The sequence below is a fragment of the Chenopodium album genome, chromosome 24 (assembly GCF_948465745.1).
Source record: "Chenopodium album chromosome 24, dcCheAlbu1.1, whole genome shotgun sequence".
NCBI lineage: Eukaryota > Viridiplantae > Streptophyta > Magnoliopsida > Caryophyllales > Amaranthaceae > Chenopodium > Chenopodium album.
The window spans coordinates 27,304,365-27,376,453 of NC_137857.1; the positions used below are offsets into that span (position 1 = coordinate 27,304,365).

Consider the following 72,089-nt stretch of genomic DNA (forward strand, 5'->3'; position numbering starts at 1 on the left):
TGAGTCTTGGGCTAAAGTGATAAATTTGGACAAGTCTTAGTGAGTCTTAACAAGAATTTGATGACATTACTTTCAGTAGGGACCACCAAAATTGATGTCACATCCAAATCTTAACACTTGGGGCTAAACTCATTGCGGAACCAAGGGGGGGCTAGGGTGGACCTTGGCCTCCCCCTTGATTTTAGTTATCTAGTCCCTCTGTGTTTTTTTAAGTGTTACAGTTTGACCGGCGCATAGTTTTAGGCAATTTAATTGACTTAAATAAAATAAGAGATAAGTGGGGTAGTTGAAGTATTTAAAAATTGTAAAAGAAAGATAGTGGGGTTAATAGTTTATTAAAAAATAATGAATGTGAGAGGAAAGATATACTACCTCCGTTTCTTATTACTCGCAACAAAGGGGTATTATTTGTGAGATATAAAATATTCATTTGTTGCAAGTAATAAGAAACGGAGGTAGTAATAAAAAAGAAGTAGTGGGTTTTGGTGGGACCATGAGAGGAGAGAGATATAATATTTTAATGTAGCTTTTTGCCAAAAAAGAAAGTGTAACACTTATTAAAACACGGCCGAATTTGGTAAGTGTAACACTTATTCGGAGGGAGTAATAAATATTGCATTAAATAATGTTAGTTGTAACATAGATGAGTTGGTTTTGGGTGAGAATATAGAGATCTTTTTAATTTCTAGCTCCAAGTTCGAACTTTCTCCCTAGCATTTTTTTTGGTCTCATTCTTTTTTAATATTTCAATATACCCATACTATTCAGGGGCGGAGCCAAGGGGGGTTGGTGGAGTCCCGGCCCCCTTGGCCCAATTGCAAGTTTCATTAATATCAAAAGCTGCCCCCCCCCTTAGCAGTAAAAAACTTCTCTCATGACTTCTCTCTCTAGCTTTCTTTTTCTCTCGAGAGAGTCATCAGGGAGTCCCCTCCTTTCCTAGGAAAGGAGGCCTTGGGAGCTCTTGTTAGATTGAAAGTTGGCTTTCTTTCTCAAATTTTTTTGTTTTTACAGGTGTTTGGTCGTCGCTTTCCTCTGCTTTGTCCTGTTTCCTGTTCTTTTTCCTTCTTCTCTTCTTTTGTTCTTCTTTTTTCAGTTATTTTTCTTATGAATGTTTCAAGTGTTTCATGTCCTGTTTCTGATATGGGGGAATTGGTGGCTTCAGATTCTATGATGACTGATGCCTTGCTAATGTCCTCAGATGTGGTTGATGATATCACTCCTGTTAATCCTACTACAGTTAGTGATGGGAATAATGCTGATATTAATAGTACTACTAAGGATCAAATTGCTGTTTGTGCTTCTATTGAAGCTTCTTCTGATGTTTCGATGATTGAGGCTCCCACAACCATTTAATCATCTAGTGATCAATGTAAACCAACATTCAGAGAAGCAGTTCAAGCATCTTCTCAATGGTTTGCTGAGGCTAGAAAGATTGTCCTGACAACTACAGAATGGGAGGATGAAATTTCAATCTCTCCTGATCCATCTAAAACTGTTACTTTTGCTAAGGATACTCTACAGAAATTGAGACTTCCATGGAAGTTAACACTTATGGGAAAATGTTTGGGTATTTATGTTCGTCCATCGTTCATTACTCAACGTGTTCGTGCGATGTGGAGGCCAAAGGGTAGCTTAGAGGTTATTGACCTTGGTAAAGATGTTTATCTTTTTAGATTTTCGGTTCAAGACGATTATGAAAGAGCTCTCTTAGGAGGTCCTTGGTTTGTTCTTGATCATTACCTTATGATTACTAAGTGGAAACCAAATTTCAGGCCTTCACATAATCCTTTTGATAGTATGACCGTTTGGATACGATTTCCAGAGTTACCAATGGAGTATTATGATAAGGAAGCTTTGTTTGACATCGCTAAGATGGCAGGGAAACCTCTCCGTGTTGACTATGCTACTGATCGTCTAACAAGGGCGAGATATGCTCGGGTCTGTTTAGAGATTGATCTAACTATTCCTCTAACTACAAGTTTTTGGGTTGGAAATAGTTGGCAAGCCATTGAGTACGAAAACATTCAATGTCTATGCTTCTCATGTGGAAAAATTGGTCACACAAAAGAAAAGTGTAGCCAAATAAAAGTTGTTCCTGATAGTGGCAAGAGCATTATAGAAAGTTCATCAATTTCGAAAGAATCAGGAAATTTGGTTGCTACTCCAAAATTGGTTGATTCTCCATCATCCTCCACTACCCTTAATTCAGGGGTCTTGGTTCCCCATTCTTCTTCTCAAAATCATCATAATCAAATCTCTCAATTTGATTATGGTCCTTGGACTATTTTCAAATAAGAAAAAACAATTTCAACAAAATTCTGCTAGGAAACAAAATGGGCTCCTTCCAAAACCAAAACAAGGCCCAACCCAATTCTCCACTCAACCCAAATCAGTTTCGAATCCTAAACAAAAGAAAAACTTTACTCCTCCAAAAAATAAAACCTCTTCTCCTTCTTCTAATTCTTTTGATATTTTAAACTCCATTGAAAGTTTATTATCCAATGAAAAAAATGATCCTATTAAAATAATAAACAACAATGATGAGTTACCTCTTGAAAATTGCAAACAAAATCACCCAAAATCTATTCCCTTAATTAACCCACACGCTTCATCTTCCCCTTCTTTTTCCTTCTCATCAGATCTTTCTTGCCATTTGGCAAGCACCGAATCGACTCTAACAATGGCGGAACCAAATACCTCTACCAATTCCATCCATTTAAACCCCAATTCTCAGAATTTAAACTCACATGAACAATCACTCAAAGAAACCCACACCACGACACATATTTGCCATGGAGAAAAACAAACAGAAAATCACCCCAATTCGCCCACCACGGAGATCTGTGAGGATTTCCCGCCGGGGTTCTCCGGCATCGCCGACCCTACTTCCACCCCACCAAAACCCCCTTTCATCTCCTCGTCTCCGACCACTTCAGGGTCTCCCTGTCACCCCAGCACAACCAATTTCAATGAGAATGCCTTTCAACCCATTTCCGACCCCCCCTATTCCAGCTCAGAACTTTCCGTTCAACACTTCAATGACTCCTGCTCAAATCAGGGAGATTGCTCAAACTCCACCATCTCACCCTCCTCTTCTATGGTCATCGATTGAAACTCCGACAACTCCGGCGAAGATCAAATTAATGTACAATACCCTCCTCCAAATAACCAAGCTAATGAACCAACAATTACCCCAAACCCCGCCGTCACCGCCACCGGTGATCAATCCGCAGCTAACTCTTTGCCCTTGGTATCAACAGCAAGTTGCATGGCCGTCTTACCCCAATAATCCTCTTATCCCTCCTCCTCTCAATCCACCAGTAATCACTCTCTCGTCGGCAAACAGCGAACAAGACCTCGAAGATCCAAAACACCATATGAAAATATTCAGAATCAGAAAGGGAGTGGTGGGTCTGCAAGTAGAAGTCAACTTTTGGGAGACAAAGAACACAATCAGGGAGTTAGACTCCATGGTAATTCCATTGAAGATGCACGACATTGTCCTGATGGATCGGACAACGTCATGGAAGGAATGGGATAAATTCGATCCCCTCTTTTGTGGTGGTAAGCCAGTTCCGCCTTTTCCTGATTTAGACATGAAGATTGTTTTATGGAATGTACGTGGTGCTACAAGGAACGAGTTTATTCCACATGCATGGGAGGTAATTGCTGCTCATAAACCAAGTATCTTTATTCTTTTAGAAACTAAAAGTGATGGTACTCATGCTAAAGATGTTGCTAATCTGCTTGGTTTCGATGCTTTTGAGTTTATCAATCCTAATGGTTTACGTGGTGGAATTTGGCTTATGTACAAAAGTAGCATTGAGCTCATTCAATACCAAGAGGGTATCACCAGGAATTATTTTCATGCACTATTTAAATTTTCACCATAAAGCAAAGAAGTGCTTCTTACTGCTGTTCATGCTCCATCTTCTCCATTTGAAAGGCACAAACTTTGGACTGAGGTGAGATCTTGTCTTCCTCCTGATAACACACCTTGGTTATTTTTAGGGGACTTGAACGAGGTTACAAGTCAATCTGAAAAATCAGGGGGTCAAAAATTCAAACAAACTCAATGTTTAGACTTGAACAAGCTTGCGGATGCGGCTTGTTTGGTTGATTTGGGATTCTCTGGCAATCCTTTCACCTGGCATAATGCTAGGGAAGGTCTTCAATTAATTTAGGAACGTTTGGACAGGGCAATGGGGAACCCGAGATGGCTAAACACCTACCCAAACACTCAGGTAACTCACCTTGCCAGAACTCATTCAGATCATTGTCCTATTTTAATTTCTTTATTTAATAAATGCAAAGGGGGACCTTATCCTTTTAGATGTAAAGCTGCATGGTTGGAACATCCTGATTTTAATAGTTTCTTTGTGCATAATTGGGAGCTTCATAATCATGACTTTGTTAAAGGAAGAAATGAATTTTTAATGCAAATTAAGCCGTGGAATCATGACATTTTTGGTAATATAACTAATAAAAAGAAAAGATTAATTGCTCGTATTGATGGTATCCAAATTGCCCTAGCTAAAAAGTTTTCTTACTTTTTATCAAATCTGGAAAAAGAGTTGCTTTTTGATCTTAATCATATTTTTAAAATTGAAAGAATCATTTGGGCTCAAAAATGTGGTCTTGATTGGAGGAAATATGCTGATTGTAATACTAGGTATTTCCATTTAGTTGCTAATATCAAGAAAACTAGGGGGAAAGTTTTAACTCTTCAAAATAGTGAAGGTGCCTGGATTACAGATATTAATGTTTTAAAAACAATGGCTAGGTCTTATTACTTAGATGTTTTCAAAAGCACTCCTGTTAATAATACCTTGCTTTCCTCTTACTCTTTTCCAAAAAATCATCCTTCTTGCTCTAACCCCAGTTTTAGTCTCCCTCCCAATGCTGCTGAAATTAAGAGCCTTCTGTTTCAAATGGACCCTATTAAATCTCCAGGACCTGATGGAATTCAGCCCATTTTCCTACAGAAACATTGGTCTTCTCTTAGCCTCTCCATCACTAGTCTTATAGCTGATTGTTTCACTAAAGGGACTATCCCTTCTTCTATAAATGATTCCTATATCTCTCTAATTCCAAAATGTGATAGTCCTATTACTATGAAAGACTTTAGGCCTATTGGTTTATGTAATTCGATTTATAAACTAATAACCAAGTGCATCTCTAATCGCCTAAAACCTATTATGGATGATCTTATAAGCCCCTTTCAATCGAGTTTCATTCCTAATAGATCTATCGAGGAAAATGTTATTATTATTAAAGAAGTAGCTCATCATTTTAATAAAGCTTCTAAGAAGGCTAACTTGATGGCTTTAAAATTGACTTATCTAAGGCTTTTGATAGTTTGGAATGGGATTTTATTAAGGATACTATTCTTAGTATCAATATCCCTTCTAATATTGTTAATCTTATCCTTAGTTGTATTTGCACCCCTTCTATTTCTCTTTTTTGGAATGGTGAGATTATTGAATCTTTTACTCCGTCTAGAGGTATCCGTCAAGGAGATCCTCTTTCTCCTTATATTTTTGTTTTATGTTTAGATAGGTTGTCCAATATGATTCAATCTAAGGTTAATTCTGGGGATTGGAAGCCTATGAAAATTGCTAAAGACATTAACATCTCTCATCTTTTTTATGCCGATGATGTTTTTCTTTTTGGTAAGGCTGACTCTTCTAATATCCGGGTTATGATGGATGTTCTTGATCATTTTAAACAAATCTCAAGTTTATCTATTAATATCCTAAAATCTTCGGCCATTTTCCCTAGGAAAATGGACTATAATGTTAGAAAGTCTATTTGTGAGATTTGTAACATCACCAATACTACTAACTTTGGTAAGTATCTTGGGATTATTATTTCTCACAAACGTCTAAACAATCTTGATTATTTCCCTCTTTTGGATAAGACTTGCTCTAGGATTAGGGGGTGGCAAGCTAAACTTCTAAATATGGCCGGAAGGTGCACTCTTATTAAATCTGTCCTAAATTCCTACCTTGTCTACTCTATGCAAACCAATATCCTCCCTAATGGGGTGATCAATGATCTCCAAAAAAAGTGTAAACAATTCCTTTGGAATAGGGTTAATCGTTCAAAATACATCCCTAGAACAAATTGGAATGTTGTTTGCTATCCTATGGCCAAAGGAGGTTTAGGAATTAGAGATTTAAAAAGGTGGAACTTATCTTTTATGGCTAAACTTGGATGGAAAATATTAACTAATCCAAACAAATTATGGGTAAAAATCATGACCAACAAGTACTTAAAATATTCCAACTTTATGGACTACAATGTTAAACAAACTGATTCTATTATTTGGAAGGATATTTTAAAAGGTAGAGATATTCTAAAAAAAGGTATCATCATTAATATAGGAGATGGGAAGGACACTTCCCTTTGGTTTCATCATTGGATTGGAGATTCCCCTCTTTATCTAATTCCTAACCTTACCATTCCTAACTCTAAAGGTCATTGGAGAGTCTCTGATATTATTAGGAATAATGAGTGGTATCTTGACAGTGTTGCTCATATTATTCCTTCCTCTATTTGCTCCTTAATTTTAGCTCATCCTCTTCCTAAGCTTGTCCAAGTTTCAGACCGTTTACTTTGGAGTCTAGATAAGTCAGGTAAATTTACTATAAAATCAGCTTATCACTCTACCTCTCCTACTTGTTTTTCAAACACTTCCTTCCTCTCTAGTTTTGGTTGGAAAAACATGTGAAAAATTAAAGTCCCATATAAGTATAAAATGCTCCTTTGGAACCTTATTAGGGATATTTTACCTAGTGGTGTTGTTCTAGGGAGAAAGATGAGATTCTTTGACCCCATTTGTACAAGATGTGAGGCACCTATAGAAGATTCAGTTCATATCTTTAGGGATTGCCCCAATTCTAGTGCCTTTTGGTCCTTGATATTTGCTAACTTTGGTCATCTTAACATTGATCTTCAAAACTTTTATAATACTTCTCTTTCTGATTGGTTGCATTTTAATTTAACTAACACTTCAAAATGGAAAACTCTTTTTGCTGTGGCTATTTGGTACATTTGGAATACCAGAAATACGGCAATTTTTGAGCAGAAAATGATCTTTATTATATTCAATCCACATATAATAAGTTTTTTGTGGATTACAATTACACTCTTGCTTTAACTTAAGGAAATGTGGAAAGACCTTCCTCTTCTACAGCTTCATCTTCAGCTAGGAAATGGGCTCCACCTCACCAAGGCTTTTACAAGCTAAATACAGATGGTTCATGGATGAACTTTGATAATGCAGGAGGAGGAGGTGTTATTAGGTCTGATAAGGGTATATGGATGGTTGGTTTTTCCATGAGGTTCAATGCTATGTCTGCAGCTGCTGCTGAACTCCTTGCCATCAGGGAAGGCTTGATCACTGCTTGGAGCAAGGATATCAAACAGTTAGAGTTAGAAACTGATGCTCAAGCTCTCTCTAAAATGCTGCAAGATCCTAAATCTTTTGAAGACAATGACTTGGGTAATGTTATCAGGGATGTTGCTTCTCTGCTTGAGAGAAACTGGACTGTTTTTGTCTTTCATGCTGACAGATCTTGTAACTTTGTTGCTGACATTTTAGCCACAATGGGAAGAACTAAGTATAAGGTGGGTGAAAGGGTTCCTTACAACTATCCACCACCCTCTATCTATGAAGCATATGCATCGGAGATTCCTAACCCACAGGCAGCCTAATCTGATGTCCTGCTATTCTGCCTCAACACCTTTTGCTCATTCTATGTTGTCTGCTGCTAGTATTTATAACTTAGTACTTTCTGTTATTTTAATTTCTGTACTGTACTTAATTACTCTATCTTACTGCTTTCTTCTAGCTATAAGGTTGTTTTGGATAATTATGAGTTGCTACACATGCGCTCAAATTATCTATCTTTTGTTAGATGGTTTGTTAATACCATCCTAATCTAATATAAAGCACCCCTTTTGCGTTAAAAAAAAAAAAGCTGGCCCCCTTAAAATATTATTATAAACAATGAATTCACATATTAAAAGTGTCTTGTAATCCATGGTTCAGTGGTAGGAGTGGACATATGATTCAGCCCATTAACAAAGAGGTACCGAGATCGTGGCTTATTAGTACTTCGTTTTTATGCATGCAACCTTTCTTTTTGTTAATTTTGCAAAGTTTCTATTTATTAGTTTTGTTTATTTTACTTTTCCAATCCTTCTTATAATAATTTTCTCCATATTCTTAATCTACGTATAATATTATCTTAGTTAATATAAGTCTCGACCCCTAGAGAATTTAATTCCTGCCTTCGCCCCTGATACTATTTTTATACGAGACCTATTAGTACATATAATATGCTTGGCCCCCCTTATACAAAAATTCTGATTCCACCACTGGCTAAACTTGCTCTAATTATTAAAACCATGCATTGTACGAGACTAACCTAGCTAGTTGATATAATGTGCAAGTCACTCACTTCACAAATACACAATTAAAGTGGTGACCTCCTTTAGCGTATTAACATGCACAAGATCTACATTCAAGATATAAGTTGCTAAATCTTATTTAAGATCGAGGTATATACAATCGTTTTTCCTCATTCGTTTTGAGTGGTTCGTTTACCATATGCCTTTGCCTAAATATTGCGTCTGATGGAATGTTTGTCATTAATCATGGTGGACCACAATATCCTTAAGTGGAGGGGAACGGATAAACTCATAAAAGATTTAATATAATCAACTTATAATATAATCAATCAATTCAAATTTTTAATTATGATAACATGTCTAGCTTGCAGGAATTGTATGTGTTGGTCTCTACAAGTTTCTAGACTTTCGACTACATTTGGGAAATTGGGACAAATTTGGCCTCTTATTCTTGTTATACATACCCAATTTGACATCGAATACTCCCTTCGTTTTTTTTTCTTCTATTTGCATCACTTTTTTTAATGGGTGTTTTTTAAATGCATTATCTCTATCATTGGTAACTTTATACAAAGTACTATATTTTATCATTTCTCTCTTTTACTTTAAACCCCACTCAACTTTTTTTTTTTTTTTTTATATCATTTATCTCTCTTTCGTAAGACTGAATATTTGGTATGTCGTTTTGGCACTCAGAGGGGGACAAGCAATGAAGTGGTGAGTTTGGATGGAAAGGATTTGACCATGAGTGAATGTTTTAAGTACCTAGGGTCGATCATCCAGAAGAATGGTGACATTGATCAAGACGTGACCCACAGGATTAAGTCAGGGTGGCTTAAATGGAGAGCGGCCACGGGAGTGTTATGCGACCGCAGCATTCCCTTAAAGTTGAAGGGAAAATTCTACAGGACTGCCATAAGACCAGTGTTGCTCTATGGTACAGAATGTTGGGCTTCTAAGAAAGAGCATATTAAAAAGATGGAGGTTACGGAAATGCGCATGTTAAGGTGGATGTGTGGAAACACTTTAAGAGATAGAATCAGAAATGAGGTTATTCGCAAGAAAGTAGGTGTGGCGGGCATTGTAGATAAATTAAGGGAAAATCGTCTGCGTTGGTTTGGACATGTAAGACGGAGACCCGAGGGTGCACCGGTGCGAAGAGTGGAAGAGTGGGACCATGGAGGGATTAAACGAGGAAGAGGGAGACCAAAGATGACTTGGTTGGAAGGAGTGAGGAAGGATATGAAGTGCATGGATTTACGTGAGGATGAAGTTTTGGATCGTAAGGGATGGAGGAGAAAGATTTATGTTGATGACTACACGGAATAATCAAATTTGGTTCATGTTAGCCGACCCCACTTTTGGGATTAAGGCTTTGATTGATTGATTGATTGATTTATCTCTCTTTCATGGTCCCCACTAAAATAACTTTATACGAAACATTCCTCTCTCACATATTTTCTCTTTTATGGTTTTCATCTTACTTTTACTATAATAATTTATTCATTCACTCACAATGCTATATTACTCCTCTAAAATTTGTGCTATTCAAAGTGATGCAAATAAAAAAATGAATTGAGTTGATGTAAGTCTAAATACACCCACCCGAATATAGGTTGATGGATTCAAACTTTTAAAAACGGGTTACACTCGAATTACACTAGAAAACTCACGAAACGAGATAGATAACCAAAACTCAAGAACACACTCAAAGTTTTGGGATCTTAGGCAAGAACTCAAGACACACTCAAAGTTCACCCTAATCTTATAACTCAAGAACAAACTCAAAGCTATAAGGAAACACTTTAACTCAAAACAAACTCAAAGCAAAATGCTAAAACACTCGGTTTTTATCAATGATCAAAAGTCGTCATTCTCTTCTTATTAGCTCCTTATTTATAGGAAATATGGGCAACAAGGTAACTGAAAAGTTAACACTTAACATCTCCTAAAACCGTGACATTAATTCAACGGTTACATATAAGTATATCACATAGAAAATTCTTGTAACAATGGTAAGTCAAAAGAAATTATCATTAATATCATAGTAAAGTATGGTATTAAAAAAAAGAAAAAATTCTTTTTAAATGTACCCTAATTAATGATAAATAATTCTAACACTTCATTATGAATGATTAATTGAAATTTTATGATTTTCTAAAAAACTTTTTAGTCATACGTGGACACCACATACGCCTTTTTGGTTAGGAAAATTGGCTTACAATAATACCAACTATCGACGGTGTGTGCAAAATAATGCAAACTCAACTATTTGCTATTAGCGGTAACACCTTTTATACTATATGTGCAAAATAGTACGTCAATCTCCAAAAATGTATTTCGATGAATATTCCGTCTATCTTTGTAATTAATTATTATTTTTTATATTAGTTTTATGTTTTCTTTTCAAAATACATACATAGTACTATGTTAACAATTTTCTTTACAATCCAAATTGATAATGCCCCACCCTTTTGTTAAAAAATCAATATGATATTAATTTGTTTTTTTCATAATACATATAGTAATTTCTACATCACACAATAGTAAAGAGGGTATTTAAATGCCTTATTATTATGTTGATATAATTAGTTTCAAAATATCCGAAATTTTCCCACATTAACCATTTAACCAACCTAAATAATGTAGGGAATTTCTTGGATTTTTAAGACAATTTTTGAAACTAATTAAATAAAAAATACTTTATTTACTATTGTGTGGTAGATTGGTAGTAGAAATAATCACTACATGTATTTTGAAATAAATTATTTAAATACATATTAATTTTTTTTTTTTAAAAAAAAAACCTAACAAAGGGGTGTGGCATGCATTATTAGTTTGATTGTATAGGAAATTATTAATACAATATATATTTTGAAAAAAAATTAATAAAATAGTAATCAATATAGACGGAATATTACTTGTAGGGAATATTTCAAGCATTATGATCTCAAACTTGAACCCCACTGTGATCATACACTTAAGTATGGTAGCGTTCCAAAGGGAAGAAAGCTAGAGCAAAAGAGTGGCCAACAAGTTTTAGGAACTTTTAAACCCAAAAACGATCCAAGGGACCATCAACTCCATAAGGTCTTGAACCAAATAGGGTTCGGGGATGAGGGTACGAATCCAATCTACAAAAGAAAGGACCCGCCCTATAAAATAGGCCTCTAATTTGTTCTGCTCGTATTCATGTGCGCTTTCTGACTAACATGCAAACATTATATTTACCCTAAACCTGTTTATCTATGTTGGTTGAATATTAATGCACAAATAAGACTATTATTGGCGATCACTTGAATTATAATCACATTAGCCTAAACCAAATTATTAAGGAAAATTTGAATTTTGGTACCTCGAATATAGGGGTAATTGAATTTTAGTACCCATCTAAAATTTTATTTTAAATTAATACCTCCAAAAGTGTAACTTTATAGGTTTTGGTACCTCCGTCCATGTTCTGTTAAGTTTTCCGTTAGTGGGGTCCATTATCTAATAATTTAATAATTTAAAATAGGAAATTTTGACAATTACCACCTTCTGTTATGTCCGTTTTAGCAATTACCACCTTCCATTTTTTTTTTTGAAAATTACCACCTTCTACTTTCAAAAACATCAAAAGTTACCACCTTCTTGCCTCCCAACTACCACATGATGTCATTTTGGGCTCATTCTTTCCTATTCCTCCCTATTTCCCTCACATATCTCATTCCTAACTCAATTCTCATCCCCCCTTTCACTTTTTTCCCCCCAAACAATAAAAAACACTTCATTTCACTCCTCCAAATCAAAATTGATGAACAATTATTGGTGGTTTGGGAAAAAAAAGTGAAAGGGGAGATGAGAATCCAAATAGGAATGAGAAAATGTAATGGAAATAGGGAGAAAAAGGAAAGAATGAGCCCAAAATGACGTCACGTGGTAGTTGGGGGGCAAGAAGGTGGTAATTTTTGATGTTTTTGAAAATAGAAGGTGGTAATTTTCAAATAAAAAAATAGAAGGTGGAAATTGCTAAAATGGACATAACAGAAGGTGGTAATTGTCAAAATTTCCTTTAAAATATTAAAAAAAACATTTTTAAAATAAGAAAACAAAAAAAAACTAATAAAATAATAAAAAAAACCCACGAACCCACCACCAAGCCACGGCAGCTGCGGCCACGGACAGGCACGAAGCCCAGCCACAGCTGCTGCCGCCGCGGCCAGGCACGAAGCCCAGCCACAGCAGCTGCCGACGCGGCCAGGCATGAACCCCGAACCCAGAAACCCAAGAACCCACCACCCACAAACCCTGAAACCCACCACACCCCACCACCCATGAACCCCCAAAACCCACAACCCCACCACCCACGAACCCCCTAAACCCACCACCCACAACCCACAAACCTAGAAACCCACCACCCTACCACCCACGAACCCCGTAACCCACCACCCACAAACCGAAAATTTAACCCTAAAACCCTAAAAATTGATTTGGGGGAAAGGGGAAAGGGGGAAGGGGTGATGTGGTGGTTTTCGGGAACCTCGAGGCAGCCAAGAGTGAAAAAGAGGAGGGAAATCGGCGACGGGAAAGGGAGGGGGTTTTCAATGTAGTGGTTTTCGGATCAGGTGTGTGGGGGGTGGTGTCGTCGCGGGGAGGCAAGGCTGGTGGGGGGGGGGGTGGCGTCGTCGCGGGGAGGCAGGCTGGGTAGGGGGGGTGGCGTCGGAGCAGGGAGGCAGGGCTGGGTGGGGGGGGGGGTGGCGTCGGCACGTGGAGGCTGGGTGGGTGGCGGGGAGGCAGGGCTGGGTTTTTTTTTTTTTTTTTTAAAGTTTTTTTATTTTAAAGTTTTTTTTTATTATTTTTTAAGTTTTTTTTAAATGTTTTTTCTTTTTTTTTAATAAATTAAATTATTAAAGAATTAGATAATGTTTTTGCTTTTGTGAGAGAAAGGTTGGATCGGTTTCTAGCGGATGAAGGGTGGTGTTCATTATTCCCCGATCGCGAGGTTCGTCATCTACCAATTTTGAAACCTGACCATGCTCCGATAATTCTGTCGACTGAAGCTAGGAGAAAGGACGATTGGGGCGGTTCGGCTTTTAAGTTTGAACATTTCTGGTTATCTAATGAGGGCTGCGGTGAGGTTGTGAATGATGCTTGGGTGGCGACGGCGGGGCTTGGTATTAGGCAGAAGATTGCGTGTTGTGGGGAAAGGCTTGCTAGTTGGGCGGCTACAACCTTTGGTGATGTCAAGAAAAAAATCAAAAAGGCAGAGGCTGCATTGAAGGTATTAAAAGAAGGGGCGATGGATGGGGCGAAATTGGAGCAATGCCACGCTATTTCTACAGAGCTCGATTCTCTTTATCTGTTGGAGGAGTCATATTGGTTTGCCCGTGCTCGGGCAAATGAGTTGCGTGATGGGGATAAAAATACAAAATATTTTCATCACAAGGCGAGTCAACGGAAGGCAAAAAACCGAATCACTGGGCTCTTTGATGATAATGGGGTGTGGAAAAATAAAAAAGTTGACATTGAGAAATTGATCGCTTCATATTTTACCAAGCTCTTCGCTACTAGTTCTCCTACTGGATTTCAGGATGCAATGGGAGGGCTCGATACATTGGTGACTGATGAGATGAATTCATTCCTGGACAAAGAACCAACGGCGGATGAGGTAAAACAGGCATTATTTCAGATGCACCCTAATAAGGCCCCGGGCCCTGATGGTATGCACGCTCTATTTTTTCAGAAATTTTGGCATGTTATTGGGGCTGACATTATTGCTTATGTTCAACATTGGTGGAATGGGAATGTGGATTTGGCTGATATAAATAATACTTGCATTGTTCTTATTCCGAAATGCGATAAACCAACATTGATTTCGGAATTCAGACCTATTAGTTGTTGCAATGTTATTTATAAAATCATCTCGAAGGTGTTAGCGAATAAGTTGAAAAATTTCCTTGGTGATATCATATCCCCAAATCAGAGTGCTTTTGTCCCGCAGAGGCTGATTACTGATAATGCTATTGTAGCATTTGAAATTTTTCATTCTATGAAAAGAGGTGGTGAAGGGAAGGATGGCAATGTTGCGTTGAAATTAGATATGAGCAAAGCATATGATAGGGTGGAATGGGTGTTTTTGGAACAGGTAATGACTAACCTGGGGTTCTCGAACTTGTGGATTCATCGAGTAATGTGTTGTCTTAAGAGCGTCTCCTTCGCTTTTAAGATAAATGGTCAGATTTCGGGGTCCGTGACTCCATCTAGAGGATTACGCCAGGGTGATCCTATTTCTCCGTACCTTTTTCTGTTATGTGCGGATGCTTTTTCGACGCTTATCTCTAAAGCAGCCAACGGTAACTTAATTCATGGTGCCAGAATTTGTAGAAATGCTCCCAGGGTGTCACATTTATTTTTTGCAGATGACAGTATACTTTTTGCTAAGGCAAGTGTGCAAGAATGCTCGGTTATAGCTGATATTATCAGCAAATATGAGAGAGCTTCCGGTCAGAATGTCAATTTAAGCAAGACAGAAGTTGTGTTTAGCAAAAATGTAGACCAGAGTCGAAGGCAAGAAATTATTCAAATTTTGGGAGTTAGAGAGGTTGATCGACATGAAAAGTACCTTGGGTTGCCTACTATCATCGGAAGATCGAAAAAAGCAATTTTTGCAGGATTGAAGGAGAGATTGTGGAAAAAGTTGCAGGGGTGGAAGGAAAAGTTGTTATCGAGGCCGGGAAAAGAGGTTTTAATCAAAGCAGTGGCTCAAGCGATTCCGACTTATATGATGAGTATTTTTAAACTCCCCGATGGTTTGATCGATGAAATACACTCTATGCTTGCAAAATTTTGGTGGGGGTTCACGGATGCTACAAGGAAGATGCATTGGCAACGATGGGAAAGCTTGTGTAAACCCAAGGCCCTCGGTGGTTTGGGGTTTAGGGATTTGAAATGTTTTAACCAAGCTTTGTTGGCAAAACAATTGTGGAGACTTCACCATAACCCGGGCACCTTGATTCACACAATTTTAAAGGCGAGGTATTTTAAGAATTGTGAGGTTCTTAAAGCTTCTTGTGGATATGACCCAAGCTATGCTTGGAGGAGTATGTGGGGTGCTAGAGGTGTGTTACTTGAGGGTCTTAAGTGGAGAGTAGGCAATGGGAGTGCTATCAATGTTTGGGATGAAGCTTGGCTACCCGGAAATTCCTCGGCAATTGTGCCATCTCCGAGGGCTAACAGTGATATGGGGTTGAGAGTTAGCGATTTGATTGATCATAATTGTGGAGAATGGGACATGAATGTTATTGAGAGCAATTTTGGTGGCGAGGATATTACCAGAATTCTGAAAATTCCCCTGTCTTCTAGCAGCACCGTTGATAAGATGTTCTGGTGGCCTTCGAAAGATGGTGCTTATTCTGTTAAGTCGGGTTATTGGCTGTGTAAAAAGGTTCCAGCAGTAATGCAAGGGGTGGACATGAATGAGGTGTGGAAATTGATTTGGGCGATGAATGGTCCTCCGAAATTACATCATTTTCTGTGGAGAGCTTGTAAAGGCTTTCTCGCTGTCAAAGAGAGATTATTTTTTCGCCATATCACAACAGAGAAGAGCTGTAGCATATGCAATGCCCCTGAGGAGTCCATCCTTCACGCAACCTTTGAGTGCAAAGCTGCTGCAGAAATATGGGCAGCAAGCCCATTGTATTCCCAGGTTTGTGCTGCTCCTACAGGTAGTTTTGTGGAGAGATTTTTGTGGTTATCTAAGAATGTGTCCAAGGATGATTTGGTGACTATTGCCTCCCTTGCTTGGGCATCTTGGCATTGTAGAAATAAGTGTATCTTTGACAATGGGGATTTTAGTGCCGTTGATGTTGCTCGTGGTTGGGTGAAGTATGTGAAGGATTGCTGTGAGTATAAGGCGAAGACTGGGAACAAACCTGCCCCTGCAATGTGCAATGCTGAGCTTGGGTGGAAGCGTCCTGCTGCTGGGAAGGTGAAGGTGAATTGTGACGCGCATATGGGAGTGAAAACTGGGCTGGGTGTGGTTATTCGTGATGAGCAGGGGACAATTCTTGCAGCTGCTGTTCGTGTTGTTGGAGCTGGCTGGGAGGTTGAGGCTGCGGAGGCAGCTGCGTGTAGGTTCGGGCTACAATTGGTGTTGAGACTTGGCTTCAATAATGTCCATCTTGAATCAGACGCAGCAAGTGTCGTGAAGGCAGTGAACTCATGTGCTAAGGGATTTTCTCCAATCTTCCTGTTATATGATGATATTGCTAGATTGGCTTCATGTTTTAGTTCGTTTTGTTTCTCTTTTGTAAAGCGTGCGAGTAACACCCTTGCCCATAGTGTTGCACGATGGGATACAAGGGATTGTATTGAACGTGTTTCTCTTGGTCAGTTTCCCCAAAGCTTGACAACTTTGGCGGAAACTGATCTTCTTTAATATTAATTCGCAGCGTGTTTTCAAAAAAAAAAAAAGATAATGGGACCCACTAACGGCAAAGTTGACAGAATGCTAACGGAGGTACTGATATCTATAGTTTAGTCATTTTTGAGGTACTAATTTAAAATAAAATTTTAGATGGGTACTAAAATTCAATTACCCCCATTTTCGAGGTACCAAAATCCAAATTTTCCAATTATTAATTATCTTATTAAGCGTGATTTCAAGTACAAATTCCCTTTAACAAACATAAAAGGTGTGATCAAGCAATAACAATAATATAAATAAAATAATATCAAGCAACATAATAATAAACAATCATAATAATAATAATCATGATCATAATAACAACAAAAATCATGTTAATAATAAAGCTTAATAATAATAGCAAGACACTAGGCATGATACTAACAAGATTAATAACAAATCCTAGCATGTCACTAAAACATTAAAGATCAAAGCTTTAAACTTAACATGACACTAACATGCTATTAAAATATTAGAACGAATAAGAGGCATCCCTAAACATGATACTAGAAATAGGGCAGGCAATCCCTGACCCGACCCGATAACCCGAACGAACCCGACCCGAAGTTACTGAGAGAAACCTGAACCCGACCCGATCCGAACCCGAATAACCCAAATTCGACCCGATTTCGACCCGATTCGACCCGAATAACCTTAACTAGAAAGCAATAAGAACATCCTAACATGACACTAGGAATTAAACATTAATAAACATGCTTTCTACATTGTGAATAAAATAGAGAGTAAGCTAATCTACTTACTTTGAAGCCTCGTACCTCTTTCTAATAACAAAATACACAAGTTTGTAAACTTCAATGAAAATAATAAAGAACAATTAAAGAATCAAATTGAAATCAAATTAAATAAAGTTTAAACTAGATTTGGACCAAACCCTCAGAAAATATTAAACCTTTCACGTCTAGGGCGAAGGCAACTTCGAACTTGGCTAGATGATTCTAAGTCTTGTGAGTGCAGAATTGTGTTTGTAAAAACCTAGTTTAGAAAGAGAGAGAAAGAAAGCATATATTGCTCAAGAGAGAATAGAGAGAATTGGGTGATTCTACATGAATGAAAACGGTGTTTTGGGACCCTATTTATAAGGAAAATAATCCGGAGAAGTATAGAATTTGATTAGGAATAAAACTACACGTTGTCGCCAGAAATTCACGTTGTCGGACGCGTTTTTCCACGCGGAATCCGATCTTTAATCAACTTGGTCTACGAAATCCGTACAGAAGATAAAAACGTATTTTCAAATATAATAATAATAATAAAATAATAATATTTTATTCCAAATAAAAATCCATCTTAAAATAATTATTAAATCTAATAATATTAGAATTAAAAGGAACCTTCTAGAAACTTCTAGAAAGTTATAATTAATCCTAATAATTTTAGGAATAATAATTAACATTGGGCCCTCCTCTAGATCATTGGGCCGTATGTATTTAAATAATTAACCAGGCCTAGTTTAGTATTTTGGCCATAACTTCCTCAATATTCATCGGAATTGGGCTTATAATATATCGTTGGAAATGTCTCTCCGCGCCCCATCCAACTACACTATTATTGGACCTTAATTATGGACCAAATTAAACTGGTTTGGCTATTTCTAACAAATATAGTTATTTTCAAAAACAGAGAGAAGAGAATTTTAAATAAAACTAAACCGCAATACTTGACCTTTCCACACTTTCACCTCATTCGATTATGGTTCGACGTGAAAGGCATTCATCACTGGGTTTGGTTTTGGGGAGACACAAATGGGTGTCTACATTACTCAAAATACGTTTTTGGTAACTTGCGTACTATTTTGCACATATAGTATAAAGGGTAGTACCGCTAGTAGCAAATTGTTGAGTTCGTATTATTTTGCACACAACGTTGATAGTTGGTATTATTTTAAGCCAATTTTCCTTTTGGTTAATACTGCAAAAATAAAATCATTAATAAAAATAAAGAATTTGATCAGTGATTAAAAAAAATGAAATGAAATTGTTAGGATCAAGAGAGTATGTGCAGAATATATGGATTGATTGACAATTTATATGTAGAATATATGTATTGATTGACAATGCAATTAAAGTTTTCTTTTCTCCCCTCGAATATTGTTTTTTGCAATAAATATTTGATATTTTTTTGGGTTTTTCTACACAGTAACCCTATTTTTTTTTCACTTTTCTACGTTGTGCCCCAACATATATGACTTTCTACATTGTAACCCTAATATACTTTTTGTTTCCATACGGTAACCTTGCCGTTATCCTGCCGTTAAAAAATTCCGTTAGTGGGACCCACTCTCCATTTATTAATATTATTTTTATCGAATTGGTATTCCGTCAAAGGTTTCGGGGGCTATTTTGGCCCTTAAGGGTCCAAATTAAGCGCATATTTGGCAAAAAAATAACTTAGATGCCTCGTTTTTCTTATTAAGAAATGTCTCGATTTACATGTTGACATTTTAACACACAAAACGAGACATTTACGTTATTTTTTTGTCAAAACTGAGCTCAATTTGGTTCCTTAAGGCCCAAAATAGCCCCCGAAACCTTTGACGGAATATCAAATCAATAAAAATAATATTAATAAATGGAGAATGGGCCCCACTAACGGAATTTTTTAACGACAGGATAACAGCAAGGTTACCGTATGGAAACAAAAAGTATATTGGGGTTACAGTGTAGAAAGTCATATATGTTGGGGCACAACGTAGAAAAGTGAAAAAAACAGGGTTACTATGTAGAAAAACCCTATTTTTTTTTAATAATAATCAATAACATAACACTAAAACAGACACCAGGAATAAATTTTTCCCTTTAAAACACCCCCTTCCCTGTATTTGCTAAAATCTTCTTTGAGATTGTTAATATATAATATAATCATCATCATATTATTCTAAATCTTTTAATTTATACATATCCTTTACAAAAAATATATTCCTTTATAGCTATTACTTTGTCTCATATATATATATATATATATATATATATATATATATATATATATATATATATATAACATAACACTAAAACAAACACCAGGAATAAATTTTTCCCTTTAAAACACCCCCTTCCCAAATATATATATATATACATACGAGGACAGTTCTTTGGGACATCCAAAGTGATTTATATAACATGTCGTGGTATGCATCAAGATATATTATTAAATTGTAATTGCCATGTTTGTTAGATTAGCAAAGAGAGCTTGGTTAAAACACTTCAAATGAAAAAACCCCATCGTAGACACCCATTTGTGTCTCCCCAAAACCAAACCTAGTGATGAATACCTTTTGCGTCGAACCGTAAGCGAATGAAGTGAAAGTGTGAAAAGTCAAGTGTTGCGGTTAGTTTTTATTTAAAATCCTTCTTTCGGTTTTCGAAAAATCAACTCTATTTTATGAAAATAACCAGTCTAATTTAGTTGGATCCATGATAAGGGTCAAATAATAGTGTAGTTGGATGGGGCTCGCAAAGAGCTTTACGACGATATATTATAAGCCCAATTTCGATGAATAATGAAAAAGTTATGGCCAAAATACTAAACTGGGCCCGGTTTGATCTTTTTACATGCGGCCCAATAATCTAGAGGAGGGCCTAATGTCAATTATCATTCCTAAAACTATTACGATTGATTATAGTCTTCTAGAATTCTCTAGAAGGTTCTCTAAAATCCTAATGGAATTAGAATTGATAATTGTAGATTGATAAGTTTTACTTGGAATAAAATATTGTTCTATGTAAAAATATGATTTTAGCCTTCGTACGGACTCTACGGATCAAATTTGATTACCAAGTGGCCTCCGTGTTGAAAGCGCGTGAAAATCCAAGCTGTCGCCAAACGACAGGCTTGTCACCACGCGACAAGGTTGTTTTGCTGCGACAGCGTGGAGTTTTATTTCTGATCAAATTCTACCTATTTCCGGACTATTTTCCTAATAAATAGGATCCTGAACCTCCATTTTGATTCATCAACAATTTCACAATCTCCTAATCTCTCTCTTCTCTCTTGAGCGATATAGCTTTCTTTCTCTCTTTCTAAACTAGCTTTTACAAACACAATATCGCACACATTAGGTCTTGAAGCACCTAGCCAAGTTCGAAGTTGTCTTCGCCTTAGACATGAAAGGTTGATAATTTCTGAGGATTTGGTCCCAAATCATGTCTAAACTTTTTAACTCTTTCTTTCAATTATTTAATTTAATTCTTTGATTTTATTATTTTTATTGAAGTTTACTAACGTGTGTATTTTGTTATTAGAAAGAGGTACGAGGCTTCAAAGTGAGTAATTAGCTTACTCCCTATTTTATTTCAATGTAGAAAGCATGTTTAGATTTGTTTAATTTCTAGTATCATGTTAGGATGTTATTTAATGTTTTCTAGAATTATGTTTAGGGTGCCTTTTACTCTTTTCTAATATCATGTTAATACCATGTTAGGATTAAAGCTTTAATCTTTATTGTTTAGTGACATGCTAGGATTTATTATTAATCTTGTTAGTATCATGCCTAGGATCTTGCTATTATATTTCAGCTTTAATATTAACATGATTTTGATTATTATTATGATTATGCTTATTATTATGTTGCTTGATTTTTATATTTATTGTTACTGCTTGATCACGCCTTTTATGTATGTTAAAGGGAATTCTTTCTAATTAAATAAAAATATACTTGTTGAAATACATTAGGCTATCACAATCTCATTATGTACAAGTCAAAAGGCTAACTTGTCCAACAAGCCTTCCTTAAGTCTACCTTTGAACCACATAATTGTTTTTTCCTCCTCGTCATCGAAATACTCTTCCAAAAAATAAGACCTGGTTTTTAAAGAAGACCGATCCTTTGGGAAGCTCATACCATGTTTACTTAAAGCTGAAAAGAATAGCATATATGATAATGAATTAATGATGACAATCCTATCAAATATTTACAATTTGATATTCGTATATTATATTTTACAAGGAGAAAATTTGAGATATAAGAGAGATACCAGTCTTGAAAGCTTGGAAGTCTACTTTCATTTTTCTCACCTGAAAATAACAATGAAAATATTAGAAACTGACATGTAACAAGGGTTGCAAATAACACTGGAAAATTCCCTTCTAAAATAAAAAAAGCACACACAAATATGTGACAACTTCAGCAGCAGATAACCAAGTCATAGCGACCAATTAAGACATTTACCTCCTCCTCATTAGAAAAGCCAAAAGAATCGCCGAAAACCACCGCAAAGGCAAGATGTTCGAATTGAAGGGACTCTTGAACTGCAGCCCAAGAGAAGGAAAAGCTATGTTACAACAGGATTAGTGTTTTTTAACGTTTATAGCCAACAATATGACAACCCAAGATTATATACATGATTGCCCACATCAAAACAGGAAAACGTCCTCAAGGCCACACCATAAGCAGCTCAAAGTTACAAGGCAATAGGAAACATACCAGCCTTTGACAACGCAAACGCAGTCTCATATATGTGATAAGGAGGTTGATCAGCTTTATCATCTGCAATTCTAGAGGCTGCAATATTCATAAAAATACTAGGGAGCTCTGCAGCAGCATGAACCCAACAGAATTTGTGTTAAATAAACACTAGTAGCAAAATAGACCTTGAAGAAAATAATAAAAAAAATATTTAAGTAAGGTCAATTTCAGAACAAGTACCATATCCTCTCTCACGAAAGGCCCACATAAAATGGTCCCTTTTGATAAAATGAGCCCCTTCAGCCTTACGACGAAGTTCAGCAAGTTCACAAAAGTGATCTAAATTCTCGGGCATAGACATGTCCTCTCTCATAAATAAAAGAATAAAAGGAATAAGCACACTCTCCACGTTATGTTTGACCTGGAACATAAACAAGATGAAAATAGTTGGGAAAATTTCACGCTTAAAAAAGAGCAAATATTTGAATGTTTAAAAACAGCCCACCCTCAACCATTGATGAACCAGTAGCACACACCCCTCAAACATAAGGATATCAAAGAGGATTAAAACTTCGAAGGTTAAGCAAACACACCATCATTTTTCTCCACAGAATAATATATAATAAGTGACGTTTAAGAAGGCTGTCAAACTCTTCATGGGGAGACCTCTCTGAATTTAGCCACTCCTCCACAATAAAAGACAGTGAATGAGCATCTAAGCGGTACAAGGTTTCAATATCAATTATCTCCACAGCTTTGGCAACCAAGAACTCTTGACATTTCATATCACGATCCGTAAACATCTCCATCAGTAAAACTGTATATTGGTCAACCTGCTCCAGGAAAGAAGACCACGTCGTCAGCAAATATTATTTCTTTTGATGGCATTTCAATTTAAGCTTTAAGGTACATTCAAGTTCAACAGCTCGAGGAAGTGATGTGCTAGAATTGTGTATGAAAACAGAGAGTATTCAAGCTAGTATCAGAGATAGAAATAGAAGCCAAGGGATAAGTGTATTGCAATTAGCATAATTCATAATACAAGGCATTCTTTAGAGAGGAAGGTTCTCTCCAAAACAAACTTCAACAATAATTTCTGGATACCTACCCCCTATCCCACTAGCTCTATTTGATACCAAGGTCAAGTTTAACAAACTCAAGCAACAGCTAATACAAGGAATCAAAATAACAAACTTATTCTTGAGTTACTATTTGGCCCACTCCCCAAACTGATTCCATAACAAACTACTTCCAGCTCATCAAGCATTTCCATGCTTATTTTAGGCCTGCTCCTTGCATATGTGAAACGGACCTCAAGCCTAGACTGATCTCTTGCATGATGAGATGACTAAAGCACCCTGTGGATGCTCTTAATGATGCAGATAAGAAAGAAAACATGTATAAAATTCATTATCTTGAGTACTAATTGAGGAAATCTATAAGTTCTATAGAATTGAGGATTATTTGCATTTTCAATCAAATTATCGACAACATTTTATTAGGACTTAGATTTAGAATATTACTATATTTACAACTAAAAAACAACTCCTTCAACCCTATTTCTTTGCTCCTTGTGGGCTATGCACACAAACGAATATGAAGAAAAAGGAGAGAAGAGTAATGGGGCTGGTATGGCCCCCATCATGTGTGAAAAAGTAGGGAGAATTTTTTATACAAAGAAATGAAGCAAATATTTGGGACTGCCTAAAAAGAGAAATAGGATGAAGAATTAAGGATGAAGGGAATAGTATTTGACTTGTAATAGATCATTAGATATATTCTTTTTCTTCAAGCAAGTTTCAGGCTACAATATCCACATATATTATGGCATTATTTGGAGTGATTTATTAGTAAGAATTTAGAGTATTCGTTGGAGAAGTTATCCTTCCATTTTACAATCATTCTCCCATCCCACTGTAGCTATTCTAGAATCCAACCGAAGTCTTCCTATTATGATAGGCAATGGAGAAGATATCTAATTAAATAAAAATATACTTCTACCCTCTTTACAAAAATTTGACAAAAATGGTTCTCTAACAACATTCTGCCTTTGAAGTGTTTGAACACACTCTCAAAAGAAACAAAGGATGTTGATTGTCACATAACCCATCTTCCATTAGCCACCACCATTGCTTAACTTCCTAGGAAGAGAAGTGGCTATATGGGTGAAAAAAAGCCAACTTAATTTGGATGTGATCTAGAGGTGTTGCATCAACTGTACAGATGAGTATTTAGTCCAAATTAATGTAAAATTAATGCGACAAAACAAAGCAAAAAGTACAAGAATTGACATATAGGTTCACTTTATAGTTTAAACCAAGGATTATGAATAAAACAACTAATACTAAGCCAGATTAAATTTTTTTAGACTTTAACAGCCCCCAGAAACCCAGGATAATATAAAGCAGTATTTTCAATTCAAACAAAAGTGTTCATACGTCTTTGTATACCCTTCAACACAAAAAATGATCATTGATAAGCAAACACAATTATCAGTATTTAGAATTTTACCGTTAATCTAGGACAAAGTTTCACTTTTCTGATTGCTTTCAGAATCTTGTCATCAATAGTACTCTGTAATAACAAAAAAGCTCAGCAAATTATGAACATAACAAGAAAACCTGCTAGTCCGTAGTCAGCAGAAAAGCAAGAAAAACCATGCTACCTTCATATTTTCCTTGCAGCGGGCAAACTGGGGAGACAAACAAAAAAAAAAGTCAATATACAGCCATACACGGACGGGTTGAAGTTCCTATGCAAAATAGGTACGCCAAAATCTTCACAAATTCAAAAAAGGCATTCGGCTTATTGTCTAGCATCAAGTCATATCTTACTAAAGCAATAACCAAATTATTCATACATTCATCTTATGCACCAAGATGCGCAAAATATTAACTAGTATATGCACATACCATATAAGGCTTTACACATGGGAAACTGCTATAATGCTGCACATTGAAAGCAAACATCAGAAGGAATGGAATCATCACATGGAAATGGCAACTAAACAACATCAATATTTCAAAGCGTTACCGAAACCATATTGCCAAGATCAATTTCGGTCAACAAAGAGTATCTTTCCCGGTCAACCTTTCTATGGAAAATCCACTTGCACAACTCATGAACTGATTCATTCTGCAACAGAAAAAAAAAATAAAAAATAAAAAACATAAATTATTGATCAACTAAACCCTTTAAATGGTATATTCACTTGCAAAACTCATACATTGATTAATTCTGTGAAAAAAATAAAGATACATGATTGATTGACTTAACTTGCAACAAAGATACAATGGCACTACTTTCCCATACCTTCCTTTAATCCTCTATACAAGTGATGTGATAGGACAATTTATTTTTACTATAAAAAAAAAATATTGAATTTTGAGCTTTCAAGCTTCAATTTCAGAGTTTAGGCATGTAGTTTCATACAAGGCACCTCAAAAGGTTTATGACAGTTTTTAGACGACAAAGTATCAAATAAAAAATACCTTTCTTAGTAACGGCATTGCATTAAAAAAAAAATCAACATAAGCCTACCACGTGCCTATTTGACATGTAAATAAACCTTTACCAAAAAAAAAAAAAAAAAAAAAAAAAAAAAAAAAAATTGAGGAAAAAGGGGTACAACTTTTTCCTCATCATTCACCAATGAAAAAAATACATAAACTGAAGGAATACAGTTGCAAATTGCTGATACCAGTTTTTAACCAAAAGGGCAAAGACAAAATGTACGGTACATTCCACACTAAACACACACCTTCTCTCCTATAGGTGCAAGTTCTTCCCAAAAATTTTTTTGTTGATCAATAACTATGCGAGAACTTCCTATCCGGTATAAATCCTCCTGTCAAGTATAGATGTATAAACAATATAATAAGCATACAGCAGAAAGGAACAATGACCAGACGCATGTCATCATTCTGGTTTGAAACATCCCAACTTTTAAAGACTATAAAGCAGAAAGAGGACAGGAGAAAATCACAGGAATTAGAGTACCTTGTCATACAGCAGGTAAACAAGAGTGGTAATTCCTTCAATCAGACTATCATAAAGTTGATCAGGTAATTCCTTGCAATCTCTTAAAAAATCTCCGCAACTATCTAAGATTAACTCTTTTAATCCAGCTTCCTCAGTTGCTTCCAAATGCTCATCAATAGTGACTTCATTAAGGTTGTTCTTGTTATTTTGCAATCCAATAGGATACGAGTCAGTTCATAACTAAAATTACATAAAAGGTTTTCTTCAAGGACTTATCACTTAGAGAGAATCTATATGGTGGAAGCACACACTTATATTGATTTAGAAAGCCCACCCGGAAGCTTAGATGTGTGACCATGTGTCGCATACCTAACTTATGGGGTGAGTCGTCTAACAAGAGTTTCTGCATACGGTGAGGCTGGAGACCTCCCTTAAGTAGCTAGCAGCAAGTTGTTTACCACTTGAGTCAACCCATGTCGGTACGCATTCAAGGATATTTTGATAGCATCAAAAATAGGGAGGGGGAAGCAATCCCTTCTTATTAATTTTACATCCTACCTCGGTTACTTTTTAGTTGCCACAAACAAATTTTTTTATATCTTACAAGGCTCGTTTATAATGAAAATCCGTATACATGCTTTTCCCTCTAATAGTGTATGATTTTGTGATTGAACCATTTTTATATAATAACAAAAATGAAGAATAATTGAAGAATAAGCAGATTAAAAAAAAAAACAAAAAAAATTACAGTAAGTTCATCGCATGTATTTCCATTGTCCAACAACATCGTCCCAGCTTCATCGTCTGAACTTTCGTTTTCCCACATGGTGTCCCATTTTTCATCGTATGATTGTTCGCTGTCCGACATTGCCTGAATCGAATTGGATAAACAAATTTCAAAACTACTATTTTTGAAACTTGGGAACAAATTACTCAATAAATTCGGATGAGTTAAAAAAAAAAATAGCAGCAAAATTAAAAGCTAAAGAAGAATAATTATAGGTTTGGGAAATCAACATAAAAATGGAATTTGGTAAGAAATTGAACAACACAAGGTATAATAATGATCAGAAGGAATAAAAAACATACCGATGAGAATTTGACAAGGCAAGAGGGAGAAGATAAGGAGAATAAAAAAGGTAGGGTTTTTAGGGTTAAGGAAATCGAGAAAGAGAGGTGTAGAGTTTGAGATTGCAGTGAAATAGGGGAGAAGCAATGGAGTAATTTAAAGTAGAAATAGTGTAAGGCGGAAACAGAGACGAGTCCCTAAACTCTTGCACCCCCGTTCAGCTTCTGGTACTATAGACTATAGAGTTGTCGTCCCAGTGACTTTCTTAATTGTTTTTTTTTAGAGGAAATGTCTTTCTTAATCTATCAATAATAATCAATCAATCAATACTATATAGTCTCTTCAAAAAAAAAAAAACAAAACAATCAATCAATCAATACTATATAGAGTATCAATCACTTTTGTATACACCCGGTTTTCAGTAATTTATTGTATATCGAGTTCACTTTTGTCAAATTTAGTGTCACTTTTGTCAAATTTATCAATGAAGTATAAATAACTGTTATATATGTCAGAGTAACTTTTGTGCGTTTTAGTGTAACTTTTGCGCATTTTATTGTCACTTTATAACGGATGTTCAGTAATTTACTGATCAACCGTTTTAATTAAAAGTTTGTGATAGAGTATATACTCTAAAGTAACCACTAGAGATATCCTCAAAGTACACAAGTCGCATTTGTAACAAAAATTTTACTGCCCAAAACTTGTTATTTTTTCTCTTCTATTAGTAATCCTCAAAATATCACATGATAAAAAATTCAACATGTATCTAACAAGAGAGTTTTAACGATAGACATTAAAAGAATTCAAATTTAAAAAAAAAAATAATATAAGTCAGTTCACTTAAACTAACTCTACTTTTATTGATTTTATTATTTTCAAGTTTTATTATCATGAATCCGTGTATTTGCACCTTGCAAAAACTAGTAAATATATATATATATATATATATATATATATATATATATATATATATATATATATATATATGTATATTTATATATGTATATGTATATATATATATATATATATATATATATGTATATTTATATATATATATATATATATATGTATATATATGTATATGTATATATATGTATATTTATATATATATATATATATATGTATATATATGTATATGTATATATATGTATATATATATAGAGAGAGGAAGGCTCATATAAGAACCCTCCTCTTTATAAGAACTCAATCTTATATAAGAACCAATCTCAGCCCTTTATTAATTTTGATCTAACCATCTAAAATGATCCTTTAGTAATGGCATTTCTGTAATTTTGAAAATTTCGTATTTAGAACATAGAAAAAAAAATTTAGAACGTAGAAAAAAAATTTAGAACATAAGTAGAAAAAGTTTAGAACATAAGCAGAAAATTTTAGAACATAAGTAGAAAAAGTTTAGAACATAAGCAGAAAATTTTAGAACATAAGAAAAATAATTTGAAAGATAGCAAAAATTTAGAACATAAACAATCAAAAAAGTTAGAACATAAGAAAAAATAATTTAGAACATAAGTTGAAAAAAATAATCGTAGTATGGGTAAAAATTAATAACATAATCTGAAAAAAAATAATTTTAAACATAGAAAATATTTAGAACATAAGCTGAAAAAATAATTTTGAACATAGGAACAAATTTAGCACATAATCTAAAAACAATTTAAAACATTAAAAATAATTTGGAACATAAGCTGAAAAAATAATTTAGAACATACAAAAAAAATTTAGAACATAAGCTAAAAAAATAATTTAGAACATAGGAACAAATTTAAAACATAATCTAAAAAACAATTTAGAACATTGGAAAAATTTTGGAACATAAGTAAGAAAAATTTTCGAATATAGGAAAAACTTTAGAACATAAGTTGAAAAAAATTTAGAACATAGGAAAAAGTTTAGAACATAATTAGGGTTCTTACATAAGAAAGGGTTCTTATATAAGGTGGGGTTCTTACCGGATCCCTCCCCTATATATATATATATATATATATACATATACATATATATATATATATATATATATATATATATATATATACATATACATACATATATATATATATATATATATATATATATATATATATATATATATATATATATATATATATATATATACACATATATATACATATACATATATATACATACACATATATATACATATACATATATATATATATATATACACATATATATGCATATACATATATATATACACACACACACATACATACAGACACACATATCTAAACAAGGCTTATACTGAAAATAAGGCTTAAGCTGAAAACAACAAATCTCAACCATTTAATATTAGCACAAAAGATCAGACGGTTTAAAAGCCCTAAGATCTTCCCAACCTTACAGATAATCAATCTATCTAATTATTTTAAGGTCACTACATACTAAAATAAGGTAACTTTATCTAAATTGACGACATGTTCATCATGTCACTGTATATAAAAATAGTCACTATATAAAAAAATAATGTAACTATATTAATTTTGACGATATTTACACAAAGGTCATTCTATACAAAAATAAGGTAATTATATCAAATGTGACAACATTTATATAAAGGTCACTATGTACAAAAATAAAAAAACTATATCGACTTTGTTTGAGTTTTTGACTCCATTTACATAAAGGTCACTATGTACAGAAATAAGGTAATTATATCGACTTTGAATTTTTTACTCCATTTACATAAAGGTCACTATATACAAAATTAAGGTAACTACATCAATGTTGACAATATTTACATAAAGATTGTTATATACACAGTAGCTCCGCATTCCCACAGGCCACAACAACCACCACCAGCCACCTTCATTCAATCATTCGCCTAGCCAGCCATGTAGTTCATCCACCTCGCACCCTTCAAATCCACAACCAACTTCTGTCATTTCACATGATCAGTTATCACAATAACCACCGCAACATTTGCAGTCACATCTCCATCGGATGCCCACACAGCAGCCACCAATTGCATGCTCCACCAATTCGCCACCAAAGCCTGACTCTAAGTCCCCAACATCAACAATTTTACATCCAATAATCAACAATTCAGCCACATGAAGATTAAATTCCACTAATTTTTAGAAATTTTAAACACACACTAGTACATTCATATTCAACTAAAGAATTACTGATATGCATATAATATATGCAAAAATTACAAAATTAAACAATAACACCAGAGTTTCGAACAAAAATCACTCATAAAACCTAATTAACTAAAATCAATCAAAATTAAACAAAGTACCGTTCAAAACTACAACTATGAGAATGAAACTGTAGTTGAAACTCAAAAATTGAAATCAAACCGATAATTTCAAAAAAAAAAAAAAAAAAAAAAAAAAAAAAAAAAAAAAAAAGAAAGGCAAAATTATACTACCTCCGTTTATTATTAAGTGCAACTTTGAAGCACTTTACGGATACCTAGGCAAAATTTGAAGGGCAAAGATTAAGGAAGTAAGTGGGTAAGTAATTAAAGGGGTGGAGAGATAAAGTTGGTCCCCCCCCCCCCCCCCTTGCATTTTGGGGGGGAAATCAGTAAAATTAAGAGGGAAGTTTTTTCCCTCCTACTTTTTCATCCCAACTTTTTTGAATGAAAATTTTGGGGAATTTTAAATTTCCTTCCAACTGAAATTTTAAAAAAAAAACACACACAAAAACATTCAAATTTTTTGCATTTAATTCCATCAGCCATCATTTATTAGGGCTATAAATACCAGCCCTCATTTACACCATTACAATCAATGTTCCCAAAAGTTTTCAATGTTTACACATTAAACATGAGCACATTCAAACCATAACAATTGTTTTTTTAAATCCCAAAAGTTAGCACTAAGTACAATTAATCCAAAAAAATACCCCTAACTACAATTAGTGCTAATTATCTACCATCTTCATCATCCTTCATCTTTTTTGCTTGGCGTTTATGTACACAAAAACAGCATAGGGCAACTTCATCTTCTTAAAAACCATCATCAGCCTACCCTATAATCTGTCAACACCAATCTGAAAAAAAAAATACACCATGACAGAGTTTGATGCACATTAGTTTTATGGCATAGAGGCATTACTGACAGAGGAAGAACTAGCTGAACTGTATTTTGAAGAGGAAGAAGCAAGACAAGATGAGATGAAGAGGAGTATGAATCAGAGAATGAAAACAGGCAAGAAGAGGATGAAGATGACAGTGACACACATGCAGAAAATCAACAGCAAGACATTCCTCACCATGGCAATGCAATCATCAACAGGAAACAGCTCACAGTTCAACAAAAAAGGGAGATTGTAGATGCTATGCTACAGAAAATGCAAGATGGCAATTTACCTAGGGGTTTTAGAATCCAATTATCAAATCAATTCAATGTGCACAAATCTACAATTACAAGAGTGTTCAATGACATAAAAAAACAGATGGCTACTGGTAATTTGATTGATGTCAGGACCAAGAAGATAGGCAGAGTTGGTCCAAAGCCAAGGTTATTCACAGATGAATTCCTACAGTCAGTCCCCCTACATCTAAGGCAAACAAAGAGAAGCTATGCTGCTGCACTGAAGATATCACATGTTGCACTGCATAATTTGAAGAAAAAGGGCAGACTTAGGACACATACAACAAGCAACAAGCCAGCACTCAGCTCAGACCATAAAGTGGCAAGGTTGAAATGGGTTTTATCCCATATTAACCCAGTAGCAGGGAATGAAGACCCTACATTTGCTGACATGCACCAACACATACACATAGATGAGAAGTGGTTCTATTTGAAGCCTAACAAGAGAAGGTTTTATCTCCTCCCTAGTGAAGTAGACCCATACATGGCACATCAATTAAGGAGGTTCAAGCTAAAAGCAATGTTCATGGCAGTAATTGGGAAGCCACTATATGACAGTAATGGGGGACTCATACATGATGGAAAGTATGGAGCTTTTCCTTTCACATACAAGGAAAGAGCTAAGAAGAGCAGCAAGAATAGAGTAGCAGGGACATTGGAAACAAAAGCACATCAGAATGTTAACAGAGAAGTGATCAGAGATATGCTACTGACCAAGGTCATACCAGCAATCATAGCAAAGTGGCCAGAATGTCTGCCAAAGAATGTCACAATACAATGGGACAATGCAAGGCCTCATCAAATTCCTACAGATGAGGAGTTTATTGCTGCCACAACAGCAAATGGGTTCAACATTCAATTTGTATTCCAACCACCACAATCACCAGATCTAAATGTGTTGGATTTAGGCTTGTTTAGGTCTATTCAATCATTACAATACCAATCATTTCCCAAGAATTTGGATGAGCTTGTTGCAAAAGTCATTGAGTCATATGACACATTCAAACCAGATGTTAACAAATACATCTGGGTTACTTTGCAAAGATGTATTATTAAGATTTTGAGGGATCAAGGAGGGAACAAGTACAAAATACCACACATGAACAAGAAAAAGTTGGAAAACCTAGGCACTCTGCCAGATCAAGTGAAGGTGCATAGAGCAGTTGTTTTAGGGGCTGTGGACTACTGGACACTATGTTTAGGCCAGCAACTCAGGGCTATCATGAAGCAGTAGAGGAAGGCATGGAAGTAGATGCAGACTAGAACAGAAGAAAGGGTAAAAAGAACAACAACATTGACTGCCACACATAACCAGTAGGTCATTATGTATAAGTTGATTTTGGTTAGGTGTATTTTGAGTAATAGCATAGGTTAACCCATTATGGCAGTCAAATGTATTTTGAGTACCTTGTTGTTCATGTTGAATGTTTTGGAATGAAATGAAAACCAATTTAATGACTAATATGCTATGTAAATCCATCAGAACAGAACAAGTGTGTTGAATACAACACCTCAACACAAGGTTACCTCAACAACTACTACTATGTAGGAATAGTTGGAGCAAAACTCAAGTGTGTAGTGTAATTCAAAGGAGTCCCTTCATCACATGGATTGGGTTAAATTATTCATGTTGGGGACTCAATTAAAGGGAGGACAACATGGAATCATGTGGGGGACTCAATAACTTAGATGTATAGGGGATGACATTGTTCTCTACTAAATTGATCATTGAGAACAACAAATATTGTGCTATATGGAAATCATAGCCTAGGTCTCATCATTCATCAATCAAATCCCAAAATACTGCCATCAACTAACCAATAAGGAAAAGGCATCAACAACAAGCAACAAGGTAGAGGCAACAACAATAACCAACAAGGCAACAACAATAACCAACAAGGTATCAACATTAACCCATGAAGCAGAGGCAACACCAATAACCAACAACCCATCAACAATAACCAACAACATTAACCAACAAGGCAATAGCAACAACAGATGCAACAACAATTAAGGCAACAACATAGCCAAAAACAACAACATAAACAACAAACCCAGCAACACAGCCAACAATAACAACATAGCCAGCAACAAATCAGCCAATACCATCAATTAAGCCAACATCAATAATAATCAAGGGACTAATATCAAATTAAAAAAGATTAGGGTTGAAAGTGTTACGCAAGCAGTCACTCAGAGGGTGGAACCCCAGGGTTCCTCCGCCTCACATAGTGTTTGACAGAAGAGGCTTCAGCCACCGCAGCAGGAGAAGGAGGTGGTGAAACCCCCCTCTCACCCTCGTCGTCGGATGACAGAATTATGAGCTCCTCATCAGGCAAACCCCTTCGACGCAGCGCAACCCTAGCAGCCTTCCTTGTGGCCCGGATCTTGACTGGTGGCCTCTCCCTCTTAGATCTGGGCTGCTTGGGTTGCACAAAGCTTCCTTCACCAGCAGCAGGGACTCCTTGAACAGTCAAATCCTTGAAATCGAGGGTTTTCTTACCCCCTGACTCCCCACACCCCTCACCCCTGGCAGATCGCTCCTCCTCCGCCAGATTTTCAAGTACCTGACCTAACGCCCTGTAGGTGGTGGAGGTACAGTAGTTTCCAGCCTCATCAGACTCATAAAAATCTCGTGGAAAAGGGGACTTGGTCTCAATTGCTTGAAAGCATCTTCCAGAGGTTTCAGGCAAACCATATCGAACATTAGGGACTAGATCTGAGAAAGGAAGAGAGAAGATGAACAATTCTGGAGAGAGAAGATGAAGAAATCTGGGTTTAAAGAGGAGAGAGAATGAAAAACACGAAGAACTAGGGTTCTTCTGGAGAATTGTCCAGAAGAAATAGAGAAGCCCAACCATCTCAATTAATGTTGGGTGGTTGGGATTTTAGGTAAAGCCCAACCATCCCAAATTCGCTCAAACTTGTTGCAAATTGAAGCTTATTTCATCTATTTTCCCGATCTATGTAAGTTTTGCTCAAACTCTACTCGGTTTTTGACGAATTGGCCGTTCTTGTTCACGGATTTTCGAAAAATTAAAAAATGTTCTTGCTTAATTTGCTTCGTTTATTGAATTTTATGCCTTGAATTTGTTTGATTATGTTTGTATATTGCCTTGGGAGTATTTTGAGACTTGTTTGACTCAATTTGGTGAAGAAACGAACAATTCACCATTGTTGGACCTCATAAGGTCGTGAAGAACAATGTAACTTGTTCTTCGCATTTTTGCTACTTTTTCTTGTACAATTTGTCACAATATTTATCATATATTTGCAAGAAATTGTTTGTTTGCTTGAAAATGCTAATCATGCTTTAGTTGAATTTTTGCTCTGTTTTAGTACTACGTACTCTGTTTTTGTGAACATAGTATTATGCGGCTTAGACGAACCTTAGATACTATAGAGCCTTAAAATGAATTACTTTAACATAATTTAGCATGGCTAGACGACGTGGTTCTGGCTCTCGATCGAGAGACTCGCGCCGAGAGGACGAGCCTACTAGCGAGGGCGAGGACGTTCCATCTACATCCAGGCTGGGTCTCATGCCAGATTGGGATGAGCGTACTCTGTTTCACGCGCCCGTTCATCATCTGTCGGAGCGAGTCCGACGCGGTCTTGCAGGTGGGAGGACCCGTAGCCACGACTCGGGTAATTCCACCATTAGTTCACTTTACGACACCTTCATCAGCAGAGATAAGGGTTTACGCCGGCTTTGGGAGTCATGTGGATGGACTCCTCTTCTACTGGCCATCCGGGCCATGTTTTCATACGACGGGGGTAACCTCGTCGTCCGAGCTTTGGTGGAGTTCTTTTGGGACACCACCAACACTTTTCACTTTCCTTGAGGTGAGATGACAGTCACCCCAGCCGATTTCAGCCTCATCACGGGGTTGGAGTTCCAGTCTACTCCTTTGCCGTTCGACAGCGACATCATGGTCTACTCACCAGTTGTTCAGGAGTTGTTGGGTTCGATTGCCATTCGGGCCCAAGCTGAGGCTTAGTCGGGACAGATGAGTTCCCGATGTATCCGTCGTTGCATATTGGTTGCAGCTTTCGAGGATGATGCCACCACTCGTGAGCAGCGGGTGCGCACCTTTGTGTTGATTCTGCTATCAGGGACGTTTTCCCCTGATCGAGGTAGTAGAGTACTTCTTTACTACCTGTCCGCCGTTCGCGACCTTCATTTGGTCGGGACATATGATTGGGCCAGTATGGCCTACGCGGACTTTCTACTGGGCCTGCGACGCTCTTGCCGTCACAGGTCCTTGTCTGGAGAGGTGGCACTTTCCAGCTTCTGGAGGGTCGTAGAGGTATATCTCTTTTCCTCTTTTTGAGATTTAGCTCTAGACTAGATGCAAAACTCTTACTGACTTTTACCTTTCATGTAGATCGGGTTCTACGAGTACTTTCCCTCACTCGCGCCTGCAAGGCCTTCTCCTCGCGTGCTCCCCGTTGCTGCCAGTTGGGGAGGCCGCCGAGGTCCACCTGAGGTGCTTCGTCTTTGAGAGATGATTCTCTTGGTAGGTTTTTGTAAATACTATTTTTTTTCTTTTATCATTTTTTGGTGTTAGTCCTTACATGATAATTTTGCAGGAGCCCAGCCCGGTCTATCGACCTTGGGCTATCTTTCCTATTCCTGCGTTAGCGGCGCAATACACTGTTGAGCGTCGGTATTTTCTGGGGACATACGACGCGGTGGTCTACCTAGGGGAGAGGGTAGCCATTCAGCATTCCTCAGACGCTTTTGTTGTCCCTGCTCCTCCACCCCGGCACATGTTCCATGATGCCTTGCAGCGGGATCGAGCTAGTGGATCATCTCGGGGTACTCCTTAGAGATCCTACATTCTCCTCGAGCAGAGTTACGAGGAGGATCTACTACCGTTGCTAGCGTCGACTCTTGTACTTTCAGAGGAGGCAACGGTATGCTTCTATTTTGACTTGTCTTCTATTAGGTAGCCCCCAAGTGATTTCTAACCTTTTGTTTTCATCAGGTCGGTCCTAGGGAGTTCATTCCCCCGAGGATGTCCATACGCTACCAGGGCATGTACGGGCCGATCAAGGAGCTGATTCCGCCAGCTCTAGAGGGGGAGCGGTTCGTGGAGTGCTCCATTCCCCGTCACCAGACTCGGGTAAGTAACTTTGTACATCTTGTTTTTTTTTATTTTTGACTATAAACTGTTACTGACTTAGTTATTTTGGCAGTTCTCTCGCGAGGTAGTGACAGCTATGGCGAGTTGTATAGACGCCTTTCGCAGCCAGCTCGTGAGGTTGCGGAACCGTGATAACTGTCGTAGCAACGACGCTGAGGAGGTATTACTTCTTGCAATAGCATCTTTTTCTTGCTTATTTACTTGTTTTTTCTAATTTTGATTTACTCTTGCAGGGACAGCCTATTCCTTCTCCACGCACTCGGTCGAGACCCGAGCCTAGGAGGGAGACTACTAGGTCCGACTCGAGGCGTCGCCGGACTACTTCAGGCGGCCAGGGTGGTCGTTCTGAAGCCGCCCCTGTGGAGGACTCGGCGTCATCTTTTGAGGATGCTCCGACTGGGCCGACCAGTTGAGGTGGGATGGGTGGTGGGACGCACGAGGTTGGCTCGTCGTCACAGCAGCCTTTGCAGCCTCAGCCTCTCTCTATTGGGTACCAGGGTGAGACGGGATGGCCTGGCCCCGAGTTGCAGTTTCCGCCGACTGGCGGTTCGAGAAACGATGAGGGACACACTCCACGGAGTAGGACTTTCTTTGATATTTTTGGCGTCCCCCATCATCTGCGGCCTCCTGCAGCGTAGTTGTATCTGTATTTTCATTTATTTTGACTTTGTAGGACTTTGTCTAATTTCTTTTTATTTATATGACTCATGTATTAGACACTTTGTATATATGCAATTATTACTTATCTTGTATTTTTTTTTACATTTTATTTTATGTGCGTGTGAGTGTATGAGGAAATGTGATTTTTGCGCAAAAGTTCCGTCATTTTTGATATTAATGGAGGGTACCGACTCTCTCCCCCAAAAAAGAAAAATGAAAAAATAAAATGAAGTGAAAAAGGTATAATTACTAAAAATAAGCCTAAAATTAATTATGCTTAATTTAAGTAAAAAATAAAAGAAGAAGTAATAAGGGTGAAATAAAATGTGTTTGTATAAGTCAAATCAAAGTCGAATTCTGGTAAGTAAAAACACAGTTTTCAACGCGTATTGACTGTCGTTGCTGAAAAAATACTGGCGCCGCGTAATCATACATGTCGCCACGTGACAGATGTTGTCCTCACACGATAGACTTGTCGCTTGGCGACAGAGTTGATTATCACAATTCTTACAGGAATTGAATTCTGCTATGAAAAAAGTTATAAATAGCCCCCAGAACTGATGTTTTCTGCATAATTCGACCAGATTATTAATTAAATAAATTAACTATTAATCATGTCTTTAGCTAAGAAAACTTTTTAAGAATATATGCGTGAGTGGTGTCGTTCTTTAACTGCTAAAGAGTGGAAAGAACTAGACTTTTTCCATATGGGGGTATTTATGGTGTAAAGGGGGTAGATCTTGACATAGACTTTATTAATACCGCCTTAGAATATTGCGATACTAATACTCACTGTTTTAGATTATTTTATGATGAAATTTGGATCCATTCTAGGCTTTAATTCCATGGATCTTGCGGTAATGCCTAGAGTGAGTGAATATTATTACAAAGATTATGAGCTTTTCTTTGATCTAAGGGGTACGGACCTAAAAAATATAGTTCATGGTAATATAATTGACATGAAAGAATTTGCACGTTATTATTTTGACAAACCTAATTCTGGATTTTCACATGTTTATAAAAGAAGAGCCTTCCTCTTTTGCATTATTAGCCAATATCTCCTTATTAGTGGTAAAGATAAGTAAGGCCAAGCAATAATTATATCTGTTATAGAACAAATTGAATCAGGGAGAGACCCTATGCCACTGATTGTTGGAGAGACTATGATGTGTCTAGATGCATTGAAAAAGAATCCAAAAGCACCTCTTCGAGGTTCTCCAATTTTATTACAGGTATAAAATAATAATATACTTAATTACAAAAATTAAAAATATTCTTATATTGTAATGCTAATCAAGTCACTAGGTGAAAAAATAAGATTGGCACCGCCCTAAGGCCACCGGTTTTAAAAAACCGGTGGGGAAAATGGGGAGAAAAATAGGCGGGATTTTGATGGGTGATTTTTGCCACCGGTTCAAACCAAACCGGTGGGAAACCCATTTTTCCCACCAGTTCAAACCGGTGGCCTTTTAATTAAAAAAAAAAAAAACCCATATATAAACCCCCTTAACCCTACCCAGCCTCTCATCCACGCAGCCTCCATTCTCCATCTCTCCTCTCTCCTCTCCATTCATGCAGCACCGATCTATCTCCTCTCTGCTCTCTCCTCTCCAATCTCCATTCTTAATCTCTCCTCTCCAAACACCATTCTCAATCTCTCCTCTCTCCTCTTAATTCTCCATCTCTCGGTCTCACCTCCGTCCTCTTATCTCCCCTTTCGTCTCCTTCGTCTCATCTCACCACCACCACCACCACCACTAACCACCGCCGCCACCACCAATTTATCCTTCGATCTCCACGACCACTATCAATTTATCCACCACCACCGCAACATAGCACCACCACCGAAACAATAACACCACCACTGCTACAATAACACCAAGAACACATGCATGAGCAAAACCGACTTTAATCGAGGTTAGTGTTTGATTTTAATCGATTTTAATTCGATTTTAATTTGATTTTAATCAATTTAAATTCGATCTTAATCGATTTTATTCGATTTCTTCTTGGTTTTTCTGGGTTAAAAAAAAAAATTTATTTGGGTTTTTTATATTGAATTTTTCTAGGTTTTTTAGATCTGGGTTTTTTATATTTAACCCAGAAATTTTTCGTAAATCTGGGTTCTGGGTTTGTCAAATTTTTTTTGTAAATCTGGGTTCTGGGTGGGAAAATATTCTGGGTTTCGTAAATCTGTTTGTTCTGGGTTTGTCGAAATTTTTTTGTGATTCGTAAATGTGGTTTTTTTCGCATTTTTTTTGTGAGTTTTATTAATTTCTGGGTTTAATTGATGCAGGTGTTAATTGATGCAACAAGGACTGAAGACATTGATTTTGGAATATTGTTTTTTAAGTTGTTATTTTTGATGTTGATGTTGTAATTTTTTTTTTTTTTTTTTGATTTCTAAGTTGTAATTTTTTTTATTTTTTTTATTTTTATTTCTGAGTTGTAATTTTATTGTTCGATTTTATGTTGTAATTTTTTTTTATGTTGTATTTTTTTTTTGGTATTGTATAGTAACAATTAAATGAAAATTATATTTTTGTTGATTTAGAGTGTTTTGGGTACATTTTGATTATGATATTTCTGATTATACTATAAAACCAAAAAAAAAAAAAATAAATAAATAAATAAATTACATGTACATTGCCACCGGTTAACCGGTGGCAATAGTTGTTAATACCCAAAAAAAAATTTGCGGGAAGTCTTATTGCTTCCGGTTAACCGGTGGCAATAATTGTTTTTGCCACCGGTTTTGAATTGGTGGCTTTTGCATCAGATTATTGCCACCCCCCAAATGACCACCGGTTCAAAACCGGTGGCATAGGGGGGTTTTGAACCGGTGGCTAATTGCTTTTTTCTACTAGTGAGTACATTTTTACAGATATGGCTGATGGAGAGGCTTGGATTAATTAGTTCTCTGATGATATTGACAAGTACACTCCCAACTGCTTAGTTCGGCGAAAGAAGCGCTTTTCCTTAAAGATGGGTCGCCGTGAGTGGAGCAAGGTGTTTGCTGCTGGTGATTTTACCCTGAACTGGGTTATCCCTTGGTGGAAGATTGAGAAGATGGTTGGTTGTAATAACCAAGCATACTGTCGTCTCCCTAGCTTATCAAAATTAACCTTTTATTACCCTTGTAGAGTCAAGAGACAATATGGGCTTGCACAAACCATCCCTACATGAGATCTCCGCCGTCCTTATGAATTCCACGTTTCGCAAGAAGTTGAGCGCTTTGACAAGTATTGGTGTGTTAGGCCCTTATGGAAAGTGATTACCCACAAGGTTCCACCTTCTTTGTCTAATAGTGTAAAGCAATGGCTTGATGGAAGACCTTAGAGAACCCAAGTCAAGGTTGAGAAGACCAATGTGAAAACTCGTCTGGGTGACAAGAAAGCTCCTGCTAAAGAGCGCCTAGGTGAAAGAAGTGAGTTTAAGACTCCTATTATGCCGAAAAAGAAAAGCTCTAAGCAGGGCCATCCCGTTAAATTTCGGGGCCCTGTTCTAAACTATAAAATGGGGCCCTAACGGAAAAAATTATAATACTTAAATATTATATCAAAAATAATATCATATTAAAAGGATATATATATATATATATATATATATATATATATATATATATATATATATATATATATATATATATATATATATATATATATATATATATATTTATATATATATATATATATACTTTATAAAAGAAATCTTATGTATTAAGACTATTATTTGATTAATTAACAATTTAACAGCATCTAATACAACTTCATACTAATCTAAACCTTAAAGCAAGTTATTTAAAAAGAGCTTTTCTTCTAACACTTTTGGAAGCAAATTCATCAACCAAGTCTATTTGTTGCTTGACAACAGAAATCGAACAATTTGTATATTTCAATCTGTAAAAAAAAACATACAATATTGTTAATTTTACTTCAATTCTACAAATTCCTCAAAAATCTAAAATTTAATTAGATCATATTAATAAAATAATCATATACATTTATAATTTGCATACCTTGGTTAGAAATCCATTAATCCAACTATCCCAAATCGGCAAATCCCAGCAATTAAGGCTATCGACAACTCCACAACCAAAATTCCAAAACAGAAGATCAAATCTCATCAAACAATATATAAATCGTATTTTTTTTCTCCCAAAAATAATTTTGAGTAGGAGTTGTAGAAAATTCTGAAATTGTTTGGAAATTTATAAATGGTGAAAAAATTAGCCGTTTAAATGTTTGATAATAAACGAAAATCAAGAGAAGTTATGGTAAGGACTGAAACTTAATTCTCCCATTGAAAATTGGAAGAGGAAAGTGAGATAGTTACTAATTTATTTTGGGTAAAATAAGAAGGTTAATGGAAATTTCATATTCAAAGTAATGAAATTAAATTGGAGATTAGAATTTGGAAAGTTTGATATTGAAAGTAGAAGGTAGATTGATGGAAAGTAGATTGGAATTTGGAAAGTAAATTGATTGATTGGAAGTTTGAATGCTTGAGTGCGGAGATAACAATGGCTGACTTGAGTTTAGGTTTTTTTTTTCTTTTTTTTAGGGTGGGCTTTAAGTAAAAATGGGCCCCATAAAATTGGGGGCCCTGTGCAGCTGGTCTGTTTGCACAGGGAAAGGGCCGGCCCTGGCTCTAAGAAAGACAAAGGGAAAAGAAAAGTTGACTCTACAGAAAAGAAAGTTTGGGTGGAAAAGAAGCATGGAGTTTTAGCGGAGGGAGAGACCATCTATACTAAAATAGAATGGAGATCTTCTAATGGATGTCTCCTAGCAAAGGTGATGGATGAAGAAGAAGAAAATACATACAAAAATTGGAAAAAAATTAAGAAAGAAAAGAAAGATTAGAGCATTGCTTTTCCTTTGATTTATTAGACAATTTTAAATTGTTTTTAGTTAATTTTAAGCTTTATTTTATCAATAATGTAACTTCATTATTAATCAATAAAATTTCAGCTTTTATTTAAATTAACTTTACATTTAAAGCAATGAAAACAATTAAAATATTTATTTTCGGGAGATTTCTTCGAGTACGGAAGTCGAATAAATTTCCAGAATATACAAAATCTGCCCAGACACTCGCAGAAACTTAGCGCTATAGGTAAAATGTTTGTCGCCGATGTTTTCGCTCTGTCGTCTGGCGACAGAGTCCTTTTTCTGGCGCCAGTCTTGTATTTTTGCAGTCGTAAATTTTTTAACTGTGGGATGCGAAATTTTGAAAAATTAAAGTGGCCGCACTCTTTTGGGGTTGCCTACGTATCCTTTGCTTAAGGAATCAGGTCAAACGTAGCTCTCTTGAGTATTTTACTCAAGTAATTATGGGTAGTACTTCTTAAGTTGGTCAAGATTTGTCATATTTGAAAATTCATTGCCATCCATGTCAGTTAATTTAGCCGCGCCTCCTGACAAGATTGTTTTGACAATGTATGGTCCGGACCAATTAGGCCTAAATTTGCCTCTTGGGTCCAAAACATTTTTCCTTACTGCTTTTAATACCAAGTCCCCAACCTTGATATTTCTAGTCTTGACCTTCTTATTCAAGTGTCTAGCCATACGAGTTTGATAGCATTGGGTATGATGTAGAGCTTCTAGTCGTTTTTCATCGAGTAGAATTAGCTCTTCATACCGTGCTCTAGTCCATTCGACTTCGTCGAGTTTACTTTCTAATGTAATGCGTAGAGAAGGTATTTCTAATTCTACAGGTTGTACGGCATCCATTCCATATACTAGGTTGAATGGCGTATTTCCTGTCGATGTTCGGATTGATACTAGTAAGACTCCTACGCCACATCCTTTTTGGTTTGAGGCTCTATCGAAGTATAAAGTCCATGTATCATCCTCTGTCATCATTAAATCTTCATCTGGAAATTCGTTCTCTTCTAATGGTGTCGAATCTTCTATTGGGAAGTCTGCTAGAAAATCTGATACCACTGATCCTTTGATTGCCTTTTGAGGCATGAATCTTATATCAAATTGGGCTAAGTTAACTATCCACCTTGAGATACGCCCGTTAAGTGTAGATCTCTCAAATAAATACTAGAGGGGATCCATTCGTGATACTACATAAACCGTATGTACAAGCATGTAGTGCCTTAATTTAGTCGTGGCCCACACCAATGCGAGGCACAACTTTTCTAATGGTGTATAGCATGTCTCATACTCGAGCATTTTCTTACTTGGGTAGTAGATGACATTTTCTTTATCTTCTACCTCTTGCGCAAGCATGGCTCCCATTGTTTCTTTTGTAACCGTTAAGTATAACCTTAAAGGTATTCCTGGGAGTGCTGGAGCTAATACAGGAGGATTTGAGAGATATGCTTTGATCTTTTCAAAGGCTTTTTGACACTCATCGTCCCATATAACTGGCACATTTTTCTTGTGTTTCTTGAATATTAGTTCACATATTGTGGTTAGCTTGGATATGAACCTACTTATGTATTGCAACCGGCTAATGAATCCCCGAATTTGCTTTTCGGTTTTGGGCGGTGGCATGGGCATGATTGCTTTAATCTTGGTTGGGTCTATCTCTATTCCTCTAGAGCTTATGACATATCCCAAGAGTTTTCCTGAGGTTACACCGAAAGCACATTTAGAGGGGTTTAACCTCATGTTGTATTTTCTTAGCTTTTCGAAGAACTTTTTTAAGGCTATTGGGTGTCCTGGACGGTCTTTAGACTTTACAATCATATCATCTACATAAACCTCCACTTCTTTGTGCATCATGTCATGGAGTAGGGCAGTCGCTGCTCGTTGGTAAGTAGCACTCGCGTTTTTCAACCCGAATGGCATTACCGTGTAACAGTAAGTACCCCAAGGTGTTATGAATGTGGTCTTTTCCATGTCTTCTTCGGCCATGAGAATTTGGTTGTACCCTGTGTATCCATCCATAAATGAGAGAAGTGCGTGATTTGCTGTATTATCTACTAAAATATCGATGTGTGGTAAAGGGAAGTCTTCCTTTGGACTTGCCTTATTTAGATCTCGATAGTCGACACAAATTCGAACTCTACCATCTTTTTTCGGAACTGGGACGACGTTGGCGACCCATTCGGGGTATTTAGATACCCTAATAAAACCTGCAGTTATTTGTTTTTGTACTTCTTCTTTTATTTTAAGAGCTACGTCGGGTTTCATTCGACGTAACTTTTGTTTTACAGGTTTCATTCCTGGAATTAATGGTATTGTGTGTTGAGTTATTTCCCTATTAATGCCTGCCATATCTTCATATGACCAAGCAAATACATCAATAAATTCTTTAAGTAGATTAATTAAATCGGTTCTTTCATCTTTACTTAATGTAAGTCCGATTTTAACTTCTATTTAAATGGTTGGATATTTTGAGATGTCAACCGTTTCTGTATCCTCAATTATTGGCGTTTTATTTTCAAGTGTTTCCATTGCTTTAATTATTTCTTTGTCATTTTCATCATTAGTTAAACAATGCTCGTCATCTTTGGTTAAAGAAAAACAAGAGGAATAAGGGGAAGAAGACATATTATTGAATTCAGAAATCATTACATCAAATAAAGAAATGTCCGTTAGGACTTGATTGCTAACTATCCTAGGAGTAGAAATAGAAGGTGGAGGTGCTACAACTAAAGATTTGGAAGACTCGATAGGGGAAGACTCTGACTCGGACTCTGACTCAGACGATTCTTCGAACATTGGCCCTTGTCCCGTGGTTACTGAAATCTTCCTTCCATTTGTAGTGGTCACTTTTACCATCTTGCGCCATCCTCGCTCTTGGTCTTCTATTGGAGTGATGAATTTTGATGGATCGAAGTTTTCACTTTGAAGGACTATTTGAATGAGTGAAGATTTGTCTTCCACATATCTTGGCTCATTCTTTTCTCTTCCAAAGAAGAGTCCCATGACATTGAAGTCAAAACAAGGGGGTGCTTTCTCCCTATGAATTGGAGTTGGGATCTCATCTAGGAAACAACAATCCAGAAATATCTCGAACCCTGGTTGTCTTATGCCATTTACAACGAAAGGTTCAGGAAATTCGTAACAGGGGTAATCCTCTCCTTCTCTTATAAATTGTCCATTTAGAGTGAGAGGATATTGATCCATGGGTATTTCTTTCTTTTGTGTACGAGCATTCCTACGTGCTCTCGACTTTTCTAGGGCTCGCTTAAGATCTTCGCGAGTTGGTTCAAAACCAAGTCCGAAATTATCTAACTTAGGGAGGCCAGGTAATCCCATGTGTTTAGATATCCCTTTCTTCTTTCCTAGAGTCATTCCAGGAAAATGTCCTTGTTTTCTTAGGATAGCATTAGTCACCATGTTTGAGTGGAGGTCGTAGTGAAGAGGGATTCTCTCATCTTCCTCTATCAAGGAGATCTCTTCGTTAAAGCCCCACAAATCTTCATCATTTTTATCATGTTCTACATTGATTAGTGGGTTCTCCACCGTTTTGATCCTCATAGGTGAAGCATCAATGGTGAGTGGTATTCCCCCAACTATGGCTTTCACTTGTTGGTGAAGAGATGAAGGGACGACCTTTAGATCATGAAGCCAAGGGCGTCCCAATAGTAATTTGAAGGATGCTTTAATGTCTACTACTTGGAATGTAGTGGCATGTTTAATTGCCCCCGCGTTATGCTCAAAGTAATTGTTCCTAATGCTTGACGGCGTGAGTTATCATAGGCTCTTATCCCTTGAGTTGATGGGGACAAATCCTCATCTCTTATGCCTAACATTCTTGCAGTCCTGAGGGGGCAAACGTTGATTACCTATCCATTATCCACAAGAGTCATAGGAACATTCATCCTCTTACATATTACTGTGAGGTTAAGAGCCTTATTGTACTTGTCACCTTCCGGTGGTAAGTCCTTATCCGAAAAAGTGACCAAGTTAATTGGACTTGGGAGATCACTCGTGAGGAAGTTAGCTAATCCCTCAGGAGTGGTGTCCGAATCTATGCCTACCTTAGCCAAGGCATCCATAACTGCAACCCTATGCTCTCGGGATGTGGCTAAGAGTTTCCATACATTCATTTCGACCTTGGTCTTTTTTAATTGTTTGACAACATCGTAGTCTTCTATGATTGGTATGGGAACTTGTTGAATGGTGGGCATAGATTGTGTTGTAATGGGAGGTTGCATTCTCCCGGACCTGGTGAGGACATCTATGGGTGAATCTTCTTCGTCCCAAATGTCGCTTACTGGGTATATTGTTGACAAAGGAGTCTCTTCGATATCTTTGAGGTAGACATCCTCGTCATCACTGTCCCATACTCCATTGATCGTGGCATCTTGTGGGATTTGGACTAGTTTCTTGTCATCAATCAGTCGTTGAACTAACTCTTTGAATTTAAAACAATTCTCTATTGTGTGTCCCCTTGATTGATGATATGAACAGTAGTACCTGTCTGTCCTTTTGAGTGACTCAAATGGTCTCGGTTCGAGAGGTTGGATCTTACCATTCTCGGAGAGCATTTTGAACATGTTAGCATATGACGTCCCAATTGGAGTATAAGGTTTATTACTCTTCTTGGGAGTGTCAATTACTTAAAGAGAGAAAGGTTTTTTCTCCTTGGGTGGAGGTCTACTCTTAAGCAACTCGTTTTGTTCTCTTAGAATCTCCTTGGTTTGAAACAGTAATCTGTTTACTTCAGCCATAAGTAGTGTTAATATGTATATGTCCTGCCTAGTCGCAGGCTCTTGGTCATAGGAATCAATGGCATCTTCGAAAATATCTTCTTCAACGGTCTTAATAGGTTCTATGAGACTAGATGGGTCCACTTGATTTTCTTCATCAGAAATGGCCAAGGAATCCGACAGTAGTGCGATGTTGATGCTTGGCTTCTTACTTGCAGGGGGCAATGGAAGTTTGTTACTATCAATCAAATCTTGGATGGCTTCCTTTAGCCTGCAACAATTTTCCGTAGGATGCCCCCTTCCTTGATGATACTTACAGTGTGCATTTGGGTTCCAGCTAGCCGTTCTCCTTTCGACAGGTGGGTCCCCAAATGGTCCAATAGGAGCTATAAGACCTTTTGCATGTAGGCGGTCAAATGCGGTGTCATAACTCATACCAATAGGAGTATAGTTCTTCCTAAATGGTTTCTTTCGTCCTTGGTTGTTATTCATAGCTAGGACTTCATTTAAATTAAAGGTGCCAACATTATTTGAGTGGGTGGATTTAGAAGAAGAAGGATTGTCGTTCTTCTTACCCTTCCAGCCACTGTTGGAGTTATTGTTAGCAGCTTTTTGTTTGGCTAAGTCGTCTTCAATATAGATACCAATATCATAGACGGCCTTAAAGGTGTGTAAATTGCTTTGGTACTTAAGATGTTTAGAGTATTTCTCTTGCAGGTTCTTAATGAACATCCTTACAGACTCTTTCTCACTAGGTACCTCAACCATTTTTGCAGTGGTCTCCCTCCATTTATTAAAGAAGGAAGTAAAGCCTTCATTTTCTTTTTGTTTTAGAATTTCAAGTTCCCTATGATCAGTTTCAACTTGAATATTACATTTGTATCTTTCAATAAAAGCACTTACAATGGATTCCCAACTAGAGGTCTTTTCTTTATCAAGAGAAAAGTACCACTATTGACACGCAGCTTCTAAAGACAAAGAAAATACAGAATGAAAGGCTTTCTTGTCTATCCCCTTAATGTTCATTACAGTTTCAAAAGCTCTTAAACGAAAATAAGGGTTATCCATAGGTTTGAATTTCGGGATGTCGTTGGCATTGAACTTCTGTGGGAGAAGGTCCTTATCCACCGAGACCCCTTGTGAGCTAATCCCTTAGAATCTAAATTCATTGGACAGTTTACCCAAGCTTTCCTGGATTAGGTTCATTTGTTGTTGTTTCACAGGGTCATTGATTTGAGGGTTAAACCTTTCAATATCACAGCCAAGTTAGCTACCTCTCCCTTAACTTCATTATGTTCTTCTTGACTAGCCATTATCCTCTTAGTTTTCCTTTTCCTACTAACCGGTTTGTCAAAAAGTGCTACTTGAACGAAAGTGTTGTCCTTGATTAGACGCCCTTCATTTCTTGCCCACGCGCTGTAAGTTAAACCATATTTGTTTTAATAACCCGACTCTAATCGACTTTGATTTTATGGTTTGAAAACAAAAATAAAGAGAAAAAAGCAAAAATAATAGGGTGCATATTTTAGGGATAGGTTCAATGAATTGGTTAATTGGAGGATTAATATCCGACTTACCCCCCTAAAAAAATGACGGAAAACACGCATTCAAGACTCCCTAGACATGGTCATAGTGTGACAAACATGTTATGTGTGTGCATTATATATGTGTGTGAGTGACATGCTTTGACTGTAGTGTATGACCATGGGACTTAAGTGCCTAGACTCAATTAAAGACTTGGACATGGTTTGAACCATTAATAAACTGATAAACTGATTAGTATACTGTTTAAGTAGACTCGTCGTGATGACTCGAGCAAGGAACTGGACTGTCGCTAAAACGGCAAAACTGTCGCCACTGTTTAAAGCCTGTCGATAGACGACAGGACTGTCGCCAGGCGACAGACACTAAACAGAGGCGCCACAGCCCAGATTTCCGCCCAAAATATTCCCACCTTTGAATTATTTTTTAACAATCCGACCTTTATACCCAATCCGCTTCTAATGGTCCTAAACGACTTAAAAGCGGCTAAGCAAGTTATCATTTGCAACTTGAGATTATTTGCACACATGGTACCACACGATTAGTCTAAAATAATATAACAAAAAAAAATTTAATAAAAAAAATTTTGAATTTTTCCCAATGACCTCCCCTCTACCCACCACCACTAAAACCACCTCCACTACCCACCACCATTGAAACCACCTCCCCTACCCAGCCCACCAGCCAAAACCACCTCCTTTACCCAACCCACCAACCGACCAATCGAAACCTACGGCCACCAGCTGTGATGGTTTTGCAATTCCGAGGCTGATTTATGGGCATTCGAAATTGCTCAAAATTGTGGTATTTGCCAGCGATTGTTGGTGCAACTGTAGTGGGTGGTAAGTGATCGTGATGGTGGGATCATTTGTCGCAGGTTTGTAGTGGTGCCTTTGCGAAGGAGAAGCAGCAATAGTAGGGCACTAGGGCTGCTATTTTTGGTGGTTTTACAGCTTGGTTGTTGGGGTCGGGTCAACCGGAATCGGGGAAGGAGAGGGAGAGGGTGGTCGGAATCGGGGAGGGAAAGGGAGATGGTGGCCGGAATTGGGCAAGGGGACGGTGGGTGGGCTGGTATCTGGGTTTCAGATTGTATTAATAAAATTTATTTAGACTGTTTTTTTTATTTTTTTTTATTTTAGACCAATCATAGCCTGACACGTGTCTAATAACTTGTAATAACAAGTTAGGTGACCGGTTAGGACCATTTAAAGCGGAAGAGGTATAGAAGTAGGATTATTAAAAAATAATCAAAAGGTGGGATTATTTTGAGCAGATGACCCAAAGGTCGGATTATTCCGGACAATTTTTCCTTCATGTTAATTACTCCCTCTGTGTATTTTTAAGTGACACAGTTTGACAGACACAGAGTTTTAGGAGATTTTATTGACTTTAATAAAATAAAATGTTAGTGGGGTAGATTGGAGGAGTGAGAAATGATAAAGTAAAAGAATGTGAGAGGGAGTGGGGACCATGAAAGGAGTGAAAAATGATAAAGTAAGAGATAGTGGGGGTGAAGATATCCCTACCTTATAAAAAGTATAAGATTACTCTTATGAATAGTGCATGGAACATTATACCCCTTAAAATGTTTGTTTACCTTCATACCACCATGTGTAATTTTGTAATTTTACTTAAGACCCATTAATCAATTAAAAATTAAATGAAGGATGGAATAATAAAGTTTAAGGTTATAGTTTAATTCTATGACAGCATTAGTTAATGGAAAACGAAAAGTTGTTGCTTTATGTGGGTGTTATTTTAAAGTAGATTAACTAAAGTTTAGAATGTAGCACAACTATACAACGTTCATCACATTTATCTATATATTTCAAATGTTACATTTCCGTACTTATCTAAAGATGTAATAATTGTCAACAATTTATTTCTTAGTATATGTGTTTAAAAGTATAGCTAATAGGTTTTGGGTGTCATGACAAAGCTATTACAACTCGACCATAAACATCGATAATGTCGGCTCCCCTAGTATTATTAAAATGTAAGTTATTTCTAAAAGAGGAAGTTGTCACTTTAAAAAACACGGCCGAAAATGGAAGTGTGTCACTTAAAAAAACACGGAGGGAGTACAATTTTGTTTATGAAATTTTACTACTATACATACATATTATCACAAATTGATATAAAGAGTATTGTATAGCTATAAAATAAATGTTGTGTTTAACAAATGATTTTTGAGATGGTTTTAAAAAATGATTTTTTAAATTTAAAGGTGGTATATTATTGGTAATTTTGTGTATGTTTTTGCACTTTTGCTAATAATTTTAGTAGAGATTTTAGTTTGTTGTTCGATTGATTTTAGATGTTTATTAAAAAGGAAAAATTAGAAAAAATAATCCCAACTTTCATCAATTTTTGTAGAATAATCCTAACTTTGGATTATACTAGAATAATCCGAACTTTAGGGGGTGTTCTTTTTCTTCAATCCCTAACCGGTCAACAAAAGTCAATGACCTACTATATCAGGTCACTTAACACGTGGCAAGCTCTGATTGGTCCAAAAAATTTAAAAAAAAAAATAAAAAAAAATCTGAAAACCCAGCCAACCTCCCTCCCCCACCGTCCCCTTCCCCTTCCCCCACCAGGGCCACCACCACAGCCAGACCGCCACCCCTCCTCTCTCCGAACTGCCGTCTGTCCCCCACCCCTTGTGCCGTCGTTTCTCCCCATTCTCGAAACCCCTTTCTATTCCCCCACGCAACCACCGAACCCCTTAATCGCATCCCCGAAACCCGGCCCCTAAATTGCAGCCACCAATCAAAACCCCAAAAACCCACCAACGAAAATGAAGGTTTCAAAGGAGGGGTTTCGAGGGAGTGTCCAAGCACAGGTGAATGAAGCATACAGTGACAAGCGGCGCTCAGGTGGCCGGGTTTAATGGCTGGGAGCAATTGAGATTTTGAGAGAAGATGAAAAGGGGTTTCGTGAGTGGCTGAAGCAATTGGCCGGCGGGAGGAGGTGTATTAGTGGGCGGCGACGTTCAGGCGAGGGGAGGGAGAACCAGCGGAGTTGGGGCAGCTTCTGGCGTTGAGGGTTGTCGGAGTTGGGAGTTTGAGGCTGGGTGTTTTTTTTATTTATTTAATTGGTTTGTTTTTATTTTTTTTTAATTTTAATTTTTTCTAACCAATTAACATGTGACACGTGTCACTTTTTAAAAAAATAAAAAAAAAACCTATTCAACCGGTCACCAGTTTTTGGGATTGAAGAAAAAGAACACTCCCTAAAGTTCGGATTATTCTAGTATAATCCAAAGTTAGGATTATTCTACCAAAATTGATGAAAGTTGGGATTATTATTTCTAATTTTTCCAATTAAAAATGCATTTATAAATAAGTATTCAATAATATGGCCTAGACCTGATCAAGGCCCACCTGAAAAATTATCGAGTTCGGGCAGACTAAAAAAATCCACTTTTTATATAATTTGTTTATTTGTCTATTAATATAGATTATGGGTCTGTTCACATTTACTTAATTTCAGTTCAGTCCGGCTCCAATCAGTTCAGTTTAGTTTGGCTCCAATCAGGTCAGTTTAGTAAATGTGAACAGGCCCTATGACATTATAAATTCTATATATACTTCGTATTTGATTGGAATGTTTTATCAAATTTTATTTGTTGGGTATAAATAATTCTTAAAAAAATTAGACTTACTGTGCATGACACGGGCCTTAAGCTAGTTTGTATTATAAATTATATTAATATGAAACACTTTAAAAATCTCAAATCAAAATTTATAACATTTTTAGACTAGTTGAAATACATTAGGCTATCACAATCTCATTATGTACAAGTCAAAAGGCTAACTTGTCCAACAAGCCTTCCTTAAGTCTACCTTTGAACCACATAATTGTTTTTTCCTCCTCGTCATCGAAATACTCTTCCAAAAAATAAGACCTGGTTTTTAAAGCAGACCGATCCTTTGGGAAGCTCATACCATGGTTACTTAAAGCTGAAAAGAATAGCATATATGATAATGACAATCCTATCAAATATTTACAATTTGATATTCGTATATTATATTTTACAAGGAGAAAATTTGAGATATAAGAGAGATACCAGTCTTGAAAGCTTTGAAGTCTACTTTCATTTTTCTCACCTGAACATAACAATGAAAATATTAGAAACTGACATGTAACAAGGGCTGCAAATAACACTGGAAAATTCCCTTCAAAAATAAAAAAAGCACACACAAATATGTGACAACTTCAGCAGCAGATAACCAAGTCATAGCGACCAATTAAGACATTTACCTCCTCCTCATTAGAAAAGCCAAAAGAATCGCCGAAAACCACCGCAAAGGCAAGATGTTCGAATTGAAGGGACTCTTGAACTGCAGCCCAAGAGAAGGAAAAGCTATGTTACAACAGGATTAGTGTTTTTTAACGTTTACAGCCAACAATATGACAACCCAAGATTATATACATGATTGCCCACATCAAAACAGGAAAATGTCCTCAAGGCCGCACCATAAACAGCTCAAAGTTACAAGGCAATAGGAAACATACCAGCCTTTGACAACGCAAACGCAGTCTCATATATGTGATAAGGAGGTTGATCAGCTTTATCATCGGCAATTCTAGATGCTGCAATATTCATAAAAATACTAGGGAGCTCTGCAGCAGCATGAACCCAACAGAATTTGTGTTAAATAAACACTAGTAGCAAAATAGACCTTGAAGAAAATAATAAAAAAAATATTTAAGTAAGGTCAATTTCAGAACAAGTACCATATCCTCTCTCACGAAAGGCCCACATAAAATGATCCCTTTTGATAAAATGAGCCCCTTCAGCCTTACGACGAAGTTCAGCAAGTTCACAAAAGTGAAATAAATTCTCGGACATAGACATGTCCTCTCTCAAAAATAAAAGAGTAAAAGGAGTAAGCGCACTCTCCAAGTTATCTTTGACCTGGAACATAAACAAGATGAAAATAGTTGGGAAAATTTCACGCTTAAAAAAGAGCAAATATTTGAATGTTTAAAAACAGCCCACCCTCAACCATTGATGAACCAGTAGCACACACCCCTCAAACATAAGGATATCAAAGAGGATTAAAACTTCGAAGGTTAAGCAAACACACCATCATTTTTCTCCACAGAATAATATATAATAAGTGACGTTTAAGAAGGCTGTCAAACTCTTCATGGGGAGACCTCTCTGAATTTAGCCACTCCTCCACAATAAAAGACAGTGAATGAGCATCTAAGCGGTACAAGGTTTCAATATCAATTATCTCCACAGCTTTGGCAACCAAGAACTCTTGACATTTCATATCACGATCCGTAAACATCTCCATCAGTAAAACTGTATATTGGTCAACCTGCTCCAGGAAAGAAGACCACGTCGTCAGCAAATATTATTTCTTTTGATGGCATTTCAATTTAAGCTTTAAGGTACATTCAAGTTCAACAGCTCGAGGAAGTTATGTGCTAGAATTGTGTATGAAAACAGAGAGTATTCAAGCTAGTATCAGAGATAGAAATAGCAGCCAAGGGATAAGTGTATTGCAATTAGCATAATTCATAATACAAGGCATTCTTTAGAGAGGAAGGTTCTCTCCAAAACAAACTTCAACAATAATTTCTGGATACCTACCCCCTATCCCACTAGCTCTATTTGATACCAAGGTCAAGTTTAACAAACTCAAGCAACAGCTAATACAGGGAATCAAAATAACAAACTTATTCTTGAGTTACTATTTGGCCCACTCCCCAAACTGATTCCATAACAAACTACTTCCAGCTCATCAAGCATTTCCATGCTTATTTTAGGCCTGCTCCTTGCATATGTGAAACGGACCTCAAGCCTAGACTGATCTCTTGCATGATGAGATGACTAAAGCACCCTGTGGATGCTCTTAATGATGCAGATAAGAAAGAAAACATGTATAAAATTCATTATCTTGAGTACTAATTGAGGAAATCTATAAGTTCTATAGAATTGAGGATTATTTGCATTTTCAATCAAATTATCGACAACATAATATTAGGACTTAGATTTAGAATATTACTATATTTACAACTAAAAAACAACTCCTTCAACCCTATTTCTTTGCTCCTTGTGGGCTATGCACACAAACGAATATGAAGAAAAAGGAGAGAAGAGTAATGGGGCTGGTATGGCCCCCATCATGTGTGAAAAAGTAGGGAGAATTTTTTATACAAAGAAATGAAGCAAATATTTGGGACTGCCTAAAAAGAGAAATAGGATGAAGAATTAAGGATTTGACTTGTAATAGATCATTAGATATATTCTTTTTCTTCAAGCAAATTTCAGGCTACAATATCCACATATATTATGGCATTATTTGGAGTGATTTATTAGTAAGAATTTAGAGTATTGGTTGGAGAAGTTATCCTTCCATTTTACAATCATTCTCCCATCCCACTGTAGCTATTCTAGAATCCAACCGAAGTCTTCCTATTATGATAGGCAATGGAGAAGATATCTAATTAAATAAAAATATACTTCTACCCTCTTTACAAAAATTTGACAAAAATGGTTCTCTAACAACATTCTGCCTTTGAAGTGTTTGAACACACTCTCAAAAGAAACAAAGGATGTTGATTGTCACATAACCCATCTTCCATTAGCCACCACCATTGCTTAACTTCCTAGGAAGAGAAGTGGCTATATGGGTGAAAAAAAGGCAACTTAATTTGGATGTGATCTAGAGGTGTTGCATCAACTGTACAGATGAGTATTTAGTCCAAATTAATGTAAAATTAATGCGACAAAACAAAGCAAAAAGTACAAGAATTGACATATAGGTTCACTTTATAGTTTAAACCAAGGATTATGAATAAAACAACTAATACTAAGCCAGATTAAATTTTTTTTAGACTTTAACAGCCCCCAGAAACCCAAGATAATATAAAGCAGTATTTTCAATTCAAACAAAAGTGTTCATACGTCTATGTATACCCTTCAACACAAAAAATGATCATTGATAAGCAAACACACTTATCAGTATTTAGAATTTTACCGTTAATCTAGGACAGAGTTTCACTTTTCTGATTGCTTTCAGAATCTTGTCATCAATAGTACTCTGTAATAACAAAAAAGCTCAGCAAATTATGAACATAACAAGAAAACCTGGTAGTCCGTAGTCATCAGAAAAGCAAGAAAAACCATGCTACCTTCATATTTTCCTTGCAGCGGGCAAACTGGGGAGACAAACAAAAAAAAAAAAAGTCAATATACAGCCATACACGGACGGGTTGAAGTTCCTATGCAAAATAGGTACGCCAAAATCTTCACAAATTCAAAAAAGGCATTCGGCTTATTGTCTAGCATCAAGTCATATCTTACTAAAGCAATAACCAAATTATTCATACATTCATCTTATGCACCAAGATGCGCAAAATATTAACTAGTATATGCACATACCACATAAGGCTTTTCATATGGGAAACTGCTATAATGCTGCACATTGAAAGCAAACATCAGAAGGAATGGAATCATCACATGGAAATGGCAACTAAACAACATCAATATTTCAAAGCGTTACCAAAACCATATTGCCAAGATCAATTTCGGTCAACAAAGAGTATCTTTCCCGGTCAACCTTTCTATGGAAAATCCACTTGCACAACTCATGAACTGATTCATTCTGCAACAGAAAAAAAAAAAATAAAAAATAAAAAACACAAATTATTGATCAACTAAACCCTTTAAATGGTATATTCACTTGCAAAACTCATACATTGATTAATTCTGTGAAAAAAATAAAGATACATGATTGATTGACTTAACTTGCAACAAAGATACAATGGCACTACTTTCCCATACCTTCCTTTAATCCTCTATACAAGTGATGTGATAGGACAATTTATTTTTACTATAAAAAAATATTGAATTTTGAGCTTTCAAGCTTCAATTTCAGAGTTTAGGCATGTAGTTTCATACAAGGCACCTCAAAAGGTTTTATGACAGTTTTTAGACGATAAAGTATCAAATAAATAATACCTTTCTTACTAATGGCATTGCATTAAAAAAAAAAAAAAATCAACATAAGCATACCACGTGCCTATTTGACATGTAAATAATCCTTTACAAAAAAAAAAAAAAAAAAAAAAAAAAAAATTGAGGAAAAAGGAGTACAACTTTTTCCTCATCATTCACCAATGAAAAAAATACATAAACTGAAGGAATACACTTGCAAATTGCTGATACCAGTTTTTAACCAAAAGGGCAAAGACAAAATGTACGGTACATTCCACACTAAACAGTAAACACACACCTTCTCTCCTATAGGAGCAAGTTCTTCCCAAAATTTTATTTGTTGATCAATAACTATGCGAGAACTTCCTATCCGGTATAAATCCTCCTGTCAAGTATAGATGTATAAACAATATAATAAGCATACAGCAGAAAGGAACAATGACCAATGACCAGACGCATGTCATCATTCTGGTTTGAAACATCCCAACTTTTAAAGACTATAAAGCAGAAAGAGGACAGGAGAAAATCACAGGAATTAGAGTACCTTGTCATACAGCAGGTAAACAAGAGTGGTAATTCCTTCGATCAGACTATCATAAAGTTGATCAGGTAATTCCTTGCAATCTCTTAAAAAATCTCCGCAACTATCTAAGATTAACTCTTTTAATCCAGCTTCCTCAGTTGCTTCCAAATGCTCATCAATAGTGACTTCATTAAGGTCGCTCTGGTTATTTTGCAATCCAATAGTATGAGTTAGTTCATAAACAGATTTTCATGCAATTTCTTCTCATTTTTACATTGTAAACTAGTAATTAACCCGTCCTTATGTTAAACTACATATATTCGTGCAAGGCTTATTTATAATGAAAATTGGTATACAAGCTTTTCCCTTTAATTATAGTGTATGATTTTGCCCAATATGCTATTTCTAACAATCTTACTAACCCAAAGCATATAATCATAATAATAAATAATAGAGATGGAGAATAACTGAAGAATAAGTAGATAGAAAAAAATTACAGCAAGTTTTGGCTTCTTCGACAAAGGTTCATCGCCTGGACTTCCGTTGTCCGACAAAGTCTTTCCAGCTTCTTCGTCTGAACTTTCGTTTTCCCACATGCTGTCCCATTTTTCATCGTATGAACTTTCGCTGTCCGACATCCTCGTCCCAGCATCATCGCCTCTGCCCGACATCGCCTCAATCAAGTTGGATAAACAAATTAAAAGCTAAAGCAGAACAATTAAGAAAAAAAAGTTTGAATAATAATCATAAAAATGGAATTTGGAAAGAAATTTAACAACAATACTTATAATTATTAGAAGAAATACAAACTTACCGACGAGAATTTGATAAGCCAAGAGGGAGAAGGTCAAGAGAATGAAAAAGTTAGGTTTTTTAGGGTTATGGAAATCGAAAAAGTGAGGTGTAGAATTTTAGATGAAGTGAAAGGGGGGAAAACTAAAATAGAAGAAATCTACTACCTCCGTTAAATGTTATCTGCAACTTTGGAGGAGTTTGCGGTTCACGATACAAAATTTGAGGGGTGAAAATTAGTTTAGAGGATTTAATTAAAGTAGAGGAGAGAGAAAAGCTGACCCCCCCACTTGCATTTGAGTGGGGAAATCTGTTAGTTTTAAGAGGGAAAGAGATTTCCCTCTTAAAATTTCACAAAAATTTCAAACAATCTGAATTTTTTGGAGATTCAAAACTCCCACCAAAATTTAAAAAAAAAACAGATTTCAGCAACTAAGTTTGAGCATTTATGAGGCATAAAAGGAGCCTCATTCATTACAATAGCATTCAATGTTTCTCCCAAAAGACAAGCCATGAAATTTTCAAAATTACACCATTAGTTTTCCAAAAGTTAGCACTAATCACAGTCATTAATTCCCTAATTATCCAAAAAATTATCCTAACTAAAGTCAGTGCTACACATCATCTTCACATTGACATACGCTTCATTGGCTTGGCACCTCCATCATCCATATAGCCTACCAGGAACGCCCCTTCTTCACAAAAAAAAAACCAGCAGGGACTCCTGTTTCATCAACCTAAAGCTGGAAAAATTTCATGTGTAGTAAAAGTCATGGCAGAGTATGAAGAAGGGGTGTTTTTGGATGTTGATCAACTGTTAACAGAAGAAGAACTAGCAGAGCTGTACTATGATTATGAAGAATACATGCAAGATAATGGCTTGTATGATGAATCTGATGATGAAGTAATGGAAGAACAGGGGCAGCAAGACAATGACCAACAGGGACAGCAACAAACAGAAGATCAAGGCAACATTCAAGCACCAACAAGCAGAAAACAACTTGATTTGCACAAGAAGAGGGAGATTGTAGATGCAATGTTACTCAAAATGCACAATGGCAACTTACCAAGAGGTTACATGCAAGAATTGTCACAGAAATTCAATGTACACAAATCAACAATCACAAGGGTTTTCAAGGATATCAAAAAACAGTTGGATCAAGGTGATGTGATTGATGTCAGGTCCAAAAAAATTGGAAGAACAGGGCCTAAACCAAGGGAATTTACTGATGAATTCCTACAGTCAGTGCCCCTGCACCTTAGGCAGACAGAGAGGAGTTATGCAGCAGCATTGAAGATATCTCATGTTACTCTTCACAATTTAAAAAAAAAAGGCAGGCTCAGAACCCATACAAGCAGCAACAAACTAGCTCTCACAAGTGACCACAAAATAGCAAGAATTAAATGGATTTTGTCACACATTAATCCTATCATTGGGGACTCAGACCCTACATTTGAGGATATGGACCATGTCATCCACATAGATGAGAAATGGTTCTATCTCAATCCAGATAAAAGGAGATTTTATCTCCTTCCAAGTGAGGAAGACCCACACAGAGTTCAACAGTCAACAAGATTCAAACTCAAAGCAATGTTTATGGCAGTAGTGGGAAAGCCATTGTATGGGAGAAATGGGGAACTACTACATGATGGGAAATATGGGATCTTCCCTTTCACAGTCAAAGAGCAAGCAAAAAAATCAAGCAAAAACAGGCCTGCTGGAACATGGGAGACCAAGGCAATACAAAATGTGAACAGGGAGGTCATTAGGGATATGTTGCTCACAAAAGTCATACCATCAATCATCTCAAAATGGCCACAAAGTCTAAGCAAAAATGTCAAAATTCAATGGGATAATGCAAGACCACACCAGATTCCAAGAGATCAAGAATTCATTGAAGCAACAACTGCAAATGGGTTCAACATTGAATTGGTGTTTCAGCCACCTCAGTCACCTGATTTGAATGTGCTAGACTTAGGATTGTTCAGGTCAATTCAGTCACTACAGTACCAATCATTTCCAAGCAACTTGGATGAGCTAGTCAAGAAGGTCATTGAGTCTTATGACACTTTCAAACCAGAGGTCAACAAGTACATATGGATCACTTTGCAAAAATGCATGATCATGATATTGCAAGCAGAAGGGGGTAACAAGTACAAAATTCCCCATATGAACAAGAAAAAGCTAGAGAATTTGGGCATTTTGCCAGACAAGGTGGAGGTGCAAAGGAATATAGTGCTGGGAAGTGTAGAGTTTCTAAACACAATGTTTAGGCCAGCCAATCAAGGGACTCAAGAAGCAGCAGAAGAAATGGAAGTGGATGCAAATTAGGGGACTCAAGTAACAAACCAGGTTTTGCACACTGACAACATTGACTGCCACACATAACCAGTTAACTTTTTTTTTTCCTTATGTTCTTGTTAATGAATAGGTGGTTAGGTGTATTTTGGTGATTTACATTGAACTAACACTTTAGGCAGTCAAATGTGTAGTCTTTTGTTTATGTGCATCAACTTTTCAAATTACTATGTCAATAAAATGACAAAGACAACTTTTTGAAGTGGTATGCAAAAAACATGTTCATCAGAAAGGTTTTTTTTTTTTGTTGAATACTACACTTCACAACATTGTTACCTCTACAACAATCTCAAACAAGAGAGTGTTGGAGCAACTCAAATGTGTAAAGTGAAATTCAATTGAGTCCCTTCATCATTTGAAGCATACAAGGGTGGAATTTGAAACAGACAAGGGGGACTCCACACATTCATCAGCCAAAAAGCAGCAGGGGGGGACTCATTGATGCATTGGTATAACTACAACACCAAGCCATAGACAGTGCTCTCTACAAAACATGATCATTGAGAACATTGACTTTACCACAAAACAAAACAATCAAACCAAACTGACCTAAGCTTTCATCATTCATCAATCACAATCCCTTGTTCCAACTTAGACAGTACATAAATAGAGAGATCAAGGCAAACAGATCAAGGCAGCATTATCATTCACTATAACCATATCAGTCATAAGTACTACTGTCCAAATCAGCATCAACATAACAACTTAACATAATATGAACAAGATTCCAGCCTCACAAAGAATGTAATTAAGCCAGAAGCATGCTCATCCAACATATCCATCAAACAAGTGACCACAATCCACCAGCATATAGACAACAGGACTCATATAATTCACCCACCAACAACATAATCCAGTATCACCAAATCAAACCAACAAACACATGCATAAAACCAAATCAAACCAACCAACACATGCATAAAACCAAATCAAACCAACCAACACATGCATAAATCCAAATCCAACCAAGCAACACATATGAGGGACTCAAGAAAGTAAATTAAAGAGATTAGGGTTAGGAATCGTTACGAAAGCAGTCACTCAGAGGGTTGAACCGAACGGTTCATCCGCCTCACATAGAATTTGACCACAGGGACGTCAGAGCACCCAGATTCAGGCTCCTTGGCAGCAGAAGGTGAAGCGTCCTCCATATCCTCATCCTCATCAGAAGAAAGGATGATGAACTCATGGTCTGGAAGCCCACGCATCCTTCTAAGAGCAACACGCGCCGCCTTCCTCGTAGATCTGACCTTGGGGGGTGACCTTGGCCTCTTAGATCGGCCCTTTTTAGGAGCCACTGCAACCCCCAAAGCAGATTCGACAGCAAGATCTACAGGAGCAGGAGCAGCAGAGCCCAGATCTGCAGGAGAAGGATCAGCAGACCCAGACTCAACCACCAGCGGAACAGGGTCCTCCTCCCTCTTCAAGTTCCCCTCCTCCTTCTTCAAACGTTCCTCCTCATCAATACTCTTGAGGACTTGACCCAAAGCCCTGTATGTGTACAGAGTACAGTACCCACCAGTCTCAGCAGATTCGTAGAAGTCACGAGGAAAAGGGTTGCCAGTTTCAAAACAATGGAGGAAGTGGTTGATGAGATTCTCCTCACCCTTATCATTTGTGGCAAGGTAAGCATCTTTCAAAGGATCGAGGTTAGGCATACTCGTAGGGGACTCGTTTTTACCACGAAAATGGTGAGATGAGGAGTAGATCTGGAGAGAATGAGAGGAAGAACGGAGGTAAAAGAGGAGAGAGAAGACGAGATACGATGAACTAGGGTTCATCTTCTGGAGAAGATTCAAGAACATAAAGGGAAACTCAACCATCAGCATTTAATTTTTGATGGTTGGGGATGTGAGTAAATGAAGAGAGAAGGAGGGAGATGGAAAATAAAGGGAGGGAATCATTAGGTTAGAGTAGATCTGATTAGTTTTAGGTTAGTTAAATCAGATTAGATTAGGAGATAATAAGGGTAGTAATTTAAAAAAAAAAACTTAAGTAAGGGTAAAATGGTAACTTCATGCATTTTTTTTACTAAAAATGGCAAAAAAATGGAAAGTTGCAGATAACCCTGATCATCCCGAAATGGCAAAAGTTGCAGATAATATTTAACGGAGGTAGTATGTAATATATTAAGAGGAGGTGTTTTTGGTTGGGAAAATTTGAATGGACTATTTTATCCTTTTTAAATAATTTATTATTAAAACTAATAAAAGAACTAAAACTTACTTAAAGTCTAACCTTAAAATCCTTCAAAAAAAAAATAAAGTATAGCTTATAAATACAATTGTCATTCCTTTTTGAATCCAACTTTTTGATAATATTTTCATTAGATTAGTTTTAGAGAGAAGTTAGAGAGAAGTTCTTGGATTTGGATTTGCAACTCAACATTTGATCAATCAAGTTTGGATTTCTTCATTTTCAATCATCAATATTAAATTAGTGAGTATCTCTTCCTTTATTTCATTTTCTTACTTACTTCTTGTTTGATTCATGTTTGTTGCTTGTTTTCTTTGGATTTGAGTTTGATATTGTTGAGTATTTTGATTTCTCTTAGATTTTGATTTAGAATGATGATCAATGCAATTTCTAGTTATTTGTTCTTGAATTTCACCATAATTAGTGAGTAGATTAGTTGCTAGGGAAAGGGGGAAGCATGTTTGATTGATGAATTTGCTAGTTGATGTTCTTTGATTGATTGATTGTTGCAATTAAATTGGTTGACATAGTTTTACATGTGAAACTAGGAGTGATCAACCTATAATATTAATCTAGATTGCATTGCAACTCTTAATGACATGAACAATTGATTTGAAAGTTGCTCTAATTGATTGGGTTTGTTTGTGATTCTCCTTGATTTGCCTTTCATAGTGACCCCTAGATTGGGCTATAGGAGATAGCATTTAAGCGCTCTTAATTGCTACTATTGTTTGTCCCTTGCAAATTTGCAATACTTGAATTAATTGATTTAGCTTTAAACTAGCATTATCATTGAACTTGCATGTGGAACCCATATCCCTAGTGTTTAGACCTTTGATTTACTTGATTAGATTTGTTTTAGTTACCATAGTGCCAACCATAATCTCAATTCCATCTTCGAGGTAGCTTGACTTAGACTCTAGTTTTCATCATTGCATCCCCTAGGGATCGACCCTTAACTTGCCATATTGTAATACCCCGTATTTTCAAACGTATTTTCCTAATTAATTAAGGATTATTTTCTAAAAAGGGTACTTTAGTAAATTTATTATTTGGAGCCAAAATAATATTTGAATTTTGGCGCCAAAAGCATTTTGAAAACTAATCATTATTTAGGATAAGATTTATTATCCATTTATCTTATTTTAAAAACCGGATTACTTACATATTTCGGATATTTTAGTTTAAGAAAAATAATATTTTATAAATTAATTATTATGGCCGAAAATTCCCATTTATTTAGCTAGGAAATTTGGATTTTCTATGTATAGAAAATATGATTTTCTTAGTTAATTATTGGTGAATAATTGGTATTTTAATTAATTAATTATTTATTTAATTATTCTATATTTTTTACACAATTATTTTTATTCCTTAAACCGAGCAAAATCTTCCTAAATACTAGTAAGGGAATCTCCTATTTTCCTTAATTCTAATTCTCCATCTTTTTAGTATCCAATCATTATATTCTCTTGTCTTTTGTTCCTCTTGATTATTCCCCAAGTAATTCTAATTTCCTTATTATTTTTCATGACACACATACCTTCCATATTCAAGTATACACAATCATCTTAATATCCAAACTTTCCTTAATTCTTTATTCACTTCTCCAAGTAATCTCTTAAACCCTAATTACCATAATTCTTCCTACATTTTCCTACCATAATTCATGCTCATACTAGCCTATAAATACCCCTTCATACTTCTCACATTCTTCACACCAATTCTCTTCTATTCTTCTCCTTAATTTTACACAAATCATCCCGTTTATCTTTGAAGCCAATTTTCGGGCACTTTTGGTCAGTTTTTGGGGTATTGACGTTTCACAAAAGATTGTTCCTCTCAAATAATCCTTGAGGTTAGGCTCAAGAATCACCCAATTCGGAGTTATATCGAAGGAGTTATAGCCTCTGCAAGTTCTGCCTATTCTTTCCAACGCAAATCCAATACTTCTCTCTTTCTTGTTTTCTTATCTTTTCTTCTTCTCTTCTCTTATTCAATTATTATTATTATGGGGGATTTATAAAAAAATTATTATGAGTATTTTTAATTATATAAAATCATATTTTAATGATGTTTATGAGAAATTAATTAAAAGGTTCATGTACATATAGTTGGGGGTTTTTAATTATTTGTTAACCTTATATTGATTAAGGTTATATTTATTTGTAGGGTGTGTTCTATCAAGATTCTTGAGGTTCTTTTGGTGTGTTTGCTAAGCAAGGATCAAGGTACGTTAGGTGGCTAGATACCTTTGAAAGTGATTGGTTTGAATAACATGTTTTATATGATTTGATTGGTGATTGAATTAAATTGATTTGAATTGTGCTTTTGAAATAAATAATGTTTGGAGGTATTGATAAAAGTATTTTGAATGATTGATTTTTAAATCATGTTTGAATTACTTATCGTGTTTAAATAAAGGATTTGATTTTAAAAGGGTTGTTGAATTAAATAAAAGGTTTCTCAAGGAATAGTTATTGATTTTGAAATTTATTAATATGAGATTTTATTCTCAAGTATTTATTTAAGAGGTTTTGATTTTGAAAGTATGTGGAATTATTAAAAAGGAGTTTGAATTATATTGGATTTATTGAACCATTGAAATATTATTATTAATGCTTTATAAGCATGTTGGTAATCCCACTATGCGGATTTGGTTTATTGATAAGACTATGGACTTTGTATGACCTAGTCTTTCCTCAAGAATAGCCTTGTAATATAAGGAGACTAGCTTGGGGGGTGTGCACACTTGGGTGAGGAATTGAATTTAAAGAAATTGGTTCAAAAAGGAATTGGATTTTAAAGGAATTGGTTTATCAATTATTTTGAATGTTGAATCATTGGAATTGGTTTTGAATCATGAGTTTTGGAATTATTGGATTATCTATTGGAATTGGTTTTAAAAGCATGTTTGCAAATAAATTGAGTTTACATTATCTTGCACTTATCGTACATAGCATATTTTGCTAATTCGTATTTCCTATTTGTTTTGGTTCGCCCTGTTTACCGTAATGGTAAGCAGTGTTGACTATTTTCAGGTGGAGTCATGAATGAGCATATGGGAGTCCCGAGATTTGCTTCACCTAGTTTAGGAATGTTGATCTTGTCTTTATTTATAGTACTCATAACAATGTTACTATTTTCATAAGTATTAATAAAAGAAAGGTTGAGTTTCCGCTGCGAAGTATTGGTTTTATTTAGTAAGTTTGAGTAGCCTTGCGTAATCACGCGGCGGTAACACGCCCAAGTCTACTACTAGAAAATCCGTCCTTTTTAGACGCTTTTCAAGCTATTTTTCGACGCTAAAAAGCGTCGAAAATATATTTCTCGACGCTTCAAAAAAGCGTCGAAAATATGTGAGTCGAGAAAACTGGACGTCATAAAAAAGCGTCGCAAATCTCGACACTATAAGACGTCCAAATTTTTATACGAAGCGTCGAAATTTGCAGTTTTGGCGCATTTTCTCAAGTTTATCGACGCTTTTTTGTGTCGAAAACTTCAAATTTGGCGACGCTTTATTGTGTCCATATTCTCATATATTAGATGTTCAATATTTTGGCGACGCTTATTTCTATCTATATTCTCATTGTTTGTGACTTTTTTTGTCCGGAATCTTTACAAATATCTAGAATATAACTACCTAAAAAATTATTTCACACTAAAAATTTACTACTATGCTAGTATTAACAATATACACATAACAAAATTAAGCCAATTTTTCTATTGCATATAAATATAGTACATGTACAATATCTCATTGTAATGAATTTTCTATTAGGTAGTACAAGAAATATAATTCCAACCTATACTTCATCCATGACTAGTACATAGTGGTAAAAATCTGCTCATTTCTTCACAAAAAAAAAAAAAAAAAAAAAAAAAAAAAAAAAACTTCAATCGATCTCCAATTAGCTGCTCCTTAATATGCTTGCAAGGGGCGTAAAGCAAAGTTCATATTGTTTCGAATGATTGTTGGCCTTGAATTCATAGCACACCCTTTGATGTTTGTAGATCCTTCGGTAGGAACTAAGTGATTTAGTGTGGACTAGGAAGACAGACAACAACATCATCATGGACCAACAACATCAGCAACAATATTATGGAGCAACAACACAAGGTGGAGCGACAACAGTTCAACATCCTGCAACAACAACATCAATCTTTCTACAATTTATTGTTCTAATTTGGTGCTATAGGTGTTAAGAAGGAACAAGGATATTGAGAAATATCGATGAGAAATATAGTTGAATAGTGGAGATGCATTACCATGACAATACATGGGAATTCCACTCAGATATCCCCACACAACCAATTATATCTCACACTCATCGGCTCAAACAGAGTCTTTAACTCATTAGTATGCAGAACGCAACTCTAGAAGATAAAATACAGGGAAAAAAGAGCTAGATAGCCAAAATGATAACATGTACAACTTTTAAATAGTTACAGCACAATATTACTAAAATTACTATATGCAAAATATCACATTTTCAGCAAACTCAAATGAATAACATCAAGACTAAGCCTAGTACTTAAAACTTGTTTGATAACTTCACTACTATCATGCCTATAAAAGAAGAAGCCTTTATAGTTGACAGTTGCACATTAATAGAAAAAAAAAATAAAAACCAAAGGTCTAAACAACAAATTACATGTTACCTTATCAGGAAGGATCCCCCTCTTGAATCATTAGGCAAATATCTATGTTAGAAATCAACCTTGAATTGAAGAAGCACCAAAAGTGATGGTATTGGGAGCATCACACCAGTTTTGAGTAGTAATTTAGTCATTTTAACTGAAGATAGAAATTAAAATAGTAATTTAAATATGTATTATTACTATAAGGCAATAACAAGCCACCCTCTTGTTTCAGAATAACGGTATTCAAGCATAAGAAACTAGCAATTAAACTCTGATGATAGAAATATTAATAGTAATAGAAATACCAATTACTACAAGAAACGACACCAAGTACTATAAGGCAATAACTAGAAGCCACCCTCTTTTATCAGAATAAGAGTATTCAAGCATAAGAAACTAGCAAAAGCAAAACACAACCACAAATTAATAAAAATTCTGAACAATATGAACATATGAGTGGAAACAATTGGACCAAACAAGCATTCAAAACAAGCTACATAGCTAACAAAAGCAATGCACATCAATATCACCAAAATTATGAAGCTAAGCATTTTAGAATATAACATTAAATCTGAATAATTTTGCAATATTTAAACAAAAAGAGAGAGAGATAGAGAGAGAGAAAACTAACATAACCTAATCAAGAACTCTTCATACCAAGAAAAATGAGTTTATCTCAGCTAAGTTGAGAATACACCAATTGTGGTATGACTGTTTATCAATATAAGTTTATTGTGTTATGATTAGGATAGCTTGTTTACTTTTAAGAGCATAATTAACTTAAGAAGTTCAAATCAAATATTAGTAGAAAAGAGATTGGAATTCCCATAGAAAAAAAAAATTAACCATGGAGGATTTCTTCACTAACAAAATATAGTTAAAAGAGATTCCAATTTTATATGAGATTAAGAACGTAGCTTGTAGATTCTATAAGCACCTAAAAACGATATATACAATCTTGTCAGTATAAGCTTGCAAAGTATAACTTGTAGATTCTATATGCACTCAAAATTTTAAATAAAATTCACATAATAGAATACTCCCTCCGTGTTTTTTTAAATGATACATTTTCCATTTCCGGTCGTGTTTTTTTTAAGTGATACATTTCCTTTTTTGGCAAAACAATTCATTAAAATATTATGTCTCTCTCCTCTCATGGTCCCCACCCAAACCCACTACTACTTTTTTTTATTATATCTTTCCTCTCACATATATTACTTTTCAATAAATTATTAACCCCACTATCTTTCTTTAACAATTTTTTAATACTCCACTACCCCACTTACCTCTTATTTTATTTAAGTCAATTAAATTGCCTAAAACTATGTGCCGGTCAATATGTATCACTTAAAAGCACACAGAAGGAGTAGCATTTATACTAGTGCCTAGAAAGAAATATACTTCGTATATATATAGGTGAATCCTAATCAATCTTAAGAAATAGGACACAATCAAATAAATGAAAAAAAAAAAACAACTTGTCAAGAAACACGCTAAATCAAACTCATTTTACAACAACCAAATGACAAATCCTAAGCAAATTAATTCACTACAGCATAACAAAACATGGAAGAAGGATCAGACGAACAAAAAAAAAGAGGGAAGGACAAACTCAAATAAAAACATGATGACCAAATTATTAAGTATTATTGTTTCATGTTTATCCCAAATATTAACACTACTTTGCAACTAATTAAACGCTAGATTCCTAAAACTGCAAAGTAAGCAATTAGGAAACTGGGGAAATTGACACACTATAAAGCACATCTTCATGATATATATTACACACATAAAATTAATAATACTTAGCAGCAGTATCACGCTAACAGAAATCACAAATAAATCCCCTGAATTAATCAATTCAAATTTCATGCACAATTCTTCATATGTCAACTTAAATTTTATGCAAGAAAACCCTTAAATTTGTCAATTCGTATAGCAGAAAAAATTGAAATTATAAAAATTTTCACAATTCAGATAAATTGGAGACAAGTTGTTGATTTGATTATAATAATAGAAATTTACAGAAAAACTTACAAATTAATGGTGTTGCAATGAGAACAGCTTCTACTTCTTCGTCTGCGATTTTAAAGATTCAGGTATGCAAAAGATTAAACAAGGAACGAATAGCGAATTATCCTCCTCTATCCCTTTTTTTAATTGAGCGGCCACAGATATATTATACGATTTATACCCCAACATCAAGTACTGCAACAAAGGCTATCAAAATACAAAATTAATTAAGGAAATTTTGACTTTTACCACCCAAAAAAATCAAAAAATTGTTTTTTACCACCAAAACTTCTAAAACTTTTATTTTACCACCAAAAAAATTTCTAAAAATTGTTTTTTACCACCAAACGGCAAGAAAACCGTTAAATCTAACGGCTTAAAAAAATTTCCTTCAAATTTCGTGCGCAAAATATGTTTTTCATGGGTTTAGGGGGGCACTTTGGCCCTATAGATTCAATTTGAGGTCAAAATTGACAAAAAATGATCGGAAATGCCTCGTTTTGCGTGTTCACGCAAATCGAGGTTTTTATAAACACGCAAAACGAGGCATTTCCGATCACTTTTTGTCAATTCTGACCTCAAATTGGACCCATAGGGCCAAAGTGCCCCCCAAAACTCCTAAAGAGCATGTGTTTGACACAAAAATCGAAGAATTTAAAAAATTCCGTTAGGTTTTTGACGACAGGTGGTAAAAAACAACTTTTAATTTTTTATTTGGTGGTAAAATAAAAGTTTTAGAAGTTTTGGTGGTAAAAAACATTTTTTTGATTTTTTTTGGTGGTAAAAGTCAAAAAATCCATTAATTAATTACACCATAAAACAAATCAAAACGTGTAAAAAAAGAGTAAACAGCCGAAAATTGAAGACCAAAAATAATTGTACTGTCGATTAACTTCAATTATGCTTGAAAAATGAGATCTAGAAAAAAAAATTGAACCTGCGATAAATACCTGACTAGAGAATTTCAGATCTTGTGAGGATAGAAAATGGAAGCAAAAAATGAAATTTGAGTAATTTAATGGATATATAATGGAAGCAAAGACTGGAATTTCAGTAATTTAGTGAGAAGATGAGATTTTTTCAAAAAAAAAAAGGGAGAGAGAAGATGAGACTATGAGATGGTGGCGGTTGAAAATGAAGCTTGAAAGAAGATAACCCTAACATGCTAACAACAATACTATCACGTGCAGGGCAAATGACTATCAATATACTTCTCGACGCGGAAAATTGACGAGAAAGTCAAAGGACGCTTAAAAGCGTCGACAAAACATGGAAAACTTAATTTATCTATGATGGTCTTTCTCAGCGTCGAGGACAATGCGTCGAGAATATAAGTATTTTGTAGTAGTGGGATCTATCTCTACGGTATAATTATACGTATTATACTAGTATTTCCGTAGAGGGAGATTTGGGGGTGTTACACATATACTCATATAAGGTTGGTTAAGTGTTTACAAATTTAGTTTGACTTGGGGAAGGGTAGATAACGACCTACATTTTCCACTTGTCAAGTACGTTGAAAGCATTTGGATTACATAATTTAATAGAAGATGATGATGATTTAATACGTGTAACCAAAGACATAGAAGATGCAATGAATGCACCGATACCACCAGAATGTCTAGAATGTAAAGATAAGTTAAATCAGGCTCAACGAGTTGCATTTGATATCATTATGAATCATGTTACAAAGGGAAAGCCTGGTGCTTTTTTCATAGATGGTCCTGGTGGAACAGGGAAAACTTTTTTATATAATGCTCTATATGCAGAAATCATATCAATGAATAAGATTGTTTTACCAACAACCACTTCAGGTATTGCTGCAACCAATATTCCTTCAGGTAGAACTGCACATTCACGGTTTAAAATCCCTTAAGATCCTTTAGGCTCTCTTGCTTGTAATGTTCCTAAGTAGGGTATTCTAGCTGCACTTATAAGGGAAACAACGTTGATTATTTGGGATGAAGCTTCTATGGCTAAAAAGGAGAATATCGAATCCCTCGACTCACTACTCAGAGATATTTGTAGTTCAAGTGAATTATTTGGAGGCAAAATAGTAGTTTTTGGTGGGGATTTTAGACAAGTTCTTCCTGTTGTTCCACACAAAACACAGCAAGAGGCAGTTACTGCGAGTTTAGTCACTTCTGCTCTATGGCCACAGCTGCTGAAGTTCAGGCTTACTGAAAACTTAAGAGCTAAAGATGATCCTACGTATGCCGCTTTTTTGTTGGCACTGGGAAATGGTGAATTGCAAAACACCGAAGATGCATTTGTTGAGCTGCCACCGGAAATTGTTAAATCATGTTTTAATGGAGAAGCTGATAATGTACATCTAACAGCTGTAGCATTTCTAGAAATGGATATGCTTCCATTCAGCTCAAATATTTTTACTACAAGAGTTATACTGACACCGATGAATGAGGATGTTGATGCTATTAATTCAAGCTTGATTTGCAAATTCCCAGGTCAATCAGTAGTATATAAAAGCTATGACACAATGATTGATGAATATTGTGCCGTATATCCTACTAAATTTCTAAACAAGCTTTTTCCTGGTGGTATGAGTCCTCATGTGCTAGAGCTGAAAGTAAATAGTCATGTTATTCTGATCTGTTAAGAAACATTCTGCCATCATCTGGTTTGTGTAATGGAACAAGACTAATATGTAAATGATTTTTTCGTAATCTCATTGAGTGTGTTATTGTTGTTGGACATAATAAGGGTCAGCATGTGTTAATTCCGAGAATATCCTTACGCCCATCATACTCAACAGGCTATCCTTTTCAATTTAAAAGGAAACAGTTTCCTTTGAAACTTAGCTTTGCAATGACGATCAATAAAGCTCATAGACAGACACTTAGTCAAGTTGTGGTTTTTCTACCACGATCATGTTTTTCACATGGACAATTGTATGTTGCGCTCTCTAGAGCTCGA

General features: G+C 35.9%; 5 protein-coding genes across 8 annotated transcripts; 2 read left to right on the forward strand and 3 right to left on the reverse strand.

Annotated features, from left to right (window-relative positions):
• Window positions 1–21,544: 21,544 nt before the first annotated feature.
• On the reverse strand, window positions 21,545–22,696 carry LOC145612510 (uncharacterized). The gene is made up of 5 exons (XM_081667865.1): window positions 22,527–22,696; window positions 22,305–22,412; window positions 22,050–22,129; window positions 21,856–21,895; window positions 21,545–21,737 (listed from the first exon to the last, which is right to left on the reverse strand). The coding sequence occupies exons 1-5, from the start codon at window positions 22,657–22,659 to the stop codon at window positions 21,580–21,582; spliced, it is 519 nt and encodes a 172-aa protein (XP_081523991.1). The 5' UTR covers window positions 22,660–22,696; the 3' UTR covers window positions 21,545–21,579.
• A 54-nt stretch (window positions 22,697–22,750) lies between these two features.
• On the reverse strand, window positions 22,751–27,135 carry LOC145610726 (uncharacterized). The gene is made up of 8 exons (XM_081666029.1): window positions 27,016–27,135; window positions 26,286–26,465; window positions 26,047–26,133; window positions 25,320–25,421; window positions 25,199–25,234; window positions 24,952–24,978; window positions 24,798–24,860; window positions 22,751–23,119 (listed from the first exon to the last, which is right to left on the reverse strand). The coding sequence occupies exons 1-8, from the start codon at window positions 27,133–27,135 to the stop codon at window positions 22,841–22,843; spliced, it is 894 nt and encodes a 297-aa protein (XP_081522155.1). The 3' UTR covers window positions 22,751–22,840.
• Window positions 27,136–31,782: 4,647 nt separating this feature from the next.
• Window positions 31,783–32,934, forward strand: LOC145610727 (uncharacterized). Its single transcript, XM_081666030.1, has one exon. It carries the CDS (start codon window positions 31,783–31,785, stop codon window positions 32,932–32,934), a length of 1,152 nt encoding a protein of 383 aa, XP_081522156.1.
• A 19,480-nt stretch (window positions 32,935–52,414) lies between these two features.
• On the reverse strand, window positions 52,415–58,078 carry LOC145611520 (uncharacterized). 4 transcript variants are annotated; one of them, XM_081666860.1, is made up of 14 exons: window positions 57,970–58,078; window positions 57,649–57,855; window positions 57,173–57,352; window positions 56,927–57,013; window positions 56,195–56,296; window positions 56,074–56,109; window positions 55,824–55,850; window positions 55,670–55,732; window positions 53,765–54,004; window positions 53,412–53,592; window positions 53,190–53,297; window positions 52,935–53,014; window positions 52,741–52,780; window positions 52,415–52,633 (listed from the first exon to the last, which is right to left on the reverse strand). In XM_081666860.1, exons 2-14 carry the CDS (start codon window positions 57,820–57,822, stop codon window positions 52,476–52,478), a joined length of 1,476 nt encoding a protein of 491 aa, XP_081522986.1. In that variant the 5' UTR covers window positions 57,823–57,855; window positions 57,970–58,078; the 3' UTR covers window positions 52,415–52,475. The 4 variants fall into 4 exon arrangements, with proteins under 4 accessions (XP_081522986.1, XP_081522984.1, XP_081522985.1 ...); XM_081666858.1 differs by having other exon boundaries at window positions 57,966–58,077; XM_081666859.1 differs by having other exon boundaries at window positions 57,649–57,825; window positions 57,966–58,073.
• Window positions 58,079–58,715: 637 nt separating this feature from the next.
• Window positions 58,716–60,275, forward strand: LOC145610728 (uncharacterized). Its single transcript, XM_081666031.1, has one exon. It carries the CDS (start codon window positions 58,716–58,718, stop codon window positions 60,273–60,275), a length of 1,560 nt encoding a protein of 519 aa, XP_081522157.1.
• The last annotated feature ends 11,814 nt before the right edge of the window (window positions 60,276–72,089 follow it).

What these genes read in the sequence shown, in the direction of transcription:
- LOC145611520 (XM_081666860.1), bottom strand. Translation starts at nt 57,822, where the DNA reads ATGTCGGGCAGAGGCGATGATGCTGGGACGAGGATGTCGGACAGCGAA. An exon ending in CTTTCGTGAGAGAGGATATG is followed by an intron (nt 53,298 to 53,411) that starts GTACTTGTTCTG and finishes ATGCTGCTGCAG; the next exon opens with AGCTCCCTAGTATTTTTATG. An exon ending in GTTTGCGTTGTCAAAGGCTG is followed by an intron (nt 53,015 to 53,189) that starts GTATGTTTCCTA and finishes CTTGGGCTGCAG; the next exon opens with TTCAAGAGTCCCTTCAATTC.
- LOC145612510 (XM_081667865.1), bottom strand. Translation starts at nt 22,659, where the DNA reads ATGAGAGAGGACATGTCTATGCCCGAGAATTTAGATCACTTTTGTGAA. An exon ending in CTTTCGTGAGAGAGGATATG is followed by an intron (nt 22,413 to 22,526) that starts GTACTTGTTCTG and finishes ATGCTGCTGCAG; the next exon opens with AGCTCCCTAGTATTTTTATG. An exon ending in GTTTGCGTTGTCAAAGGCTG is followed by an intron (nt 22,130 to 22,304) that starts GTATGTTTCCTA and finishes CTTGGGCTGCAG; the next exon opens with TTCAAGAGTCCCTTCAATTC.
- LOC145610726 (XM_081666029.1), bottom strand. Translation starts at nt 27,135, where the DNA reads ATGTCGGACAGCGAACAATCATACGATGAAAAATGGGACACCATGTGG. An exon ending in TTTACCTGCTGTATGACAAG is followed by an intron (nt 26,134 to 26,285) that starts GTACTCTAATTC and finishes TATACTTGACAG; the next exon opens with GAGGATTTATACCGGATAGG. An exon ending in CATGTGTAAAGCCTTATATG is followed by an intron (nt 24,979 to 25,198) that starts GTATGTGCATAT and finishes TTGTCTCCCCAG; the next exon opens with TTTGCCCGCTGCAAGGAAAA.
- LOC145610728 (XM_081666031.1), top strand. Translation starts at nt 58,716, where the DNA reads ATGGCAGAGTATGAAGAAGGGGTGTTTTTGGATGTTGATCAACTGTTA.
- LOC145610727 (XM_081666030.1), top strand. Translation starts at nt 31,783, where the DNA reads ATGGCTACTGGTAATTTGATTGATGTCAGGACCAAGAAGATAGGCAGA.